Below are 55000 nucleotides of genomic sequence, written 5' to 3'. Positions count from 1 at the left end.
ATCGGGCGGGACCAATATCGATAATGAGATTGGGTTGCGCACTTGGCGCTTACCGAGCGAGCGAGCGGGCGATGCGCGCGAAATACGGCACCGGCACCCCCGTTTTCCTCTGCCCCCTTTCACCTCTGCCGGCCCTTGCACACAACACAAAAGCACAAGCTCACAACGGCTCGCGGGTTGTGCCGTTTTCTTGGACGTCTCTTGTAACATAAACTGTCATCTACGTCATCCAGCAAAACCGGGAAGGTCGAGGGCGCGTCAGTGGTGGGGGTGGGGTGTGGCGGTGACAAATTCGCGTGAAAAAAAGCGTCAAACACACACAAACACTACTTGGATCGCTGCTGGATGACCGTTGACGGTAAGGGGTTTACGGAATTCGGTGGCCCCGAGGGGGGCTTGGCCCAACCATACGCCTTCCTTCCATTCCAAGGAGCCATACAACGCGCCCTCGATTAGCATAAGAAAGGACCGCAAGTCGATGCACCGCCCTGATCACTGCGGTTCGGTTCCTGTGGAGGTGTTTAGAGAGCCTCCGAGGTTTCTACGAGGCTTAAGGGGTCTCAAGGGTGTTCCTGAATGGATGCCTCCGGGGCAGGTTAACGTGAATGTCCCTTTATCCCTTTCCGATGCGTCAACGCCGCCGTTTGCGGGGGTTTCTCACCACCCCCTAAATCACTCCCTCCCGGACCCAAAACTTATTGCTTACCTGCTGCCGCAGCCTCGGCCGGTCCAGTTTTCCCGGACCTTTTGGTAGTTGTTTTGTTGCTGTTGTTGTTGGTTTGCTTGTTGTTGATCGGAGATCTCGCTCGCTAACACACACACACACACGCGCGCGCACCACTTTTGGGGCTACTTGCACACTCTCAAACACTTGAATATCGCGCACACCCCTCCCCACCTCCTTCCCACCTCACTACCTCCCGAGATGCAACTCGAGGAATGTCCTCTGTCCTCAAAACGTCTGCCTGTCTGTCTGTTCCGGGTATTCCGATTCCGACGGTTTCGAGGATTTGCCCGACGATGCCCGACGTTGGTTGGTTCCGGTGTCCTGTTCCGCTGCGGCGTTGCCGATCGTCTGAGCGAGCGATCCCGGACCCCGGGGCGCGGATCCCGCGACTCCCAGCGAACCGAGACGAACCGCCCAAGTCAACCGCACCGCACTCGGTTCGTGCGTGCGTGCGTGTGGGTGCGTGTGTATGCGCGCAGCAGCAGCAGCAGCAGCATCCAGCCAGGCCAGTACCAGGCCAGGGCCCGGGCCTGGGCCCGGGCCAGGGCCAGGCCGAACCCGAACTCAATCGAGCGTGAGAGCATTGTTTGCGTTTGTTGCGAGTTTTCGTTTCGCTTTCTCGCTTGCACTCGCTTTGCAAGTGCATGCATGCGCCCGAAAACAGAAAAGGACGAGAAAGAGACGAGGTGGTGGTGGTGGTGGAGCGGACGAGAGCCGCCGCTGCCATTGCCATTGGTAGCAAGGATGCAAACGACCCAATCGGAACCGCACTCGCTCGTTCTCGCTCTCTCTTCGATTTTTCTCCTTTTTTTCTCTCTCTCTCTCTATCCATCTCTCTCATCTCTCTCCTCTCTCTCCTCTCCCTTTCTCTCTCTAACAGTCATCCCTCTCTCCCTCCCCTTCCTCCCCTATCGTTCAGTTCATCATTCGAAAAAGGATAAAACAATGGGAAAAACGGTATCTCCTCCGCCTGTGTGTGTGTGTGTGCCGACGGAGGTGGTGGGTGTTTCACACGAGACGAGGGTGTATAGGGTGCGGGAGCGGACAGTATAGTGTTGTAATCTGAAGCCGCAGCGTGGCAGGAGGCCTCCAGTTGCGGCGGAAATACGCGTTATGCGTCGCACAAACCTCAAAGCCGCCCGTCGTCGTCGTCATCGTCGTCGAAGGCACCACGCGAAGACACACAGTTTGAAACACTTTTTAACGTTTAACCCAAGCGACTTACGGCCGTTAAGAAGATGCCACGGCCACGGGGAACAGTAAAAACAGAAGAGACGTTTGCAAGAAGCGTTAAGGGATCTCCAGCGAAACTCTCGTTCCAATCGGCATCTCCATTTGGCATCTTATCCAACTCTACACCTTTGGGGGGAGGAGGAAATTCGCTCAAAATCAATCAACACATGTACACCACGCATGTATTGGTGCGTTTGTTAGTTAGACTATAAAAAGGAAATTTGAAGTTGTTTTGGAAATCTAACAACAAAACTTGTTAAAACTTCACTATCATGTCTGCGTGTTGCTACCATCACCGCTTGCCGTGTGCTGCGTGTGTCTGTACAACAACAGCAACAACAACAACAACGACAATTGCAACAACGCTGATGTGCGCTATCGGTGCCGGTCGTTGGACGGGCTCGGCGATTGGTCGCGCGCGCGCTCCACGCTAAACGCTACATAAATGTCTCGGTGGAAATTCGACACGCATCACGCGCGCGAGGTTATGCGCGGGGTGTGACGATATGAGATGCCCCCCCCCCCCCTTTGCCTCCCCCCCAACGAGTCCGTAGTCCGTAGCCGAGAAGCAACAATTTTAACAGCCTGAAAAGGAGCAGTCTCCAGAGGAAGACTTTGTGTGTGTGTGTGTGTGTGTGTGTGTGTGTGTGTGTGTGTGTGTGTGTGTGTGTGTGTGTGTGTGTGTGTACTTTGGAGGCAGTAAATTGGAAAACGAAACCCCTACCCCCCTTCCCTTTCTTCTCATCTCATTGCTGTCGTCGTGTCCTCGGTGCTCGGTGCTCTCCGTGGTGCAGTTATCGGGATGGATTTTTAATGGGAGTGCTGGTTGTGGGCACATAAAACACACATAAAGCAACACCCCTTGCTCATGCTGGAACAGTGTTACTATATTGCGCGCTTGGTTCGACCTCAATCTTCGCATCCTGGTGCCCCAAACGCACTTTAGGCATGATCTTCCCGGGGCCCTACCGGATGAGGTATGACATGAATGTGTGACAGAGAGAGAAAGAGAGAAAGAGAGAAAGAGTGTGTGTGTGTGTGTCGAACCTCGGAGCGTTGTTAATTTTGTCGCGTTCGTGTATTCGCGGCACATCCCAACCGTTTGTATCTCCCCCCCCCCCTCCCCCCACCTCTCTTCTTTTTTGCACCCCCCCTCAGGATTCTAGCCAATCAAAACAACATCAGCGTTTCATAATCCTTCCCCGCTCAACCCCCAGCTTGGAATCTTCTGTTTGATGAAGGGAGGGAACGGGCAGATTTTCGGGAAATCACGTCGGCATTTTCCTTCGCCGGTGGTCCACTCGATAGCTCCGCCCTGCTTGGTGGCGGGCTATGCTATAATGGTCTATGATACAGGGATAGTGACCGGGCGGTTGCTATAAAACCCTTGTCGTCATTCCAGGGCAGTAGTTTCCCCGCGAATGGACCCATATTGTCTACTTTTTTATCCTAAATGAGTTACTAGACTCCGAGCTAGAATTGTACAATGAGCGAAATTTATGTTAACTAAGTTAATCGAAGAACAATTAAACAAAAATCGAAGAACAATTCTGTAAGTACTAGAGGTTGGAACGAACGCCATGTCCTGTAAGTAACTATGGAGATCTTGTAAGTAGCTTCAGCCGTTCTTTATTCGACTCATTCGGTAGCGCACCCAAGTGCTGTGGTTCACGTATTTTATTTTAATTTTTTTCGCATTTTTTGCACTAAAGAAGAATCGATAAGGAATATTATGTAATCGCATTTGGATCAATCGGAGCAAAGCTGGCAAGCAAAATACGTCGATTCAATATATCACGCGTCATAGCAGGCGTGGAGTAAATAAATAAGTTGTTGGAATTGGAGTAGTGTTATGTTAACGACCTTTTCTTTTCCAAGCAAAGTCACTCTTTCAATATTAAAATGCAATCAAACATGGCAAAATTATAAATTTACAAAATAACGCAAATAGAATGCGAGAAACATAGTATTTAACGAACTACTATCATTTTCTAAGTGCTATTTTTGTTCTTTAAAACCAATTTTTGAGCCTTTGTCCGTCTATTCATTGCAAAACTGATATTTTCTGGCCAGATTTCTGTTTGTTAGCTTCATAGTTTTATTCGAAGAGAAGCGTGGCGTGAGGCAAAATCATTTCTTCCCTAAACAAACAAGTAATATTCAGAAGAAGTATTATTCTGTATTAAGTATTAGATATTATTCAAACATGATTTTTATCGATTTAGCAACATGTGATCGGGCAGTGGCATGTTTGAAGATTAGTTTATTGTGTCTCTCATCTCATATTACTATCGTTTTATATTCTAACCTTGCCTTAAACGCGTTTAATGTTGTCGCCTTCATAGCCCATCAATAGATTCATTAGGTTTTATATAGCTTTCTTTGCTGTTTAACAAATCAAGTTGGGGATTAAAATAATCTATTATTTGCAAACTATCTTGGCTGTTGTGTACTTCATCTGGACAATTACTAAATAAAAACACTCAATCGTATAGTCATTATGAAAAGGACATTGCACACGAAACAAGTCCTGATGGTGCTGATTATTTATTTCATTCGGGCAATTTTCATTATCCACATTTAATTTTTATATTTTTCCATGTATGCTTATCCTTTCAAGAGTATTCTATGAAAGTTTTGGAACAGTCGAAGCAGAACTGATAAAGATATTGATTTTTGAAAAATCCCCGCCTCTCATTTCGTTACTTTAAAGCGGTTGCCCCAAAACCTACGTTTTCAAAGACGCATGCCCGTCTTGGCAAAAAAAAAAAAACTGCGGATCCGATCAATATGAACTTCCTCTGTTCACTATTTACCAGGTAGCTCCGTCGAGTTTCGTAAAAATGGTTGAATGTTTTTTTTAAATGATCTAAAACTCCCTTTTTTAGGCAAACCCGTTAAAAAGCATCGCTTTCTCAACTTAAAAAACCTATGAGTAATAAAAAGAAACTAAATCTCCAATAAAACTTAACGGGGCTACCTGAATAAACTTATAATCTATCAAAAGAATTGTGATTTGTATATTTCACATGCAGCAGCAGGAGCAGCTACGATAGGCCCCGCAAAAAGTACATTTTTGCACACTCGCCATTCTAGGACGGCTGTCATGAACGCAGCTTTAAACACATCTTTCTCAAAATACGACGAAATATTCTTGAAAAGTTGTAGTTTCATAGGAAACTTTGCTAAAAAATAAAGTTGAATGGTTTCGTCACAAAAAAATCCTAACAAGCAATTCTTTTATATGAGATGGCATCGTAGACCGCTTAGTTATGTCCGAATAACAATCCGATAGCTGCAGCAGCCGTAGCGGCAATGCACGCCAGCGATTGTCTCATGGACAGCGGAGCTCTGATTTCATGAAATAGCTATTCACTTTGGCGTTAATAACAGCAGCGTGTTCTTGAGAGGAAGGATGTCCTTGCACTGTTTATCGTTCGCCGATCCATCCTCCAATATGCATTTAGTGAAATCCCCAGAGTTTCTTAGCGTGAATGTGTGTGTATGTGTGTGTGTGTGCTGAGGAAGATGCTCTCGGGAAAAGTACCGGAAATCCTTGAAAATTGCCACGCAGGACTTACGCCACCAAAAAGCTCCAATCAACTATATCGGAACGGTGTTGAGTTCCACTCAACACACCCATCACTCGGCACATTACGTCGTTGAAACCAACGTGAAGACACCGTGTGATAGAGGGAGAGAGAGAGCTAAAGAGAGAGTGAGAGAAGAAAATGGAAGCGAGAAAACAAAGTGTTCTAAACGAATGATACGCTACTACCGGATAACAGCGGATGTCGCCACCCTTCAATGGATTTGCCGCCCCCACCCTTCCACCCTGCAGCATCCCCAGTGCGAGGCGGGGCGGGGCGGGGCAGGGGGTGCATCTAAGCAGCGTGAGGCATACAGGAGCGATAAGGCACGAGCGATTGCTGCTGCTACGTGCCTTTGCGTCTGTTGCGGCCACCCCTAGTACAGGGAGAGGGGAAGGACGAGAGCGTGAAGCACCCCTCTGTTCCCTTTCCCGGGTCGTATGACCGGGATGTGATGGTTGCTAAGCCTGGTGGTGGTGCCTGGTGACGATTAATATTTCAATAAACATACCAAGCGATCCCAAGGCGTGCCGCAACACGCGCCAGCAACAACACCGGAAACAATGCACCGCAGCACCGCACCGCATCGCCGGTTCCAGTACTCGAACCGTTGATCGGTCCTTAAGAAAGACGCAATCCCGGCTGCTCCCGGCCGAAGGTGGGGGAGGGCGGAGGCGGAAGTAAAATATTATCGTAATACTATTATTGCACACTCATGCTCATGCCCCTGATGCTGCGAAGGGGGTGCTACTGGTGTGAGAATCCGGATGTAGAAATCCCTTTTAACAACAAAAACAAAACCGACCGACAACCGGTACCGACACCGGATGCTGGCGGGCTCGAGAGACTGGCGAAAAAACAAAAAAACAAAAAGGAACAACGGTGTCAGGGGTGTCGCCGCGATTTTCCATCACCGAACTGCTTCTGTAAACTGCTCGGCTCGGCACGGCACGGTTCGGCGCTTGTTTGTTTTAATTGGAGGGCGCGCGCACGCACACACACACGCAGCGCAGCGCACCGCAGCGAAGAAAAGCGTCGAGTGACGCCGGGCCGTCCGCCGGGCCGCCGGTCGCTTCGAGTGTTTTGCTGTCACACCCTGCTACCCCCTGCTGCTACTGCTGCTGCTGTGTGTGTGTGTGTGGAGTACGGTGTGTAAGTACGTCAGTTTCTGGGGCCCATTCCCAAGTTAATTGGCAGACAATGACGAAAAAGGATAACGCGGTGAAGGGGGAAGGGGTGTAACGCAGGAACAAAGGAAACAATCGAGCTGAGATTCGGATTCCGGGGCCTTGCTGTGCTGTGCTGTGCTGTCGCGGTCGCACTGGCTACCTGAAGTTGCAGAGCCAGCAGCATGTCCACCCTTCGGACACACCTTTTAGTCAAGTGAACGCACCTTGTGACGTAAACTGCTGACTACACACTTCATACACACGCGGGAGGGGGGCCCTTGTGCCTTGCGGGGCTTTCGGTGCCACGTGCCGGCAGCCCAGCAGCAGTGACAGCACAGTGCGCCAAAGCACACACTAATGAGGACAGTCCTCGTTCGGAGTCGCTCCTCCATCAAGAGCACCGGTGTTTCGTGACATTTTCGTCATTTTCCCAGACGGGCCTGGTAGGACCCTGGGGTAGGCTGGTGAAGCAAAAGGAGGAGAAGAATTTAGCGGGGCCGCTGACGTTGTGCTGACGTATGCAAACCGATACCGGTGGTTGGTAAGCAGCGCAGCAGGATCGCATTAATGAGGACCAGTGATTCCGGGGGAGTGCCGGGAGTTGATCGCTCGTTAACTTTTCGCGCGGGCTGCGGTCAGAGATCCGCCAGCCGCGCCTGGCCTTCAGCCGCGAGTCGTTAGCGAGAGTCAAACGGTGCGAGGCCACGTGGCCAGTAAAAAAACGAAACCCGGCCCGGCCACATCAGCCCGGTGTCCAGGGAGTGCCAGGGAGTGCTTCGGTACGCCCGAAGAGCGGTTTCCGGCGGGTTAGAAGCGGGCCCGCTGTACTTACCAAAACGGGGTCCTGCCTAATCTTCTTGTCCGGGCTCAATCATCTTGCAATCGAGAGGGCACACACGCACACACACATAGATGCGAGAACGTGACGCACAACGGTGAGGGCATTGGGTTCATCATTCCTCCCATCCGGACGTGACGTCAGACAATGAAGCGTCCGACAAAAGGGGGGGGGGGGGGGGGGGGTAGCTTAGCAGGTAAGCGAAGGTAAACACACTCGGCTCGGCGCACGAGGCAGATGAGGATAAGGCCCGCCATCAGAAGTTAATAAATAATTCATCCGCACGTCCCTGTCGAGCAGCAGCAGCAGCAGCAGCACAAGCAATACAAGCTACTTTGTCGCATGCGTGTTCCTGTGTATGTGTGTATGTGTGTATCTGGACGAGATTGAACGTGAACGAATCACGCTTCAAACGTTTTCGTCTGTTGGCCATTTCGTGGCAGATCCCCTGGAGACAGCGGGTTTTTGAGGTTAGGTCACAGAAAGGCCAGTTGGCCAGCCATCAAATGCGCTGCGCTCGATTGGCATGCTCGACCGTTTCTCCCAATACCGAAAGGAGCAACCATTGGGTGAAGGGCGTGCGAGTGAGTGTGTGTGTGACCAGACAGTTCAGCACCGGTGGTCTGCACTACAGCGCTCACAGCATCATTCACGGAGTTGAAGCGAGAAGAAAGGGTACTCCAGGCAACCAGTCCCATTATTATTTTCCGCATATTTCCTTCGGGGCAGCTGCATACTGTTGTTGTTGTTATTACTGGTCCAGTGATGCATCACCACCACTACCACCCATTATCGCCGATCCTACCTACGAAAGGGGTTTTTAACAGCTCGATCGTGCCGTTCGCTCGATCTCGAACTGTCACGGGCGGGTTCACGGGCTATTGTTTACCGTTTGACTCACGCCTTTCCCCGGTTTTCGTGCCCGTGCACGCTCCGGGAAGCTGTATTGAACTGCTGTATTGAAACTCGAAACCGGCATCCGGGCGGGCCGGCATGCCGGCACAGGACCTTCGCCGGTACTGCCACCCGCGCGCCCAGACCAGGGCGATGGTATGGGACGGCGTAACGGCGACGGTGCACGCATGCCCACACGCTCGGCCGGAAGTGGACGCCGATTGGTTGCTATAAAATGGAGGCAGCCTTCGAAAAGAGGGCGTGGCCGACGCGGTCGGCGGATTTGTTTGCTTTTTGCACCGATGCTCATTAAGATGGGGTTAACGCTGGTGCCGTGATTCGAAACGATTCGAATTGTTCTTGCGTTTGCTTGCGCAATCAAACTTCTATTACCATTGTTTGCTGTCAATTATCATCCTTTTGTTAGGTACCTCTGTTATGAACGGACCATCCGTTCTTAATAGTTCTTTGACCTACGACGTTACTGTTACTGTTACTGTTGATTTTAGTCAAATTTTCCGTCCTTACATATGCATCAAATTTACTACATCGTGGGACTTTAAATTTGTTAAAAATTTATGATTTAGTGAACAGTGCAAAGATGAAAAAAGGCACGTTGCATAAAAGTTGCGTACAATTAGAAAGCTTCACTTCATGTCCAGGGGCTGAATGGCCTCGTATGCCTTTTGCATACGAGTCAATCCAACGTAACATAGCATGCAACATACCGAATCGGCTTTACAGCTCGCTCGAGCTTTGCAGCTTTCATCGGTCCGAAAGCTTTACTTTTTACAACTTTGGGACATTTCACTCTGGGCGTATTATTCCCAATTTTGCCCATGAAGCAACCAATATGGTGCATGAAAGCTGGCTGTTCCGTCGTGCCCTCGTTCGGTGCCAGTACCGGACCTCAGGTAACCAAACGAGGTAGCTTCGACCCGCTGCGGCCACCCACTATAGCGCCACCGATAGTTTGCTGCGACCCGAGAACCGAGAGAGTGTTCGTGTGAGCGTCGTCTCGTGCAGCAACGGGATTTGTTGCTCTGCTGCTCTGTGCACGCGTCGTGAATTCCAAAAACTGCTCCCGCGCGCGCACGACGATCGTCGTTCGCTTTACTTTTAGTGTGAACCGATTTTTGGTGTTTTTTTTTTATACTCACGAGACTATCCCGTCCCACTATTGTTTCCGTGCACGTTTGTTGTGTTATTGTGCCCGTGTGTGTTTGTGTGGCTACAAACGTGCAGAGCGTGTGTTTTGCGGTTTTGTATCGCGATCGTGCTTTTGTGTTGTGCGTGGCCGACTTACGCTTGGTGCTGCGTGTGCCCTTGGCGTACCGCTGTCCGGCCATAGCTACCGCTAGGTCGACGATCAACCAGTGGAAGCAAAAGCAAAAAAAAAACGGCTGACCTGGCTTCCATTCATCTTCGTCTTTCTCGTCGTCTTCGCACAATCAAACATTCACAATCCAGACCAACATCCAGTCCATCCACAACATAAACGGAAAGAAAACGGAAAAGACAGTTTTGGTTCGGTGGATGGGTTTTGGGTTCGCGATTCCCAGAACGGAGCAGCTTGTTCCACCCTCTGCGCCAGGTGCGCGAGGTGTTTGGTTGCCTTGTCCTGCCCTGCCCTGCCAGCAATCAAAAAGGTTCCCGGAATTCAACGAATTGCCGCGATCACCAACCCCATCGACCGTATGTGTGTGTGTGTGTACCTCCGTGTGTGTGATTCATCAGCACAACTAGCGCAGCGAGGGTGTGGTGTGGCGTACGTAGCTGCGTGGCTAGCTTTGGGGGCACTTGCCAATAAGACGCTACGGGAGCGATTCTGCATTCCTGGTACAGTACACTCCCGGAGTACATGATGGGCCTCTGCCAAAGTGCAATCGTCGTTGGCGTCGTTCTAGACTGCGCTGCCAGATCACTTTAACGGTTTCCCTGGCTGTGACGAGTGACAAGAACAGGAAAGGAAAGGATCAGGTCTGAGAGAGAAAGAGCGAAAGAGAGAGAGAGGCAAAAGTGCAGTGCATTCAGGTAAGCGAGAGAGGGAGAGAGAAAAGGTAGAACGCGGCGGCCGTGCCGTGAGAACTAACTCCGTCGCTCATCCGCACCTTTTTTTTTTTATTTCTTTCTTTTTCCACATTCTTTTCTCTAGACTCGAGAAGTGTGTGTGCGAGTGTGTGCGAGCGCGTACCATTAATCTGGCTGTCTGGGCTGCGGCCTATGAATGTGTGTGTCCTGTCCGTGCGGTGCTATTGCGGGTTCGCAGGCTAAACTGTGCCCCAGAGTGCATCTTTGTTCACGCCGAGGCTCCGAGTAACGCCACTGTCCTAAATATTTCGTCTGGAGGCAAAAACATAGCAAAAACGAAACCCATACACACGACGGCCAGCTGAGCAGCGGTCCACGGTTGCTCTCTGAAGAAGGTTGGGGCGGTGCTCCTCGCATACCAGCACTGGCGCACCACGGGCCGTCTGAAATAGTAGTTGCAGTACCAGCAGCAGCAGCAGCAGCAGCAGCGGAAGGCCACTTGACACTGTCAACCGTACGTCAGCCATGCACCGGAGCTGCCGGCGACTCGGACGAAATCGACACGACGATGTTGCAGGACGAAGCAATCCTGGCGCGCCGGCGACGCAGACGCCGACAGCAAAAACAAATAAAATTGCTGCAGCAGCAGCAGCAGCAACAACAACAGCAATCATCGATGCTGATTGTTGAACCTTCTCGAACAGCAGCCGCCCGGTTGCAGGCGGAAACGGCACCACGGATGGAGGATGATGATGATGCAGCACAGCAGATGCCGTGCGGCCTGCTGCAACCACCACAGCACCGGCTACGATTGTCTTATCACCATCGAAGCAACCGAACGCGTTGGCCACCGGCGGCGGTTGCCGGCATCCTTGCCCTCTGTTACGTACTGACTAGCAGCTCGACCTTAGTGGCTGGCTATAGCACGGGTAAGTCCTCGTAGAGATCAATAAGGAAGAGGGATTACTGGAGTGCAGAGCTCTATTGTATGTCTACTATCGTATGCTGTCGCTATTCCGTGCAATCGCACGAGCGTATCATGCGTTTCATGCTAATTTCTCTTATCGCATCGCAAACCCCTGGTTTCGCCACACTCTTGGTTGGTGGTCGCGTATTTACAAACACCCTTTCTCTCTGTCTTTTCGATGTGTCGCTTTTCACGCACGCATCCAACGCGCGCGCAACACAGCCCTGCTATCACACAGCAAAACAACCGAGCCTCGGTTGCGGGTTGCAACGAAAAATAAACATAAAAACATAAACCGTTTTATGCTTCCGTACGCGGCACGGTATGGTCGGGCTCTTTTCCCTGTGTCTTGATCGCTGATGTCAATGAAGGGCAGGGCGTCTGTGTCTGACGGAGTGCGCGTGTGTATGTTGGCGTGTTCCTTCTAGGGCTGGGCTTCTCGTGTAATCTGCCCTGTCTGGATCGGAAAAAGGGGACCATGGTTCTAAACGTACGCGTTTGCCCAAGAAAATGCACTTTTCCTTTAATGCATTTTCTCCATGCGCTCGGTATAAATGGTAAACATCTGCCGCGCCATCCCAGTGGCAGCAGTGTGCGGTGAGGAAAAAATCGGAGGAAAGCGGAGGATCCGGTGACGCTAGAGGTCGAAGGAGGGGATGGCTCGAGAGGGAGGAGTTCATCATGTCGCACAGACAACATTTGGTATGCATTACCCATTCCAACGCATCATCCCATCTTTCACTGCGCTTGGTTGGCTGGCAGGCGGGAGGGGATGAAGCAACATGATGGCAAAGGCATGATGTTTATGAAATGTTTATGATCCTCGCGTCACTTTCTTCTTCCTGCTCTCTGTCGTACTGCCGTCCGATGCATTTATACACTCTGAATGCGCGCGCCGGGGTACGTTACCGTACCCGGACGACCATAGCCGCGACGAGTCGGGTGTATAGAGTTTTATGATGTTCTCGCGAGGTTCGGGGTTGAAAACGTCATACTCCATACATCGTTGTATATCCGAGAACCGGCGATGCCCCAGAACCGCTGTTGTTTGTTCAGTGCTGCTGAGGTGCTGCTTACTAACGCCCAGCATAACATGCCTTGCCATCCTCGTTTTTTCATTGGTAGTTACCACAGGAGAAGTAGGAGAATATGGTGTTCTTGGCGGTTAGACGGTAGACGGCACTAATTGCAAATAGCCGCTAGCAAACGATGGATTACCATCGACCATCGCTCTATAGTCCCTATAGTGGTTCCACATCTGCGTGTGTAGCGGATTATATCGCACCTCCTTCCGCTTGCCTAGACTGTTGTCTTGTTTTGCGTACAAGCGGACATGATTCCCCTTGCCCTGAAATAGCAGAAGTTGGGTAAATGCAGTGACGCGCTGCGATGAACATGTTCGCTTCACTGCTGCGAAAGATCGGCATCAAATCCTAATGGACGAGCAGATGGACAATGCATATTTTGTACACCCTAGGGCTTTTTCCAGCAATCAGTGAACTATATTCGGGATATAAATAAAACTTGTCCGTTAGCTCTTGAAGTTCGTTAGGCGGTCAATCGAGAAATTGAAATAGTATTCAACAACAACTCTGTCAAATCATCACGTACTTTCAAACCGACGACAAAGCACAAAAACATGTTCTTATGGGCTGCGTGTAGTGCTAAACATTCCTTCGTCACCCCACACCTACCACACCACGGCGCTTTCCGGTTAAACCGGATGTTCCGTCCGTTTTCGAATATCAATTGATGGTTTTGCAATGACGCTCCAAAGCAAAACTCCTTTCTCAGACGTGCGTGCGCTTGTGTGTATGTGTGCTCGTGTTCTCAGCCATTGGTCACTGACCAGCGCGGCCGGTGCAAAAGGATTATAAAATACACTTTCGTCGAACCTGCCATGCACCCATTCCTCGTGCATCTCCATCTCCTTCTTCTCCGTCCCTCCCGATACAGAAAAAAAGAGAGAGAATGTGATATCGTCATCGAATGGTGAGGGTGAGGACCATGCATACCATGCGCTCTCATCGCCGATAGCGCTGTCTCTTCGCGCACACCTTCGCCTTTGCCGTGTCAAGGTGTCGAATATCGAAGTCCCGATGGGCAGACAAAGAAGGATCCCATAGGATGGCGGCTTACACCGAAAGAGTAGTTCTTCGAGCAGGCGACAATTAAGGTAGCAGAGGCTACTGCAACAACAACAGACGCGTGGCGTCGATGAGACTATTCGAAACAAATACACACGTAACAGCAGCAGTAGCAGTAGCAAGGGGCAACATTCTTATGCTTTCCAATGCTACAAAACACAAACGCCCTCCCCCGAATGCCCATTTCTCTGTGATGGGAATTGTCAGGCCCCGGGGATCGCCCCGTCGATCGCACATCGTTGTGCTGCTGCTGTGTCGTGGAAGAGTTCTCCAGTCGAAAAAGGGGTTGCTGTGCACTGGGTGTGTGTGTGTTGGTGTTTGGATGGAGCGGGTGGAGAGGAGGGATGTGGTTGGAGCCTCAAGGTATATACGGTGGGAATGGGAGATGCACTAGTAGATGTGTGTGTGCGCGCCCGGTTTCTTTGTAAATCACCGTTTTAATGCTGCTTTTGAATGTGTGTTGTGTTGTTGGTGGTGATGGTAGAGTGGTACGCTGGTAGAGACTTCTGCAGAGAGTCTCGCAGGCTTCCAGCCAGCCAGCGGAGACTGGTTCAGTCCTTCGGTGTTGGGCTTTTAACCGAATAGCCGTGGCCACACGGGGCGAAAATTTGCGCGCAAATTTGCACATTAATGCCAAAATGTTTTCGCTTCGTGTGGCAGGGGTAAAACCCCGAAAATTTATGCCGAAATGTCAAACGTATTGTTTTCATCTGTGTTTTGGCCGCTGAAGTTGATTTCCGAATAAATTTTGCAGTTTTTAACGATTTTGTTGCTGTTGCTGTTATATTTATATTAAAAATGCAAAAACAATACGAAAATAACCTACATTTTCGTAAATAAAGCGTTCGATAGCGTCAAGGGTTCAGCGAAAAAGTCCGCGGACGTATAAAAGTTTGACAGCGTGTGAGGGTTAAGCGAAACCGTTTTGGCATTAATTTTTTCGTTTGCGCTAGAGTTTTCACCCCGTGTGGCCACGGCTAATGATCGCATCCAGTTTGTGAGAGAACAGCGCTCGCGCTCCCGTCTGTATCGCACTCTTTCCGTTCTATGCTAGCAACGAATGTATGATAGCCCACAATTCTCGAATCCAAAACCGACGACTACCGAGGCTGCTGGTTGTGGTGGATTGTTGGATTCTTTGGATGGAAGAAAAAACCAGTTTCTTGGTTTTTTATTCTCTCTTCATTTTATTCCTTCGTTCTTCTTTCGATCTTTCTTTTCCCTCTCTCTCTCTCTCTCTCACACACATCTCGCATCTCTTCTCTTGATCACCTGCATCCATCTCAACCGATTATTCATGTCTATCGTCATCATCATCTTTCGCTGTTTTTCGATTTCATAACATTGCCCTGCTGCTCGCTGCTGGAGAAGCTGTTGGTGTTCTTGGGGTATGAACTTGGTGTAGTGTTATGGAAATTGCGGATCGTTTCTTGTAGCGTCTTTCTAAAAACCATCGCGTTTGCCGCCTCCCCCGCATCATTCCGCTCCATCACACAGTTCACAACTCCTCGCCAACCAGACGAAGATGGCGATTCGTGCTAAATGCGAGAGAGAGGGAGAGGATCGCGTGGCCGCCAAGACCTTTCGCGCTGACCTCGTGCCGCGCCGCTGTGTTTGGAAGTGGGGTTGCGAACAGAGGAAGCCACTTAAAATGGATGATCCGTCAGCAGCCCAGCCGGTGGTGCCTCTACCACTACGTTGCGGCTACTTACTTTGAGCTTTCCGTAACCCCCTTCCCCAATCCTCTCCATCCTCTCACGGATTGTGGCCGTTGTTGGCCGTATTCCATCCATCCGGTCGCGTTGGATTGTGTCTGCTGGGGTGCCTCTATTGCACATGATGGTGAGAGAAGCCTTAAGAATGATTGGCGGCAGCAACATCGCCTTGCACGGACGGGGCGCACCAGGAGAGAGGGACGATGTGTACCCATCATCGATTGGTCCATTTCTAATTACTCCCACAAACGATGCGCGGCTGTGTGCGTCCATTTTTGTTTGTTTTTAGTATGCTTTTGGCATTGTGTTGTTGGATAGGGGCTTGCTGCTGTTGTTGCGTGCAAAGCTCCTAAACTTGGCGTCAAAAAAAAAGAAAACACACTTTTTAATCGAATCTGCGACAGTAGTACTGAAGTTAATGGGGAGATTCCCATTTTGAAATGCCGGGAAAGTCGGAACCAAATGCCATAAAGACAGCGCTGCTGCTTTTCTCCGGCTTCCACTTTCAACTATCGGCACCCTCCAATAGTTCGTTGTTGTTGCCGGAGTGTTGGAGGGCCCTTTTGGTATATTTTCGGCTTTTCTGAGAAGAAAAGCTGGATTCCAATCTCCATTTGTGTGGTGTCTTATCCCACAGATAGCTGGAGCGTTCTGCTTTGAGGAGAAGTTTTTGTCAAATACATCAATAAGACACAAATATAAATAGAACTAACCATTTGTTTACTTTTCCTCCTTTGTTTCGCTCCGATTTTCTCGATCTTGACCTTCGACGAAACGCCGACGTGCCAATTGTGCGACGTGCCCTCCCTCGCGCTGCCATTCTATGCTGGTAAATAGATACGACGTCGCTGCTGCAGGCACCACGCTTCACGACGCAACCCTCCTCATCCGGTTCGATCGTGAACGAGGGCCGCACAAAAATACTCCAGTGTCACGCATCGGGTAAGTGCACCATTTACACACCTCACTTCCGCCCGCTCCGGAAATCGGAAATCGGAAATCGAAGGCCGAAAATTGAATGCCTTATTAGCGCCACCCTGCCAACCCGCATCGCAGCGGGCTCCGACCGACGGATTTCCTCCGATTTTCTTTAACGTTCCGTACCTTCCGAGACGACTAAGCATCCGGTGTGTGCCGCTCTTTCCTGCTACTTTTCCCGCGTTCAGGTTACCCGCAACCGAGCTACCGGTGGCTGAAGGATGGTGTCCCGGTCGGCAGTTTCAGCAACAGCCAGTACCTCAAGATCCAGAACATTACGCGCGAGAGTGCCGGCTCGTATCAGTGCGAGGCGGAGAACCGGGCCGGCACGATCTTCAGCGAGAAGATCGACGTGGTCGTTGCCTGTGAGTGTTACGATTTGGTCCCTACTGAGAGCCTACTAGCTAACAAGGGACTACTAATTATGCTAACCATCCATCTACCCGCTCCTTCCCACGGCAAACATTACAGACATGGGTGTGTTTACGGATCTCGCGGAGAAGGTGGTATCGGTAGCGGCGGGCTATCCGGCCATCCTGAATCTGTCTGCCATCGAGTCGGTACCGGCACCGTCGGTGACGTGGCAAACGGACGAGGGTCCGCTGACCTACGACATCAAGTACGCGCAGACGGCCAACAACCAGCTGATCATCCTGAGCACGGACGAGAGTGACATTCGGGCGTACCGGGCGCGTGCCATTAACACGCAGATCGGCCGCGAAGAAATCACCGGGTTCGTGCGGCTCAACGTGACCACCGATGGCAGCGGAAGCGGTAGCAGCAGCCCGTACGCCGAGATAGCGCCGGAAATTATCGTGCACCCGCGAAGTGTACAGGTGGTTCGCGGGGCCGAAACGGTCGAGCTGGAGTGCATTGCGAACGCACGGCCCCTGCACGAGCTCGAGACGGTTTGGCTGAAGGATGGCATTCCGATCGAGAACACTGGCATCCTGTTCGCGCAAACCGACCCATGGAACCGCACCATCACGCTCCTGCACGTGAACCTAACGCACACGGGCGAGTACACCTGCCAGGTTCGGATGCGCACCGGTGGTCACCCGACCGTCTTCTCGATGGCCCGCGTCACGGTGCAGGAACCGCCTACGTTCGTGACACCGCTCCGTACCGAAACGCTCGGTGATTACGGTTCGCGCATCATCCTTCCGTGCGATGTGATTGGGGTGCCGATGCCGTCGATCCGCTGGTACAAGAATGCACAGCCGATTGAGGCGCAGGGTGTGGGTACGGGTACCCGGTACACGGTGCAGGATGACAACTCGCTCGAGATACTGCGGCTGAGCATCGACGATACGGCCATGTTTCAGTGTCTGGCGTCAAACGAGGCCGGCGAACGGTCTGTCTATACCTGGCTAAAGGTGAAAAGTACGTATGATTTAAGAATTGTATGAGTTGGACAGGAAAGAGGGCGAGTTGCTAAACAATGCTCTTACTTTCCCTGTTCCGTTTTAGCTTCGATGCCGATCATGGAGGTACCACCAGCGAACCAGACGGTGCTGGACGGGAAGGATGCCACCATCAGCTGCCGTGCGATTGCCGCACCGACACCCAACATCACCTGGCTGTACAACGGTACGTAGAGGCTAGCGCGCGCGTGTGTAGGCGTGTGTATCGCTTATTCAGTATTCCTTCTGTCGCCTACACAGATACCTACCCGATCGAGTCGTCCGCCAGGGTGCAGGTGCTGGATTCGGGCGATCTGCTGTTGTCGAACGTCAGGGAATCGGACAGTGGCCTGTATACGTGCTTCCGGGAGAACGAAGCGGGCCGCATCACCGGTTCCGGTTACCTAACCGTTCTAGGTACGTTGGCTTACGCGTCTGCTATTGCTCGCGTCGCGGTTTTTGTTACGATATTCGCTCATTTGAATGGTGCGTTTGGTTTACCTCTTGCCTTACAGTAAGGACACAGATCGTTCGCCCACCAGCCGATACGATCGTACTACTCGGTCACTCGGCCACTCTTGAGTGTGGCGTTTCGAGCGATCCGACTGTGCCGTACAACATCGATTGGTACCGGGAACCGAAGTGAGTAGTGCGCACACGTGGTGGCGCTTATTATTTTGATTGTTTTATTGATGTTAACCGACGGATTGTTGTCTGTGTTGCAGCCGCTTACCGATCAAGAACAGCCATCGTATCGGTGTGCGGGGCGATGGGACGCTCGAGATTACCGAGGTTCGACCGTCGGATGTTGGGCAGTACGTGTGCATCGTGACGTCACCGGGTGGCAACGAGACCCGGTCGGCTCGGCTGAGCGTCATCGAACTCCCGTTTGCACCGTCGAATGTGCGGGCGGAACGGCTTAGCACACCACAGCACCGTGCCATCAACGTGTCGTGGACGCCCGGCTTCGACGGAAACAGCAAGCTGATCAAATTCATCGTGCAGCGGCGCGAGGTACCGGAGCTCGGTCCACTGCCCGATCCGCTGTTGAACTGGGTAACGGAGTCGGCGAACGTGTCGGCCACTGTGCGCTGGTTGTTGCTCGCGAACTTGAAAGCGGCCACCGCGTACCAGTTCCGCGTAAGCGCCGTCAATCGTGTCGGCGAAGGTTCGCCGTCGGAGCCGAGCAACGTGGTTCGGTTGCCGCAGGAGGCACCGTCTGGTGGGCCGGTTGGTTTCGTCGGTTCGGCCCGCTCATCAACGGAGATCATCGTCCAGTGGCAGCCACCATTGGAGGAGCATCGAAATGGGCAGATCCTGGGCTACATCATCCGATACCGGCTCTTTGGTTACAATGCGAGTCCATGGAACTACCGGAACATTACGAACGAGGCCCAGCGCAACTATCTGATTCAGGAACTGATCACCTGGAAGGACTACGTGGTTGAAATTGCCGCATATAACAACATGGGGGTCGGTGTGTACAGCGAGGGCGCGAAGATCAAAACGAAGGAGGGCATCCCGGAGGCGCCACCGACAGGCGTGCGTACCGTCGCCTTCAACTCGACAGCCGTGCGCGTCTGGTGGACGCCACCGAACCCGCAGCAAATCAATGGCATTAACCAGGGCTACAAGCTGCAGGCGTGGCGTTACGAATTGCCGTCGGCTCCAGGAACGGACGATGCAGGTCCGCTAGAGCAGGAAATGCGGACGCTGACGGTAGCACCGAACCTGCTCGACCCGCTGGCCGAACAGAGCGCAATCCTCGGCGGGCTGGAAAAGTACACCGTCTACAATGTGACCGTGCTATGCTTTACCGATCCAGGCGATGGAGAACGGAGCGTACCATCGACCGTGCGCACACTCGAGGACGTTCCGGACGAGGTGGCATCACTGCAGTTTACCGGTATCTCCGACCGGGCAGTCACCGTGCTATGGGATCCACCTCGGCGCACCAACGGTATCCTGCTGGGCTACCAGGTGCGCTACTACGAGCGCGATTCGGGCCCGGGCACAGCCCGCACGGTCAATCTGACGGCCGAGGCAAATAGTCTGCAGGTGACACACCTGACGGCCACCACGCACTACACTTTCGAGGTGAACGGGTGGACGGCGGTCGGTGAGGGGGTATCCAAGGTGGCAACCATCCAGTCGGGGATCGAGCCGGTGCTGCCACGTCCACCGTACCAACTGGCCTTGTCCAACATTGAGGCGTTCTCGGTGGTGATACAGTTCACGCCCGGCTTCGACGGCAACTCGTCGATCACGCGATGGATCGTCGAGGCGCAGACAGCTCGCAACATGACCTGGTTCGTCGTACACGAGGTAAACGATCCGGACGCGTCAACCGTGACCGTGCTCGGTCTGACGCCTTTCACCTCCTATCGGCTGCGCCTCATCGCGTGTAACGTGGTTGGTCGCTCCGAGCCGTCCGAGCCGACTAAGGACTTCCAGACGATTCAAGCACCCCCGAAACATCCGCCATTCAATGTGACGGTGCGAGCGATGAGCGCGAAGGAACTGCGCGTACGCTGGATACCTCTGCAGCAAAGCGAATGGTACGGAAATCCTAAGGGTTATAACATCACCTACCGAAACATCAACGAGGCGGCGGATGATGACGCGTCGCTTGCATCGCTTGCTGCTGGTGGTGGTAGTTCCGGAGCAACCGGAGCCCTTGGTGGTGGGTTGCGGAGTGTCCTAATCGAAGATTCGACGGCTAACTCGCACGTACTAGAGGGCCTGAAAGAGTGGTCGGTGTACGAGGTGGTCATGACGGCAGTTAATGAGGTTGGCGAGTCACAAGACAGTCCGCACGCGTTCGAGCGAACACGCGAGGGCGTACCATCGATGGGACCGGCCGTGGTCGAAGCAAACGCTACCTCGTCCACCACGATCGTGGTCCGATGGCACGAGGTACCGAAAGTCCATCGTAATGGCCAGATCGAGGGCTACCGTGTGTACTATGGTTCGATCGGTCGAACACCCATCCTGCACAAGACGATCCCTAACAACAGCACTTTCACGGCAACGCTGACAGAGCTGCGCAAGTTCGTACCGTATGATGTGCAGGTGCTAGCGTACACGCGACTCGGTGACGGTACACTCAGTACACCACCGGTGCGTGTGCAAACGTTCCAGGATACGCCCGGTGCCCCATCGAACGTTTCTTTTCCGGACGTTTCGTTCAGCATGGCACGCATCATCTGGGATGTGCCAGATGAGCCGAACGGCGAGATCCTGGCCTACCGCGTCACCTATCTACTCAACGAGTCGCACAGCCTTAACTTCACACAAGAGTTCCCACCCTCCGACCGTACGTTTCGCGCGACACAGTTGCTTGCCGAACGTTACTATATGTTCAGCGTGACCGCACAGACGCGGCTTGGCTGGGGCAAGACGGCGTATGCGCTCGTTTACACCACCAACAACCGGCAGCTGCCGCAGGCAGCTTCCGAACCGCAGATCTCTCGGTCGCAGGTGCAGGCGGAGCAGATAACATTCAGCTGGACGCCGGGCCGGGATGGGTTCGCGCCGCTCCGCTACTATACGGTGCAGCTGCGCGAAAACGAAGGCGCCTGGAGTACGTTGCCGGAGAGAGTTGATCCGTCCGTTACCTCCTATACGGCCAGCGGTCTCAAGCCACACACGTACTACCAGTTCCGAATTCGAGCGACCAACGATCTCGGTCCGTCGAGCTATAGTCCCGAGAGCGTGCAGACGCGGACGTTACCAGCTGCCCCGTCCGCGGGTATTACCGGACTAAAGGTGGTACCAATCACGACAACCAGTGTGCGTGTGCAGTGGAATGCGCTTGCCACGAGTGCCTGGAACGGGGATACTGAAACCGGTGGCTATCGGATATTGTACCAGCCGCTGTCGGACTTTCCATCGACATTGCAAAGCACTCCGAAGCTGGATGTACCGGGGGTGCGCGAGGTGTCGGCCGTGCTGACCGAGCTAACACAGGATCGCAACTACGAGATCATCCTGCAGCCGTACAATTCGCAAGGATCGGGACCCCCTACGCCACCGGTTGCTGTGTACGTTGGCGAGGCGGTACCGATCGGGGAACCGCTGAACATCGAGGGTGTGGCTCTCTCGTCGACTGAAGTACGGTTGCGCTGGAGTCCACCGCAGCAGAGCACCCAGAACGGGGAGCTGCTCGGCTACAAAATCTTCTATCTCGTCACCAACACATCGGAGGATGAATCGCTCGCTGCCATCGGGGGTGCCGACGGAGGGGACCACCGGAAGCCGCCCGAAGAGGAAATCGAAGTGGTACCGGCTTCCTACACCATGCACAATCTCGTTTTTCTGGACAAGTACACCGAATACCGAATCCAGATACTAGCGTTTAATCCGGCTGGCGATGGTCCCCGATCCGCACCGATCACCGTGCAGACACTGGCCGGTCTGCCGGGTCCACCGACCCAGCTGCGCTTCAGCGACATTACCATGAATAGCCTTATGGTCAGCTGGGAACCACCACGCAAGCGTAACGGGCTCATCCTAGGTTACATCGTTGCATACGAGACGACCGAGGACAATGAGAGTAAGTAAAGACATACCCCCTTTGGCATCTCTACGAAAGCAGGAACGCTAACGAGGCCCGATGGCATTTGCCTCCATTTTTTCTTATCTCGTCTCGCAGAATTCAGCAAGCAGGTAAAGCAGAAGGTGACCGGCACTAGTCTTATGGTGCAGAATCTGGAAGAGGAAGTCACTTACACGTTTACGGTGCGGGCACAAACCATTGATTATGGACCAGCAATCAGCGGCAACGTCACAACCGGACCACAGGAGGGTTCGCCCGGTTCACCACGCGATCTCCTGATCGCCAAATCGCAGGCTAGCGTTGATATGCAGTGGCTCAACGGACAGTCGGGCAAAGGGCCAATCCTTGGATACTACATTGAAACGAAGAAGCGCGGTAGGTAGAATGACGATAGGGCGAGGGAAACAGAAAGCTAGAGAGAAATAGAGAGAAAAAGCGCGGTAGGGAGACCCGGTATCTTAATTTGTATTTAACTATTTTCCGCCCTCTTATCTAGATGATCTGCGGTGGGAGACGGTTTCGCGTACGAGTAATGGCCCGATGGAAGAGTTCACCGTTAGCTTTCAGAACCTGCTGCCCTCGACTGCCTACAAGTTCCGCGTTATCGCCTACAACCGATACGGTATCAGCTGCCCCGTCTACTCCGACGATGCAGTACTCACGCCATCAAAGCTCTATCTCGAATATGGCTACCTGCAGCTGAAACCGTTCTACCGGCAGACCTGGTTCATGGTGGCCCTTGCCGCTACCTCGATCGTCATTGTCATCATAGTCGTTGCGATACTATGCGTGAAGAGCAAAAGCTACAAGTACAAGCGTAAGTGATGTCGACGTTTGTCAGTTATATGTGTACGAGAGTGTAATGATTTATAAATTCTCCATTTTCTTCCCTTTGTTTTTTGCCCCATTGCAATTTCAGAGGAAGTACAGAAAACGCTGGAGGAATCGATCGCGATGTCGATTGACGAGCGGCAGGAGCTGGCCCTCGAGCTATACCGCTCCCGGCACGGTATGACTGGTAACGGTGGTGGAATAATGGGCGGTGGTAGCGGAGGCGGAGGTACCGGAACGATGATGCTGCACAGCACGCTAGGACGGCGCACTGGTACGATACTTGGGCGTAAGGGTGGCGGCGGAGGTCCGTCATCGAGTGCGGCAGCAGCAGCGGCCGCGGCCTCGCTCGGAAAATCGCCACCACGGCCATCACCAGCCTCCGTCGCATACCACAGTGACGAGGAAAGTCTCAAGTGCTACGACGAAAACCCGGACGACAGCAGTGTCACGGAGAAACCGTCGGAGGTGAGCTCCAGCGACTCACAGGTAAATTGGCACTCGCTTTCAATGCACCCCTCTGCTATGCTCTAAACATTTATCGCTTTTTTTTGTCCGCATAGGCCTCTGAGAGTGAAAACGAAAGTGTCCGCTCGGATCCACATTCGTTTGTCAACCACTACGTGAACAATGATCTACTGCGGCAGTCATGGAAGCGACAAAAGCCGGTGCGCAACTACTCCAGCTACACTGACTCCGATCCGGAGGGTTCGGCCGTGATGAGCCTGAACGGGGGTCAAATCATAATGAACAATATGGCCCGGTCAAGAGCCCCGCTGCCTGGATTCAGTTCATTTGTGTGAGGAAGCAACGTATGGCATCGCAGCCGCGATAACTGCTGAAGCACACTTAAGAGGGACGGCACTCCTACAACGATGAGATTCCTTTCGATTACTTAGCAAACTGCCAACAGAACAACGCAAAGACTACGCGTTGTTTCGTTTTTTTTTATCAATCATTTACCAATCAATCCCTCCAATGCTCATGTCGTTTTTGTGGGTTTCTCTCTACTTGTCCCCCGCGCAAGAACTAGGTAGATCAATCAATGAAATGCGAACCCCAACCGGGGTACGCTACGGCGGAATTCGTTGGAATTCTTTTTTAATCTCTGAGTCTCGGTAGCTACACTATAATCTAGGGGTATTACGTTTGCGTGCTAATGTTGAGCGATGATGTGTTAGATGTGATGTAGGCGGAGTACGCTCTCGATGTGACACAGCTTATTATCTCGCCACGAATGTAGAATCGAAGAAGCAGATACACATCAGTGTTGCTCCCATGCGAGCATGTCTGCTACTTAACCAAATTCTGATTCCCGGCGCAAAGGGAAGAGCAAGGGCGCACCACGGGGAAATTATTTCTCCGGGGATGGAGTGAAATTTTTGTTTTTTACTGGAAAACTAACCTTAAATATCGTAGCTAGAAAATAAGTAAACAAGCGGCCTTGTATCTTAATTCATGTGTCGATAGAGCGCTCCGATCTTGAAGCAGGGTGATCCATTACTTAAAACGAAAACGAGAAAGCCGAAGACACAATGGAGCCCTAAAGTGAACTGAACGGCGGATCCAAACGATAGTGGAAAGTGTTTCGGGGGAAAAGGATAGAATGGCTACTAGTAAATGGTGTGATGATGCCGCATTAGTGGATTAACAAAAATGGAAACATATCTTGATGTGATAATCATAATTGTATGCGATGCCGATGCCGACGCCAACGCGAACCGACTGCACTGTATCTCTTACCCACGCTGTGGCTATCGAATGGTACGGGTGCCTGTAGGATTGAGTTGCGAAGGTGTTGGAGCTCGTGTTCGACTGCAGGCGTTCGAGCGAAATATGGAAGCGAAAGGAAACGCAATAGGCAATAGGGGAAGATACGCAGCAGTTTAATAGGCAAACGGTAAATAGCAGGCCGTGGGAAACCGTGGCGAACCTAGAGTCGTGTAGCTTTCTTTTACTGGCCTTCCTACTTTTTTGACGATTTTTTAAATGTATATCAACACTTTTCGCAAGTAAAATAATCGAATCGACCTAAGAAAGAAGCCATTTTCGTAAGTAAAAGGAATAAAAAGAATGAATTGATATACTATGTATACTGGCGGAATAATTGTAGGTGAAAACAAAATAAGAATAAAGGGTAACACACCATTCATAAACGTGTGGTATAGACGATGGCATTTGTTTGTTGTCTATTTTTTCCGAAAAAAAATACTTCATGCTGTGGAAAGGCAGTGTTTGGTGAGATTATCCATCAATTGAAACGCTTTACCGGTGTTTGTTTTGCCTGGTGTATAATTGTATCGCACGCATGTCTTAAATGTTTATTTCTTGCTCCCGCACAATTGGCTTAAATGCTATGCGTTATCGGATCGGAGTCCGTTGCCGAGGATGCGTACCCCGCTCACGCCCATACTCTTTACGTGGCTGACGTGAGCAAGGGTTTAATCGCCGACCAGCAAATCACGCTGGTCTCTACTCTCGTTGTCTCGACATGACTGGACGCTGCTTGGCGCGGATGGAGTAGTAGTGGTTACCATTCACTAAAATGCGTAAAATCGTGTAAAGGGATATGGATGGAGGAGGATGAGGAGAGGGATTGGAGCTTGTTCCTGTATTTCTAACCATTTCGAACCCACTGTTAACTGTACTGTGCATGCTACATGCTCTCTACTTGTGTTTTTTTTTTCTTTCGTCCAGGTAGCTACATCAGGGCTGGTCGGGTTGTTTAAGCAGCTCTAGTATATCATAGCACGGGCTGCTGGACCAGCTGTCCTGTACCTGCTTTCGTTTCACACCACACTCCTGCGCCTACGGTTACGTAAATGCAGTGCTGCATATGCACGGCTGCCTGTTTTCGTATCGCTCTAGGTACCTATACCAGTAATTGCTACTCATTTTGTTCATTCCATTCTACCATTACTACTCATACATCCATTTGTTTCTTTTCATTCTAGCGTTTACTACTCATACGTTAGTAATAATAATAATTATTATAATATGAATAATAATAATAATAATATTAATAATGATAATATTAAGTGTTACTCTTGAAACGCTGCGCCAGATCACAGTAATCGTGTGTTTGTTCTTCTAGTTTTACTCTCATTATTTCTAAAACTCCTACGACTAAACGACATTATTCTCGCTAAATTTACTAGGCTCTAAATAGATTTCCTGTTTTCCGTACTCGTTCCAGCCATTGGCCTTTGCTCTCTAGCAGTACTTCTTCAACGCAGTTCTGCCGGTATTTTAGGCAGAGCACCGTCGTTTTGAACTCATGTTTTTTTCCCCCCCCCCGCCGAATAACATTGAAAGACCGCGCATCGCTGACGTGTGTATATATGTGTGTGGTTTTGTATATATATGATGTATAAATATAAGAAAAAATAAATCTTAAAACGGATATCCCGGTGATGCTGCTCACGATTTCGCTTTTTGTGCGAACTGTACTGTCTACTATCCTATAAACAGAGAAAGAGAGAGAGAGAGAGAGAGAGAGATAGAGTTGTAGTCATGTTGTTGGCACTCATATTCAAGGGATTCAATGGGCTGGTTTTTGCCATTGCCCGGAAGCCATCGCCCTGGACGACGATTCCGCTTTTCGAAGACGATCATCACCATCATCACACCGCCATCAGGCGTGACTGCTTGGCACGGGGGGGTTCACGATCTTGGCCGCTGACGAGGACGAAGACACCGGTGAGGAGGGTGACGAGGGCGACGCCGAGGCAGAGGTGATCGTCGAGGGTGACGATGATGACGAGCGCGATAGCGAAGGCGAGCGTTGCTGTTGCTCACCATCACCACCACCACGAGCAGCAGTCGTAGCAGAAGTACTTTGGATGCGTTGGGTTTGCTGCTGCTGCTGCTGCTGCTGCTCGACGTTCCGTACCGTGGCGGAAGTCGCCATCAACCCGTCGTCGGTGGGGGTTGCACCGTAACCAGCGACAGGTTGGAGCGCCGAAACGGCCGCATGTTGTGCTCCCTGCAGCAACTCGGCCAGGCTCGGTGCCGTACCGCCGTACTGGTGACCGTCGTGCTCGTGCTGCTGTTGCTCTTGTTGCTGTTGTTGTTGTTGCTGCTGCTGCTGCGGCGGTGAAGGCGAGTGGTGATGGTAGTGCTGATGGTGGTATTGTTGCTGTTGGTGCAGATGCTGGTACTGTTGTTGCTGTTGGGCAGAACGCGGTGCCCGCAGTGTCCAGCCTGATGGCACCAGCCGATGCTGCTGATGATGACGCTGCTGGTGATGGTGACGATGGTGATGCTGGTGGTCCTCTTCCATCTCGAACCGCTCATCCAACGCCACATCAATGCACTCGCCCGAAGGGCTGCTAAGGGTGCTGCTGCTGAGCTCGTTGCCACCCTGGAACAGCCCGGTTGCCGTCTGTCGCAGCTTACGGAAACGGTTCCAGAAGTTGTTGCCACCGGTGCTGCTGCTGATGCCACCGGTGGTACCACCGCTAGTGGCACCATTATTGGTAGTTGCTGCTGCTGCTGCTGCTACTGCACGCTGCTGCTGCTGTTGCTGCTGATGGGTAACGTTGGTGCTGTCGGGGGGAAAGAAGCAGCAGGTGGCTAGCGTACGGCGGGAGGTAGTCGCAACCGGCAGCAACCGATGATCCAGATGCAGCGGTGCGTAAGGGTGGTGCAGGGGTGGTTGGTGCAGGTGAAGGTGACACTCGTGGCACGTATCGGACGGTCTGCTACTCACACCCAACAGCTCATCGTCATCTGGTGGGGGCGGTGGATCGGGCGCATTGGTAACACCACCACCACCGGTCCGAACCGGGCTCGTGGTTACCGCACTCCCCTGCGTGAGTGCCCTGTCACCGCTCATCAGCCCCAGCTGGGAGCGACAGCTGTCACCGGATGCGCTGCTGGTTCGCCCACCACCGGTTGTCCTCAGCCCGAACAAGATCGGCTTCCGACCGCTCTGTTGCTGCTGCTGCAGGGGCTGGTGCTGGTGCTGTTGCTGACCAATCATCATGGCGCCCAGATCCTGTTTGCCACCCTGCTGGTGGTAGTTGGTGATGCTGCGGTAGAGGATACTGCTGGAGTAGCTGGTACCGCTGGTGCTGCTGCTGCTGATGCCACTGTCCACGTCACCGTACGATTTGCCGTACGAGATCGTGGGCGAGTGGCGCTCCGTTTGCATCGCCGGTGGCGAGTTGGCGATCGATAGCTGCATCACATGCGTTCCTCCTCCACCACCACCATGGCGTCTTGGCGGTCGTGAATGGTTCATCGAAAGGCCGGTGAGTGGATGGACCGTGCCTCCCGGTTTACCACCATCGGCCGGATCACTGACACCACAGCACACCGGTGGTTGAACCGCGACCGGCCCCGGCGGAGCATGAATCAACACCTCACCGAGATGCAGTCCAGTAACGTGCCCGTCCGTTCGATCCGGCTGGTCGATGCCATGGTGCTGCAAGTGCTGCTGCTGCTCATCGTACGACGGCATAATGAGCCGCTCGACCGACAGGTTGAGCTCACCAATGATCCGTTCGTGCTGCAGCTGCACCTGGCGCCATTCGGCGGACAGATTGAACAGGGTACCGGCCGGGATGCCCGCCGGTTCGCTCGCTGCCGACGCGGTAGCCGTAGTAGTCGAGGATGTGTCGAGCGCGAGGGCGATAGGACCGGGACCGGTCGTTCCATCGACTGCCGATGGTTCGGGTACGGGCACCTCGTCCGTTCCGTCGATGGCGCCGTCGGTTCTCGGTGCACCAACGGTGCTGGTGGTCGTCGTACCGGCGGTGGTGTTGGTAGTGGTGGTGGGCGAGTGTATAGCCGAGCAGGTGGACGCGGAGGGACCTAGTGGTATCGCCGTTCCGCCCGGCCCTTGTGTGAACCCCGAATGCGAACCAATGTCCTCGTAGATGTTCTCCTTCGTGCCGTAGCAGGTGGTGAACGAGTGGCGCTCGGTTGTCGGTCCCAGCGGTGGTCCCGCACCTGCGGGCACCCCCGCCATAAACGGCATCAGTGGGAGTGGACCGAGCGAGGCGGTACCGATCATTGGATCGCTCGGTGTGCCCGGAGCCATCTGCTGCTGTTGCTGCTGCTGCTGCTGCTGCCTTGCTGCCCGTCCCGCCGTCGTGGTCGCCTGCGTCGAGGAGGACGATTTACGGAAGATGTTGGTGAATAAGGCACGCAATGAACCGGTCGTGGTCGCGGACGCGCCACCGGTGGTTAGCGCTTTACTGCCACCGCCACCGCCACCGTTGGCCGGTAGCGTATAGTTGTGATGGTGATGGTGATGGTGATGGTGCGTCGTCATGTGTTGAGCGTTGTTGGTGGCGGTGGCAGGCAGATGGTACTGGTACGGGTGCTGTTGCTGTTGCTGGTGTGACCGAAGGCCATGATGAAAGACGGTGCCGGTGGCCGGGTTGGCCCCGAGCTGCTGGAGCTGGGCTGGCAGGGACGATTTCAGTGAAGGCAGCGGTGGCGGTGGTTGATGCTGGTGGTGTGTGTGGGTTCGTCGCAATTGCTGCTGCTGCTGCTGTGCGTACATTGGCACACAGTACGAGGAGCCGGACGATGAAAGGGACGGCGGTGGTGGGGAGTGTGCTGGCTGTACCAGCGGTTCCACCAGTGCGGCACCACCGGCATCCGGTGCCTGCTGCTGGTGCTGGCTGGCCGGAACGGGCGGTCGCTGCAGTAGTATTGGTTCGCAGTAGGCATACGAGTATTCGGCGGCCGCCGCTGCTGCTGCTGCTGCTGCTGCTGCTGCTGTTGCTCCAACACTGCTGCCGTGCGGTGAGCTGACGGGCAGTGGACCACTGGCACTGTTACTGCCGCTCCATTTGCTGAAATGCTGAATGAAATGGTTTTTTAACGTTAGCAGGCATGACGCGGGGAAAGGGGGGGCCCTCTACTTACCAGATGCCCGGGAACGTGCCGATCGTCCGCTGCCAGGTGTAGATCCGGATTTTGTTGCTGCTGCTGCTGTTGATCCCGGTACACCTCGATGCTATCGGGATCGGCTTCGGGATAGCAACCGGTAGTGTGGGTGCTGCTCGGTGCCACCGTCCCGAGGATATGCATCCGCGGGTGGTGGATCGAGGGTGGCTGCGCCGGACAGCAGCCACCATCGGGGACCGACAGCGGTGGTTCCGGTTGCTCGGTCCGCACGGTTGGCGGTCCGCCGGTACCGAAGCACGGTTGATAGAGGTTCTCGTTGGAGATGGGTGTGAGCGCGGGGCCGGTGGTGCCGGAACCGGAGTACATGTACTTCGGTAGGGTTGGTGGCACTGATCCAGCAGCTGCTGCTGCTGCTGCTGCTGCGGCCGCTGCCCGATCGAGTCGATCCTTTTTCCGGTGCCGATGCATGCCGCTTCTTTTTGGTGCTGCTTCCGTTAGTGCTGCTGCCGGTTCTTCCGGTTGTCGGATTCCGGAAGCTCCGGATGACGTCGATGTAGAGGAGGACGATACTGATGTGGATGAGTAGATTGATGATGGCGATGTTGAGGGCTTATTATTGCTGCTGCTGCTGCTGCTGCTGCTGCTACTGTGGCTGCTATTGTTTCTGCTCCTGCACCTGCTTCTGCTTCTGTTTCTGCTTCTACTGCTGCTGCTGCTGATGCTGCTGATGCTGCTACTGCTGCTCACTCTACTACAGTTCACATTGGCACACGACTGCGACGTTGGCGATGATGATGCTTGATGCTGCTTGGTTGCTTGGTGCTGCGGTGACGACGGTTTGAGCTTCCTTCGTATGTCTTGCTCGTCCTGCTGGAACTGGTAATGCTGCTGCTGCTGCTGCTGGTGGTAGACCTGGTGCTGGTGCTGGTGCTGCTGAGAGGCCATATGACCTCCCAATGGAGTGCGCTTCATTTTGCAGTAACATTATCATGCCCTCTTGTGTTCCGCACGGTTTCGGTGGCGTATGAGGCTGTGCGCGCGCGCGTATGTGTCGGTGAGGGTTGAGGCTATTCACGCCGGTGGCCAAACCACCAACAACAAGCCCGCTGGCCTTGCTGTGCCTAGCAGCTGCAGCCGGCTGCTTATTACACGAGATATACACACACAGGCAGCCCGATGTTGTGGTTGTTGTTGTTATTACCATCGATGTCACCGTCGTCGTCGTCGTCGTCGTTGTCATTGTTGTTTTGCGGGAGGAGCGGGGCGGGGATCGTCAACCGCGGTTCAAGCCGGCCGGCAAAGTTCAAGAAGCGGCAGCATAAAAGAGAAGAAACAAGAAGAAAAAGAAGAACAAGAAAAGAAAACCGTCAGTAAGGGGGAGGGGAGTGATATATATGTGGCGGTGTCGATGACGGTGTGCCGCATGTTCCAGAAGGGGCGGTCGGCTGCAGTGATGTTGCTGTACTCTCCTCCTGCCTTCCCAACCCTGCCATCCAATACCAGCTAATCCATTGCTCTCTCTCGCTAGCTAGCGAGGGGTTCTCGCGGGTGGTGAGTGGTGAGATAATAGAGGCAAGAATGCACATACATGCAGCAGTAGAGCACACACGCGCACGGGCGCACGCACGCACGCACGCACACGCATACAAAGAAGCGACAAAAGGATTTGAGAAGGAATTTGGAATGGGAAGGAGCGTATTTGAAGAAAAAACCCTGAAACCTGCCAATTGAACCCGATCCGAAAAGTGCAGTGAGAATGAGAGAGAGAGAGAGAGAGAGACTACCACGAAGTGCATCGTGCTGTACTACCTCCCTTCCCCCCTTCCCCTCAATAAAAAAAACGGTTTGAACATAAAACCGAAAACCGAAGGGGGAAATATAAAACAAACCGGAAAAATATCAAAAGCCAATTATGAGGACGATGACGACGGTGGGGATTTGTGCCCCTTACAGAAGAGGGGGTATGGGGGAACGGTTTGGGGGGGGGGAGGTGCTGGTGCACGGCCCCCTGGTTATCTTTTTTTCGTTTTTCTTCTTTTCTTCTTTCGTTGGACACATCCTTTTTTGCCAAACCTTCCATATTCCTGTGCTCCTGTGCTTCCTCCATTCCTTTCCCTTGCCGGTCCCTTCTCACCCCTTCTCCTTCTTACTCGGCAGGCGTTACACCTTTCCTGCGAGCTCTTCGCTGCATAACGAGCGCAGCGAATGAAGTGCAAAAGAGAAGTGCAGCCTGACGCATATATACGACGGATGTGATGGCTTTGACGACGACGACCGTGTGCATGTGCACCCTCGCTCATGCTTCGTTCTTCTCTTTCTCTCTCTTTCTCTCTCTCTCTCTCTCTCTCTCTCTCTCTCTTTCGCTCGTGTTCTCCATTATTCGGTTTCGTTTCCCTTTTTCCGACAGCGGCTGGGCGGCTTTTACGGGAATCGTTAAAAGGACTCCGCACAGCAGCAGCAGCAGCAGCAGCAGTAGTAAGAGTAAGCGAGAAAGAGAGGCAAAAATGCACCCCCGCAACCCCCGCCTTCCACCACTCCCGTGCGCGCCTCTGTGTAAGTGTGTGTGTGTGTGGGGACTCGCTTCACGCTTGTCCCCTTTTTAACGCGACCGGCACGTCGGCGAATCCATCTATTTATTGCCTTCAGTGTCCTCCCTCCCTCCCTCCCTTTCTCCCTTCCTCCCTTCATACCCTCTCACACCCTCTTCTTCAGCTCCTACTGTTATGATCCTTTTGGAGCCGTGTCGTGTCTCATCGTGTCCGTTCTTCAACTTCTGCTGCTCGTCTCCTCAAACCCCCACCCCCCCAAATCCTCATCCTCCCCTCCCGCCAATGCTTATAAGAGCGGCGGCAGAAAACCCCTTTTTTTCCTTTTGAAACGACACCCCCCGCCTCCTCCCTTTGCCCATCGCGTATGGTAATTATTTTATTTTCCTTACGCACCACTCCACTCCAGCAACCCCCTCCCCCACCTGCCCCAACCTGGCTGTTGACAGTTTTTGGTGGCTTCGTGGATTTCTTCCTCATCGGCACCACCAGTGCATGTGCATCGCCAGGAGTGGAACAGCAGCAGCAGCACCAGCAGCACCGTCCCTGATCCTTCGCCGCAAGAAAGTGAACCCCTTACTCCCCCCCCCCTCCCCGCATTGCACCCAAATGGAATGTATCTTTGTCGGTCCCCAGGTTTGTTGTTGGTGGGCATGGATATGTAATGTACCATATGCATCGTGGGGGCTTAGGGGCTATAGCTTTTTGTGTAGTTCGAGATGCGGAGAGAGAGAGAGAGAGAGAGAGAGAGAGAGAGAGAGAGAGAGAGAGAGAGAGAGAGAGAGAGAGAGAGAGAGAGCCTGTTTACTGTTTTCGCTCTCTTCTACTTCTTTCTTTCGTACCTTCATCTACTTATTCTCTCTCTCTTCCTCTATTGTTCTGCATTGTATGGTATGGCTGCTCGACGGTAATGTAAGAGTGTGTGCTCGGTACCATATTAGCATGACTCACTATGCAATTTGGTGTCTCGGCGCCCGTCTCCGTATGCGTGTGTGTGTGTGTATGTGGGTGTTAGACGGGACGGCAGGCGGATCAATGGAGGGGTTTAAGCACGATTGAACACATCATTGGGCATTGAACCGGGAGCGGAGGGATCCATCCATCCCCCGCACCCACCCGGTATGTCCTTTTGAGTCTCTCTCTCTCTTTGTCTCTCTCTCACACTTTTACGGTGCTTGTATTGCGATCCTGATGCCCTGATACACAGTGGTAGTGGCTCTATCTGTCGGTGGTGGTAGAGGGACAGATGATCAGGGCTCCGGAGAGAGAGAGAGAGAGAGAGAAGGTAGCGATTCCCAAGACGGAACCGTCCACCGTCCATCGTGAACAGCCAAGATCAACAACCACCACACGATACACGTGTGTGTAAAGACGTCGCATCATTTTGTTTGTCAACACATGTTCGTCGCGGTCCTGGCAAAAAAAAACGGCGTGGAAGGCTGGGGAGGACTGACAGGCGGCCGTGGTGCTAATGTCGGGCACATCCGGACGCACACACACATGGCGCAAAAATCCGGCTATTGCCTTCTCGGTGCGCCCTGCGCCCTAAAACGAGAAAGGGCGGGGGGGGGGGGGGGGGTGAAGGGGGGATGAAAAAAAAAACATTTGAAGGCAAACGTGTACTCCGCGAGGAACTCTCCGCGAAACGCTCCCAAATATGATTCGGATTCGAACATTCCTTCGGGGAGTGGGTCCTCCGGGGAGCGACTTTCCATCCCTTTCACCGATCGTAATCCAACTGGCCGTGGCTGAAGAGAAAGGGGTGGGGGTTGGGGTTGGTTGTCTCTTACGACACCACCTCATCGGGGTAGCGAGCGAGCGATCGCTTTGCTGTCCGGGGCGTTGAGACCCACGACAAAAAAAAAATGAAATAAAAAAAACCAACCGAGTGAGGGAGAAGGGGTGGGGGAGGGGAGTCGAGAGAGGTCGACGAGAACCGCCGAAGACCGCCCTCATATACTCTCCGAATGCCCTGAATGATCGCGAACCATCTTCTTTTTTTGTGGTGTGATCGGTGGGGGAGGGGGTGGGGGGTAGGGGGTGAACGCGAACGCGCCCCCCGTCGTCGTGTCCACGAAACCGTGACACCGGGCACGCAGGCGAGACGGCAGTAGACAAAACAAAACATACGGCACGCCGCCCCCTCCCCCTCCACCCCTCCGTTTCATCGTCCCCTGCAGGAGCAAATCGAAGCAAAACAGTGGCGCTGTCAGAAGACGGGCTGTCAGAAGGGAAAGGGGTAAGGGGTTCGTCGTTCGCTCATTCAATCCATCAACCAGCAGCAGCAGCAAGAGCCAAACGGCGTCACCGTTCCGTCGGGGACACACACACACTCACACACACAGACAGGCACAGCATTCATATGACATTCATAAATACATGAAGCAGCAGCAGCAGCAGCAGCAGCAACAGAAATCTAGTGCGTGATTTCATTCTGCTCAGCAGCATACAGAACCCCCCCGCCCTCCTCCCTCCCTTGCGAAACATGCTGTCTGCTGGCTGCTAGCTGGCCTGACTGCTGACCTGCGTCTCGCTGCTAGCGCTGCTGGTATGCGGCGGCAGCAGCATGGTTGATGGCGTCGCGAATTCGCGTGGCTCTTCTTTCGACTTTTTGATTGTTGGAATTTTGGCTGACTGGCTGGCTGGCCTTTGGCCGCGTAAACGAGTTTTTCGGTTCATTCGAGATCATCGCGGTGGAACGCGTGTGTGGTGCGAGGTTTCGGGGGTTGTGTTGTGTTGCGCGCTGCGAGTCCGGTGCACAGCAGGGTCACACACACGCACACACACAAACACACAGGAACACAGGCAGCAGAAAAAGCTTCTGAACAAACAGAACCAAGACCGCGCAGAGTAAGGAGACCGGCTGTAGTAGTAGTCGAATCCGGGGTGGATTGTTGTGCGATGGACGTAGAAGGAGGCAGTGGTTGAGGGAGGAGCACGAAAGCGAAGTGGTGGTTGTATTGATGGAAAAAAGCTGTGGAAAAAATTAACAAATTTGACGAAGAATATTTCCAAACAACATAGAAGATTACCGAATTTCATTGTGCAGAAGCAGCCGTCGTGGCTCGCGGCACCATCTCGCTCGCTCGCTCGCTCTCTCTCTCTTTCTCTGTGCTCTCCACTAGCTCTCTCTCTCTCTCTCTCTTTCGCTGCCTGTGAGTCAAGCGAACTGTCAGGATCGGTTTGTGTGGCTGCTGTACAGCGACAACAGCGTTCTCGGTAGGAAGAGAGAAAGGAAGGAAGAGAGCGAGAAAAAGAGAGAGAGAGAGAGAGAGAGGAGGGAGCGAGAGAGACGGGAGGAGTGTATCTCGTGTCCGCGTCGTCCGTTCTGGAATGCGATCCACCCTCCCTCGTTGTTCTCTTTCGTGGCTGCTGCTGCTGCTGACTGTCGTCGTCGTCGTCGTCGTCGCTGTCTGTCCTGCTGGTCGCACGTGTGTGTGTGTGTGTGCGTGACACGCGGGACACAATGAAGGAGGTGCTCCTTTCGCACACCGTCTCGCAGAGGGCGGCGAGAAAAAAAAAACACAACACACGCGGAATCGGAAGAGAATTCTCTACTCACGCTCGGCACAACGATCGCGCACATAAGCACGCACGCACGCACACACGGTACGGACGCACGGTACGCACTGGCGGGCAGGCTTTTAAGGCATCAATGGCAACGGCACACCACGGCGGGACGATCTCGATCGCCTCGATCTGCTGCTTCTTTCTTGCAGCGAACGCGAACGCGAACAAAAACAAAGCGCGCCCGTGACAAACATCAACAACAACTGCAACAACAAAACTGGACACTCTTTCGCACTTCTTTCTTTACCGGGGGTGGCGTGCGCGCTCTCTCTCTCTCTCTCTCAGCTCGTTTCTAAGCGGCGCCCGATCTCGTGCTCTGCCTCTCTCGCTCTCGCTCTCCCTCTTTTTTTCCCTCTCTTTCTCTCGATGCTCTCGAGGACTCCCACCCGACCGCGCAGGAAGATGTATGCGAACTGAACCCGAAATGTTGTACGCGCTCGGCGCGGCGACGGCGGCCATGACATGGCTATCCCTGACAAACACCCCCCTGACGCGCGCCCCCCTCCCTCTCGAACGATGTGGTTTGTTGTGTGTGTGTGCGTGCGTGTGTATGCTGGGGGATGATGATGCTGTGTATACGTATACAAGGGTGTTTGCACACTGGGCCGCTACGGAAGTGGCTGGCCATAAAAAAAAAAACAGAGGAGCAAAAGATGAACAACAACAATCAGCATGACAGCTTCAGTGAAGATTCCAGGTACCGCACACACGCACACACATGCACACTGCTACTGATAGTGCGCCAATTATCCAAGCACCAATTACAGACCGGGTCGCCATGATAATGTGCATTTATTGAACGCTTATTAAAAGCATCATGGCGATCCGGTCTGTGATTGGTTCGTTACCTGACGAGGTGCGATAATTGGCGCACTATCGGTGGCTGTGGGTGTGTGTGTGTGTCTGTGCGCTACCGCAGCAGCTGGAGACAGGAAACTCGAAACGATCGGATCAGAACAGTTCAGTTCATGTTCAGGAAGATCAGGCATTCGAAACATACGGCAGCATATCGCAGCTTTCTCGAAGCATAATGCAACACAACATGCTGTTTGAGAATATTATAGAATATTTTTTTAACCCCTAACGATCACAGCGTTGGCCAGAAGACAAAATACAAAAAAGTGGTTACCGAAAAGTAAACCGCACCAGTAGAGACCGGCGTAACCGGAAGTTGAAAATTTTTAAGGTTCATAAATGTTGCTTCATTTTAATGATAACGCCACGGTGTCCACCGATAGCTTTAAAGATGCAGAAAATGTGTAGCTCAATCAATAGCTAGCACTTTGAATAAAATTGATAATAAAAGATATAATAAATTATAATGACAAAAAAATAATAATAATAAAAGTAATGATAAGCGTAATAATTATAATAATAATGACGACATTGCAGGTGTTTGTCCTCCCGATAGACACACTGTGCGCAGCATGCAAACACCCTCTTTCATCGCTGTACTCTTACACGCACACAAACATACACCCCTTTTCTCTCTTGCAGCGAGTTCATCTCGGTCACACGGCGGGGTCGCGTCCTGCCAGCCAGCCAGCAGCCAGCAGCATAACAAGCCTTGCAGCTGTGTGGGTGTACGCGGGTAGCAGTCGCGACGTTCCTTGGCCCATTGCTGCTGCTGCTGCTGGCCGGCGAATGTTGCCCGAAAGATTCGAATACAGATCCGCGACGATCCGCCCTCCCCCCCCCCCCTGCCACCACCCCCTGCTATGCCATGCTGGGTGCGCGCGGGCGCCGGCCTCTCGCGGGCGCTGATATGGTATGGAGGCCTTTAGAGAGCAACGAATTGGGCGGCGGAAGAGATGCATTCCATGCCTTTCCGCCCTGTGCTCCACCACCGCCCCAACCATTCTACCACTCTCTTTTCTCTCTCTCTCTCTCTCTCTCTCTCTCTCTCTTTCTCTCTCTTTCGCGTGCGCGCGCGCTCTCTGGCCGACCTCTGGCGTTTCCAGCGATTCGTTTCCTCCCGAAAACCGAAAGCAAAGCAGAAAGCAAAAAGAAAAAAAAAGACCAGAATCTGGGACGCCTGCTTCGCTGGCGGTGGAGAGAGGCGCTGGATGGCTGTTCTGGTCCCACTCCTCCTCGTTCTTTGTCCGCTTCCCATTCCTGCTGCGTGGTGTTGCTGTGACCCGGCTAACCAGACCGGCCGCAGGCCGTATTCTAGAATTTGTCGCGCGAATTCTCGTTCGTTCTCGCTCGGCATCGGGGCCTCGCATCCTCCCTGCTGCTGCTGCTGCTGTTGCTGCTCCCGCTATTTCGCAATAATATTCAGCCATTGACGCCAATGAAAAAGAGGGTTGAGGGAAGAGACACACAAAAAAAAAACAAAACCAACAAAAAACCCGAATGCGAAGCGAATAATTTCTTCTCACGGCCACCCAGTGGTACAACACGAGTGGCGCGGAGGGGGGTGTGGGATGACGAGGGAGGGGGTGTTAGACGGTGGCGTGGCGGCGATCCATAATTGAATCTTATCGGCAGCAATTGATGGAATGGCGCGAAATGGAGGTGACGAACGAAAAACGAACGACAAAAGCGAAGACGACGACGACGACGACGATGATGATGGCGGTGATGGCGGTGATGATGGCGGTGATGATGATGGTGATGAGTCTGCGCAAATACGTAATTGAGTGCCACAGCCAGACGTAGAACAGGATCTTGCAATATACTGGCCACTTACGTATAGTATGGGGCCCCCCCGGAGGGGGGGGGGGTGATCGATGGCTTCCGCAGGACCCATCCGCAGGATTGCAGGATCCTTACCCGTGGGAACGCGTGACGGGAGCGCGCGCTCTCTCTCTCTCTCTACTTAGGATGGATGATCCCAGCCCTTAAGGGGGGGCTTTGGTTATTTCGGGTCCAAAAAAGGCTAATTTTTGACGATTTTTAGTGATTAAACCATTCAACTCAATTTTTTTAAGTGAATGTCATATTTAACTACAACTTTTCAAGAATATTTGGTTCTATTTTGGGGAAGATTGATTCAAAACTACGTTCATGGCATCCAATCTAGAAAGGCAAGTTTGCAAAAAAGTACTTTTTGCGGTGCCCATCATAGCAACGTGCCGGGTCATCAGAAATATACAAATGAATATTCTTTTGTTAGATTATAAGTTTATCCAGGTAGCCCCGTCGAGTTTTTGTGAAATTTTTCATTTTTCGATTTTTGGCTGATTTTTAAAGTGAAAAAAGTGATGCTTTTTTCGATGTTGCGTCAAAAATCGAGTTTTACATAATTTAAAAAATTGTTTTACAAAAAGTATTAACAATTTTTATAAAATCTTGACGGGGCTACCTGGAAAATAAGATTAAGTGTTCAAAATTTCAAATCGATCGGTCCAGTAGTTTTCATGCTACGATGGGCGTTTTGGGAATCGCGATTTAAAGTTGCGAGATGCTTTGAGCCTTGTATGAAAGGTGGATTTTCAAAAATCAATATCTTTGTCAGTTTGGCTTCGATTGAGCTCAAAATTTCACACAATACTCTTGAAAGGATAAGCATTCATGAAAAAATGTAAAAAGTAAATGCAAAGAAATAAAATAAAGTACAGCTCTTGATAGTCGCTTGAGCCGCGAGTTTAAGCATCGGAACATCCTTGCGTGCATGCGTGTGTGCGTGCGTGTGCGTGCGTGTGCGTGCGTGCGTGTATGGCCACTGACCACTTCCTGGCGCGCGGATCCCCCCCCCCCCCCCACGAGCAGCTCTTTCCATTCGTTACTCCTTGGTGGTTTCCAGCTTTCACCGGAAGCTGGTGTGTGTGTGTCACGAAACTGCCCCCGGGGGGGTAGTGCAAGGACACAGGCGCACGCCCGTGCACCGTGCGTTCGCCAATCGCGTGTCTCTCGCCACGATAAGCATAACGCGAGCCACCGGACAACCTCCGATCCGTTCCGCGATCGCGATTCGAGACCGAGATTTACCAACCGACGGAGGCATGGGCCGGTTCCCGGACTGTCGTGAATCGTGCACGTGCGCGAGCGTGTGTGTGTGTGTGTATGTAGCTGTTTGGTGAAAGGCGCCCTCTTCGCGCCGCCACCGAAAAGCAAGAGCGCACTCACCTCAATTCCAGTCCGCTACGGAACTAACCCCCACTCCCTTCCCCCGGTCCACCATTTACCCCTCCATCCCCCCTCCCCTGCGGCGCCACGAGTATCGAATGTGGCGCAAAGCTGGCATTTTAGAGCGAAGCAGCATTTAAAACCGAAAACCAGCTATTGGCGGCGGCGACTAGGAAAAGGGCCAACCAGCTTAGCTGTGCCCCTCCTGTGCCTGTGTGTGTGTGTGTCTTTTTGCGTGTGTATGTGTGCTTGATGGAGGGCTGGTGGTTGGGAGGGTGGGGTGATGAATTATACCGTCAGCTGCTGGAGTTGCTGTGTCCCGGGACAAACGGGTTCCAGAATTTCCCCTCCACCCGCAAGGCGCGGAAGTGGGGCAGCGAGAGCGCATTCCGAGGGGGGCCATCGTATCTGCCTATCGTAAGAATCCCTCCTGCACCGTGGCTGCATCCTTGGCTCCTCCAGCTGACCTGATTTCGTATCGGAAATGAGGACTAACTGAGTTGAGTTTTTCGAGCGCATATTGGCATGTAAAAACTGTAACAGAGGTCAATTTGATACACTGTGCGTGCTGAAGGGGGTGGCGCAACATTGAAACACTCGTTAATCGTTATCAGTTAGCATGTCATTTGCACAGCAGAAGGGACTTGTATGCGCAATCGACTGAATTACAGTGCCTTAATCCCCTTTTTTTATTAGCGAGTTGTTCAAAACCACGATAGCAACCTTATTGCAACCTAGTTCCACCAACCATTTGGTCCATAGTGTATTTTCAATCGAAATAGTTATATAAACGATTGAATAAACGATTTATAAACGATTTTTTATTATATAAACGATTGAATTTAGAAGGATTTTGCTGCTTACAGCCAAGAGATATTGCAATATTTTACTACACGTGTGTGTGTGTTTGTATTAGCAAACAGTCGAATTTCGTTGGCACCCGAAAAGTGTTCTAACTGCGAGAAAATTTCACGACAAAAAATGCACCGTATGTGGAGTGTTTCTTTTAGGTGACAAAAATGATAGAGAAATGTATTATGTACGACATGTGCCACTCGAAATTTCCCCACTAGCATTAGAGGAAAATATGTATGACTAGCATTAGAGGAAAATATGCTTCCCGCACTCATTTAAAGTTAAGTTCCGTTTTTCCCCCCTGTCCCCTTTCATATATGTTTTATGAATTGAAATGTATATTTGTGTTTATCTACAAAAAAAACCATATTGAACTGTTGAAATCGATCGGATTGTTAGTTTTGAAGTTTAATCATCATTTTTTTTTAAACCAAACTTTCAGTCTCGAGTTTTATTAAATGATAGAACAAGATGAAAATGAATTGCAGTGAGTGCAGCGCCCTGGCACTCCTGGCGCCCCCGTGCACCGGGACTTTACGTTTCGATTGAAAGCATATTCGGATCGACATCGACGCTAGATAAAAGTGAGCAAGCATAAGGCAAAAAAACGCCAATAATTTTCCACTGCATCGACAGCAACTATATGCTGCGGTCGCGTGTTTTGCAGCAGCTCCGTTAGAAACGATGGCGCCTGGAGGTGTAGTGCACCATCGCGCGCGCGCGTGTGTGTGTGTGTGTCGGTGCCCACTGGCCAGCTCGGAACAAAGCTCGCGCGAACCTTAGAATAGCATTTCTCGGCTAAGTTCTACGAGCCGTCTGCGCTCTTCTTCAAGCGGAACATGCTGCACATGCCGAGCTAATGTCTGGCTACGGTAAAAAAAACACCACCGGGCCTGCGATCACCACCACGTTCGCCTTCCGCTACGGTCTCATTATACCAAATCCCGCTCCTCGACGAGAGGAGATCGCCACTTCTTTCTCCCCCGATATCTTTTTTGATAAGAGGCCGTGGTTCCCGGGGAGAAGGGGGAGAGGGGGAAGCGGCAAACAAAGCTCGGGAAGGAAGAATAAGGTCTTCTTCCTCTTCTACTCCTCCTCCTTCTCCTGGAGGAAGGTGAAGTAATCTGCGTAATCGGGCGGCTCCCGGTTTCAGATAATAATAATAATGTGGAAAGGGTCGAGGGAGAGAGGAAGACAGGGAGGGAGTAGAGGGGACGGGGGCATCCCCCGGGGGGGGGGGATAGCTCGCGATTCATCATTAACTTCGCGCACCGCGCAGCCATTATAGCATATTTAGATTGTTTGCTTCCCATCGCGTTTTCGATTGGAATTTTCCTGTTACGGTTTTCCGTTCGCCCCACCACCACTCCCCTTTTTAGTCGCTCATTTCTCACTCTCTCTCTCTCTCTCTCTCTCTCTCTCTCTCTCTCTCTGTGTCTGCTCTCTCGATTCCATTGCGCGCACGGTTAGTTGTGCTTTTGGCTACTTGTTTCGATCGCGGCTAAGCGGATCAAAACCCCGGGTAGAGCCGGGCGTGAGAGGTACCGGTTACACGCTTCCCTCCCCTCCACCCCCTCCCTCTGCCACTACCGAGGAACACGGGGAACAAATTTTCCAGGACCGCAGCTCCCAGAAAAGGCTCCCGGGGGCGGAGAGGAGAGCAGTCCCGGAGAGGAGGGAGGAAGCAAGAGGAGAGAGGGGGCTTTCGCTTAACCGTTTTGTTTCATTTTCCTGTGCGAGCGGCGCGCGGAACTGGAAGAGAAAGCTTTCTCTCGCGAGACCCAGAATTCAACCATTACTGGCATGGCATGGCATGAGCGGCAATAATACACCGCCGGTGGAAAGTGTGAGTCGCCCGGGGGGTTGTACGCCCGGTACGGTACGATAGCACGATATGATGGCTATTTTTTGGTATTTCAAAGTCCTTGTTTTTTTTGGGTAGCAGTTAAAATCACATTTAACTCATACTCATCAATGACGTCCGTGGCGTGATTCTGTGATCCTTACCGATTAAACCTTGATGGAAAGGATTTTCTAATGCCACTCGTGTGTGTGTGTCTCAAAACAAAGCCCGGCATTGGTTGTTTGAGCATCAATGTATGTCTGTATGGCAGATCATGTCGATCTGTTTAGTAGCCAGAGTTTGAGAGATCATTCTGGGTGCTGCATTTTTGTTTGTATGCATTATGTTTTATGTTTTTTTTGCGGCAAGTTACCCCTAATTTTGTTATTGAAAACAGGTGTAAAAATAAAACTCAATCTATTTATTATAAAACAGAAGTTTTAGAGAATGTGGTGCAACCTAGCTGTTCGAACATTTCATCCGAAAAAATGTCGATATAAGTTGTGCAAAACAAAAAAATATAATCGGATAAAAATTGGGATAAACTTTTAAGAAAATACAGATTAATGATGGTGAGTAGAAGAATGTATTGAGTATGAGGCCCAACACATTCGGCAGACGGTGTGGCCGTCGCGAAGAAGAAGCTGTGCCCACAATGGCTGTGCGGCAGCATCTTCGCACGTCCCCTCGACCGACCACGACTGGGAGAACAACTTTTCTCACTTGCTTGGAAAAGGCGAGGAGGCTGCGAGGCGGTGAAGCGTCAGGTTTGCAGCAGCAGCAGCAGCAGCAGCAGCAGCAGCAGGTTTTCCGCAGCCGCAAACGAACCGCACCATTACCACTACCACCCCATCCTTTGCTTTCAGTCCCAAGAGTGAAAGCACTCGCACGCAACACGGCGCGCCAAGTAGTGGGCAAGCGTGTGAGTGAGTGAGAGGGCGACCGTGTGAGTGAGCGAGTGAGTGAGCGAGGCGCATTTCTCCGGGTTGCTCGAGTGAGAGCGTTTTTCGGCCGAGAAGGTGGCACAGGAAAGAAAGAGATGCCAGAAGGTAAGTGGCAGGTGGGCTGGTGGGCTGGTGGGCCTGGGGTGGGCCTGGGGTGGGCCTGGGGTGGGCTCACAACAGCCCGCGCACCAGCCGAACCGTGCGAGTCCCGTTCACAACCGTTCTGACCGCGCACCGGAGCGCAGCTCTAGCGCAGTAAGCCGAGAGCCGCGCCGCTTTAGTTTTTTAGTAGTACGTTCGTTCGGAAGATATAATCTATTATACGACAACGGACGCGCCAGTCAGTCAGCCAGTGAGTGTGACACCGGAGTGAAATCCAATTTCCCCCCCGCGGCCACCCCGCGTGAGGTGAGCGTCCAGCGACCAGCGAGCGATCGATCGACTCCTTCCGGTTCTACTCCGGCTTGTGCGGATTTGCTTCCGGTTCGTGCCCTAGTATGTGTGTGTGTGTGTGTGTGTGTTGAGTGAGGGGTGGTTTCCGTGTGCATCCGTTTTCCAGGAGTGGGCTTCCAATTCCAGTTGCCAAAGGGATTATTTGCGGGTTTTTATTTCGGCTCCGGTGGCATACCATTCAGTGCGTGCGTGCGTGTGTGTGTGTGTGTGTGCACGTACTGAGCTTTAAGATCAAGTTGGCCTTGGGCGACCTCCGACAACACAACAACAATCAACAGTAATGCTGAACTGGACAACCATTCGTCAATCAACACACGACGACGACGACGACGCGCGCACCACAAGGAAGCGAAAGTCCGCCAAAGTGGTGCTACCAGAAGCGCAAACTCGTCCCCGCCATCCCCCCCCCTCCCCTCAAACACACACACACACACACACACACACGTACAGGTGCGCGCGTGGTGTGGAAAACTCACGGTGGAAAACGTCGCGACGTGGTGGGTGGTGCGCAGCGCAAAACACTTGACGGAGTGGAGCGCTGGTGGAAGGGTGGGGTGGAGGGGAGGGGGAAAGGGGTGAACGGGCCGAGGTCGCCCCTCGAGCAAGCAAAAGAAAAACGAGCAGAAGAAGAAGAAGAAGAAGAAGAAGAAGAAAAACGGAAAACAAAATGGAAAGCGTGCTGCAACAACCACAAAGCCACAGCCCCCTTCCGTGCCAGCACCCTCCTCGCACCCTCCCCCCCCCTTCTTTGCTGTCCCTCCTCTCCCCATCACTCGACAAAAAACACAAAATGATCGGAAAAAAGGGAAAAGCCTCGAGCGAGCGAGCGAACGCGCGCGTCATTGGACATCGCGCGCTAGCGAGTCTAATGAGCCACCTCCTTTACACCCCACCCCCCAAAACGGCGGGTCAAGTAGCAAATTTTCGAAATTTGTATCCGCATCCGCCACCCACTCGGTGACGGCGGCGGCAGCGGCGTCGTCGTTTGGCTGAGGTGCAATCACGCACCTCCCCCCACCCGGTATGCCGTTACGAGATGGCGAGGATCGGGGTCTCAACTTTGAACACTCAGAGCTGCTGCTGCTGCTGTCGCCATGCTTACTGGCCTGATTAGGCCATCATAGCCGTAGGAAAAGCGGGGTGGGGGAGAGGGGGCTGATGTGGGCTAAGGGTGCTTTGGAGGGGCCGCCGGGCCGGGCCGGCGACCCCAAATCCTTGGCTTCATTTCGAAATGGAACTGATTAATACATTTTTGTTGAGCTCCTCTCGGTCTAGAAGAGTGGGGGATGGAGGGGGGAAGGGGGGTCTGTCTCTATCAAAATCAACCCCCTGCGCACTCCCTCCAACCGCCCTTCATTTTCCCCATTTTCTCTCTCTCTCTCTCTCTCTCTCTCTGCTCTCGTTCCTCTCTCTGACTTCGTTCATCATTCTGATGCAACGGTTTTGTTTTTGTTTTCGGTAATCCTTTCTGGCGGGCGACCAATCACATGGCGCGTCTCGTCACATGACCCCCTTCTCCCGACTCCTTGCACCGTGCACCTGTCGTTATCGAGAAGCACCCTCTTGCACCACTCCTTCCACAGCTGCTCGGAGATTACGTACATGCGTGTGTGGGTGGGTGACAGGTGGTGTTGCGCTTGGTTTGTTCGTCCTGCTGGTCCCCTCGCCTGAGCAGACGTGAAAGGCGCCCCCCTGTGTGTGTCGCCATATTGTTGCATCAATCGCGTGTGCGTGCGTGCGTGTGTGATTTCCAAATTTTTCCAATCTCCCAATCTTCTCTTTCACCTCCTTCAATGCGTGCGACAAACGCAGGTGACGTCATCATCGGCAGTGCGTGCGTGTGTGTGTGTGTGCGTGTGTGTGTTGATGTGTAAGTGAAGAGCGAAGAGTGCTTTGGAGCGAGCAGCAGCAGATCACCCACAGCACCGCACCCTCAATTGCATTTTGCATGCTCGCGACATCGGGGCCCGCAACGGAGAACAGGTAAGTCCGGGCCAGGCCAGGCCAGGCCAGGCCAGGAAAGACGAGGGACATCGCACAGAGCCAGCGCTGGCCGCTCGGCTGGCCTCTGGGCTGGTTGGACGTTGGAGAGAAAGCGACTAAGCGGTAAAACGTGTAACGGAGGTTTTTCTTGTGGGCCTCTGTGGTGTGTGATGGGTTTGGAGAGGAAGGGAAGGGGAGGGGAGGGGAGGGGACAGCGCGACGAACGACCGAGACTGTTCCACCGCGATGATCCGGATACACTCGGACTCGGTTTGAGCGCCTTGGTTGGACTCGATTTGGACATTGTTGCTGCCTCGATGTGGCCTGACTGCATTTGTCAGGCTCTCTCTATCTCTCCCTTTCTCTCTCTCACACACACTCTTTTTGTCTCTCTCGTTCTCGTCAGTTAATCGAATACACTACAAAAAAAAAATCAGCCAGCAGTCAGTGAGAAGTCAGTAATTTTAGTAGTAATAGTAGTAAGTCGTTTTCTAAATACCCCCGGGGTTCCATCACACACATCCTTCTGGATCTCTCTCTCGGTATGGGTACTCGGGACACGAGATCGACGATATCTGTCACCTGCAAACAACATTGTGTCATCAAAGGCCCCGGCAGGCAGTTAAATGATCGAAGTAGAGCTTTCACTTCCATCGATCGAGCTCCAGACGGGAGAGAGAAAGAGAGAAAGAGCTAGAGAAAGGATCCTTTTTGTGCGCTGCATGACCGAGTGTCAATGACCAGCACGCGCGCGCGTGTGTGCGACACGCACCAGCAGCAGTAACAGTGGTAGAGCATCCCGCAGGGTACCAGAAGGACACGATTAGCAACTTGTACAGTTCATACTTCAACTTTCTTTGCGTTGTCATTTGCGATACTTGCGTGGAACAACTATAAGGCTAAACTAAGCCGAAGGAGAGTTGGGAGCAAGAGCAAGAGCAAGCAAGCAAGAAAGCTTGACTCGTTCCCCTTAACGGAGTTCGCGCGCTGTCACGATAACAACTTTATTGCAACGCTAATTTTGACATTTTTTTGTTGTTTGGTAAAGCGTTGGAGTCCCTTTCTGGAGTATGGCTTCGCTCACTCGCCGGGAGTGGGGAGGGGGAGTTGCCAGACCCCCCCTCCTCCTTCCCCCCCTCGGGTGCATTGACTTGGGTGCTGCTCGGTGCTGCTCGGTGAGAAAGAAGGAAGAGAAAGAGGCAACAATTAAAGTGAAAAGTGGAGAAAGAGAAACTCCTGGCTCCACCTGAGCACACACACACACGCGCGCACGGGCACGCTTACGCTTACGCTGCGCCTGTGGTTACGCCTGTCATCGGCACTCCGTCGTGGTCGCTCGACACTTCTCGTCGCTCGTCACTCGGCAAATTGGGTGCCAGAAGACAGAAGACAGAAGAAAGGCGCTGCAAAAGAAAAGGGAAATTAATCCACCCTCCCCAAAAAAAAAAACAAGTAATTGACGCGACGCGACAATTATTATAGATTTGTCACAAAACCAGCCCCCCCCCCTTCCCCTTTCCCCCTGGTTCGTTTTGGGGCAGGAAATTTTCGCGTGCCGCACCGTCCGATGGGAATGCTCCCATCACTCTCTTTTTCTCTTCTCTCTCTCTCTCTCTATCTGCTCTCTGCGCACTTCCTACACCATTCCCTGACTGCAAGGGGCGGGGGTCGGGCAGGTAGGGTAGTGTCTTAACTTTCTCGATAAGGGAGGGGGTGTATTTGCCCCACCCGGAGCGGGGCCTTCCGATACACCGATCCACCGAGGGGCCTTTCCATTCTCTTACCCGCTCTTAAGGGGTTTTCGCAGGCTGCAGACGACTACTGCTGCTGCTGCTCCTACCCACATTGTTGTTGTTATTATTGTTGTTGTTGTTGTTGGTGGCAGCGACGACCGTTTCGCCAATCATTTTCACGACTTTTCCGACCGATTTCCGACCATTGTTCCGACCGTCGCCCGTCCCCTGCTGCTGCTGCGTGGAAGGCGCGCGACTCCCCTGTCCCCTCCCACAACCCCTTCCCTCCCCCTCGTCTCAAATGGGGCGTATCATCCACCCAGCACCAGCAGCAGCAGTAGCGGAAATGCACTGTTAAGGTGATGGTTTGGTTTTTCCAGGGGGGAAGTGAGGGGTGGTGGAAATGAGGAAGTGAGGATGCGGGTGCAACCCCTAGCTCCCCCCTCTCCCTAGCCCAACGCGCTGAGTCGGAGTTGCGTCCTTATACATATCTACCTACCAGGCTAAGACAAAGAAAGAGAAAGAAAGAGAGAGAGAGAGAGAGAGAGAGAGAGAGAGAGAGAGAGATGAGAGAAGGAAAAGAAGAAAAAGGAGTAAAAAGAAGTAGTAGGAATCCAGGAACAGGGATGTGGGTTTGGAAGGAAGCTGAGGAACTGGCTGAGTCTAACCTGGGATCATGTAAGACTATTCTCTGGACTGCTTGGGCTCAGTGGTGTGTGGTGGAAGGTACCCTGCAATCAAACCCCCTACCCCTGCGTGTGTGAGTGTGTGTGTGTGTGTGTGTTAAGCTTCCGACTTCCGGCATTATATTTAGGGCTAGCAACGACTCTTCGGCACTTCCTTGCTGCTGTTGCTGCTGCTGTTGCTAGTGGTGGTGCATCAGAGCCCCTCTAGTACATATGCAGCTTTGCAGTACGATGCAACCCCATTGGTCTAATTATCCAACCCCCTCCTCCTTCTTCTCCTCAAAAAACGGAACGAAGCGCTTAGCGGCCATGCATTACACTCCAGACATCAGGCAGCAGGCCTCTCCTACTGCTACTGCCTCCACCTATCTGCCCTTGACTACCGTGGCCCAAATGAGCAAGGAACCGGTTCTGGTCCCGAGCCTCTCGGGTTGTTTTTTCTGTTTAGAAACACGAGGAACACTGGAAACTAGAACACCGGCAGCAGAAGGAGCAGAAGGAGATCCAGCGCCTGCATGCGTGAAGATATATGTGCGCTGCGATGGTGGAGCCCTCCTGGAGCACCCTGCAAGATCCCAACATCCCAAGAGGGGAAAGGAAAAGAAGAAGAGAAGAAGGAGAAGGAGGAGGAGGAGGTATAGCTAAAGAAGTACCGTTTTGCCGTGACGAGTGGGCACTCCCGGTGAGTGAGTGGCGGTCCAGTGGGCTACATACTGGGAGGACTTGTTCGCGCCGAGGGAGAGGGGCGGGAGCAAACAACAAAAACGAAATCCAATCCAACGTACACACACCGCACACCAAGCAGCAGCAGCAGCAGCAGCATTATCGAGCACTACCGGTTGTGTGCTGCTTCTGCTGCTGCTCCACATAACTGTTGTAGCGTAATGGGACCGCACCGGAGGAGACGGCGGCGGCAGCGGTGGCCTTAGAACACGTTTTTCGGGCTCGGATCGGGACGAGTCTTGTCTAGGCCCACCATCGCTAACCTCAAAAAAACAACCCTCACACTAACGTTTTTTTCCCCTTCATTTTCTGCGTTTTTTTTTTGCTCCTGTCCTTGACTTGGACTTGGGGTGTGTGCATATAGCCTCAAAGTGGAGTACACGGCCGCCGACTACAAGGAGTCCAGATATCTGCTCCATCTGGACTCGTCCCATGCCCAAACGATGACCTCGATCGAGCGACCGGCCGGTGGTGCGCTGGCGCTGCATTACGCGGCCGCTCGCGGTTGCCTCGACTGCGTCCGGCTGCTAACCGAGGCGGCACCCGACATCAGGTAGGCCCTGCGGACCGCCTAGTAGTAGTAGTAGTAGTAGTAGTAGTAGTAGTAGTACAACCCCTTTGATTTATGATCCGTAATCAACAACAACGACAACAGCGCCAACACTCAGATGGATAACGATGTGACACCGGTGTACCTGGCCGCCCAGGAGGGTCATCTGGAGGTGCTGAAGTTCCTTGTGCTGGAGGCGGGCGGATCGCTGTACGTGAGGGCCCGTGACGGGATGGCACCGATCCATGCGGCCTCGCAGATGGGTTGCCTCGACTGTTTGCGCTGGATGGTAAGCCTTCACACACAGCCACCCAGCCACACACACACACACACACACACACAGTCACGCTCGTCTCGTTTCGTCCACAGATCGAGGACCAGGCGGTGGATCCGAATTTGCGCGATGGCGACGGTGCGACGCCGCTCCACTTTGCTGCGTCGCGCGGCCACCTGAGCGTCGTCCGGTGGCTGCTGAACCACGGTGCCAAGCTGTCGCTCGACAAGTACGGCAAAAGTCCGATCAACGATGCGGCCGAGAACCAGCAGGTCGAGTGTCTGAACGCTCTCGTCCAGCATGGCAACCTGCAGCAGCAGCAGCAGCAGCAGCAACTGGAACCATCCGATACTCCGAAGGGTGTATCACCTGGTGGTAAGCAACAGCAGCAGCAGCTGCTACTACTGCAGGACGCGTACCAGTCGCAGGTGATGCTGACGTCGCCGGCACCGCCGGCGGGCAGCTCGTTGCCGAAGCAGCAAAGCCGCGCGTCACGCAAAAGCTCTACCGGTGGTGGCGGTGGTGGTGGTGGGCACTATACCCGGTCGAAAGCACTCGCCGGCCACGGGGCGCCGGCCGCCGCCGCTCATCACCATCCAGCCAACAACAACAACCACAACCACAACAACAGCAACACGATCCTGTCGACCAAATCGTCCACCGGCAGCTCCGACTCGGAACCGTTCTACCTGCACCCACCGACGATCCGGAAGACGAAGGACGGTCTGTACGCCCGCCAGTCCCCGGACGGTTACTACGGTACCGTCCTGCCGAACGATGGCGTCTACGTGAATCCGATGCGCCGGGGTGGCTCCTCGACGCCACCGAGCCCGAACGGGAGCATTTCCGGCGAGTCCTTTTTCCTGCACGATCCCCAGGAGGTCATCTACAATCGCGTCAAGGATCTGTTCGATGCCGATGCGGTCAACTCGCTCAAAGAGGAGAAAGGGCTCGTCGGTGGCAACCGTTCGATCGGTAAGTGTCTCTTTCTGTGTGTGTGTGGCCGAAATGGATGACGACACCCATTCCTCCATTCCTTCCTTCACTGTGCAGTGCAAGCGGAGGTACACTCGAGCAGTAGCGGCGCGGCCAGCGGTTCCGACGAGGACCTTTCGGTTTCGTCGTCCAATTCGGGCGCCGGCGGTAGCGGTGTAACAGGCGGTAGCGGTGTGGGAGGACGGCCACCGGATAGTGGCGATGGCAGTGGCGGTACGAACGTGCTGCACGGTGTCGATCTGATCAGCAATCACCATCACCACCACAACCACCACAACCACCATCAGCATCATCTGCATGGTGGGCGATCGGTGGCCAGCGTCAATCAGCACGAGCACGACTACGAGGACATCTATCTGATCCGCGAGGAAACGCAGGGCCCGCGAGGCGACGCAGGTGGAGGAGGTGGTGGTGGTGGTGGTGGAGGAGTAGGGAGTAGCGGTAGTAGTGGCGTTGGACCGACCGGTACCGGTGGCCACGGGACCGGCCATTTACGGGGCGTCGGTCGGAGTCGGTCGCGGGATAGCGGGTCGCACAGCCGGTCGGCAAGCGCCAGCTCGAACCGGAGTGACGTCATCCTGCAGCTGACCAGCCAGAACCAGGTAGGTAGACCAGGAAGGGGGGGGGGAAAGCCGTGCCGTAACACTATAATGATGAACGTTCAACATCATCGCCTTGTTCGTGCCAGGTTGGTAATCATCACAACAACAGCAACAGCAACAACAACAAAAATCACAACAACAACAACAACAACAAGGAGCACATGCTGCTGGCCAAGCGCAACAACATGCTGTACGAGCAGCAGCAACAGCGACATCATCACGGTACCAAGCCGCTACCGAAGCCGGTGTACGGTATGGGTGGCAAGGGTGCGGGCAAGGGCGGTGGCCAGGGTGGGTCCGCCCCGGTAGGACCGCACCGGATGAAGGCTCCGGAGCCGGACTACTCGACCGGTACGATGCGCTCCTCCTGTACCGTCACCGATAACGCCTACGAGAGCGTCTGTTCGCCCGAGGACGTGTACGAGCGTGCCGCCGAGATGGGTCTGATCGTCAGCAAGAAGCAGCAGCAGCAGCAACAGCATCAGCAACATTCGCAACATGCCACCCTACCACCAGCGCCACCATCACTGACGCTGCAGCAACAGCAACAACAACAACAGGCAGCAAGTGGAACAACCGTTAACGCGAATGGTGCCACTAACGGTATTGGTGCCCATGCAGCCACCACCACCACCACCACCACCGAGGCAGCCAAACGAAACGGGCTGCCGCCACCACCGCCACCCCAGCAGCAGCAGCAGCAGATGAATGAAGAAAATGAAAATGCAGGTAAGTGCCGACTGTACACACACACACGCGCGCACTCGCGCGCACATACAAAGACACACACACACACAAAGACGCAGGTGATGGTGATGATGATGATGATCATGTTAGCCTACATACGGCCGGCCGCGGTCCGGTCTAGCGGTCCGTGCTCGAGATCGAGATCGAGATCCGGGCGTGTGGAGGTGCCCCCCCTCCCCTCGCACCCCCCTCCCCTCCCCTCGACGCAGCGGCCCAGGGAGCGGTTCATGCTCTAGTAAAAATTCGGAATGGAATCAACAATCAGCTTCAACGCAACGAGCGTTGCGCCGAGCGAACGAGATGGCCAGGAAAAGAAGGCAGGCTGGCAGGGAGGCAGGCGGAGAAGAAGGGGAAAAGGGGAATTGCGCATTGCGCGAGAAGAGGCAGTAAGGCAGGCAGCGTCTTAATGAGGCGCTGTTATGGTTTGGCGATGCCGTTTGGCGTATCTTCTGCCTTTTTCTGACCCCCCTTCTCCTCCTTCTTCTGCACAGCTACCCCTCCCACCCCCGCTACCCCCCGCTACCCCTTCTCTTTACACGCAGACTAGATGCCTAGAGCCCTGCTCCTGCTTGATCCTGTTCGATTCCATTCAATTGACATTTTGCTTTGTGTGACAGTGACAGGATAACGCGAGGGGTCGGGGACGGGGTTGAGGATGATGAACACAGAATCCCGACATCCCCGTCGGTGCCCCGCGGTGTGTTATGTTAAATTCATTTTTCATAGCAGCAATCTGCCAATGTGTGCAGATTAAAAAAAACAGCAACAACAAAAGGCAACCGAAGGGAGAAAGTCGCTCGGTTGACCGATGACAGGTTAATAGGAAAAAATGGGAGGGAGGGGGAATCGAGGAAACCAAGGAAACCAAGTTGGACTGGTTTTGCTGTTGGTTTTTTTTTGTTTTGTTTTGTGAACAACACAATTCAATCAGGCTTTTGGTTCACTTACTAAGGGTAAAATAGTATATTTTTTAGATAGGCGGACATCCGCTATCGTCCGGGCTATCCGAGACCTAAATCTGAGCAACCAAAATCACCTGTTGATGCCGAGATCTGGCCGAGAACTTCTGACAGTCGAAGCCGATTTCTGGTTAATATAGAGCAAAATCTGATCTGAACAATTAACAAAACTGTATGGCACACAGTGTTCATTCTTTGTTTGATCAGTTTTGAGCCGTAATCTGCTAGTGTGTGTGTGTTTTTTAATATGACACCGCTCTAATGTGTTCGAAATCTAGCGAAAAATATCAGCCTTACCGTACATGATATAAACAATAATGTGATTTTTTTCGGAAGAGTTTTTCCGAAGATGCTGCTGCTATAGCACCTTTTGTGTCACTCACTGCGTCCATACGTTGCCAAAAGTCAACGTTTTACAACGATTATTGGGTTTTCTTCGTTAATGTGTGACATTAAACTATCATCCAGGGGAATTTTTCGTTTCTATTCTAAATAAAGAAACTTTTGGGGGTCTTTGGTCTTTTTTTAGTGCTCTGGAAGTCTGGTTAGATACCCGGAAAGAGCGATCGATCAAATCTTCGTTTCTGGCGATGACGATGATGATGATGGTGTCCTTTTCGATGCCTGCGGGAGGCATTCTCGGCACACTATTCATTACCATGCAATTTACCTTATATCTGTCTCTCTCTTTCTCTCTCTCTCTCTCTGTCGCGTTGTCCAGGACCACCACCACCACCACTGCCACCACCGCTGAAGGCGGGCAGCTACGGGTTCAGCGGATTGGCCAACGGTGGCGGTGGGCATCATCCTGGCGTGGCGGCCGCGAACGCAGCGGCCGCCGCTGCAGCAGCCGCCGCCGCCGTCGCCGCCGCCTCGATCATTAACGGCGGCTACGGTGGTTACGCGAAAGGTGCGCGCCAGCAGCATGGCGATCAGCAGACCGTGGCGTTGTACGGCGAGAGCCATTACCAGCGAGTTGGCGGTGATGTTGGCCCTCACCCTCATCATTATCAGCAGCAGCAGCAGCAGCAGCACGATTCTGACTCGGGGCACGAGGTGCAGGAAGAGTCCACCCTCAAACCGTCCGATCTGATCCGTGGCAACCACAACCGCAGCATGTCCATCATTTCCGGTAAGTGTGCCCCGATCGCGTGCGAATCTATTCATCTGTGTGTGTGTGTGTGAGAGAGAGAGAGAGAGAGAGAGAGCAAGAGAGATAGTATTTGCGTGCGTATACGTCTACGTGCGTGCGATCGTGTTCCGGTGCAGTTGGTTGCAGCGTCTACACCGATGCTGTTTGCTGATGTGCTGTGATGTGTGTGTGTGTGTGTTTTGCTTCTGCGGAGAATAAGATCGCGAAGATCGCGAGTGATCCTGATCGTCCTGATTGAGTTCCGGACGGAAGTAAAAGCGCGTGCGCGAAACGGACGTCGCAGGTGGCGATATATAGAGCGGATCGTCGGTCCGTCTCGGATCGGAGTGTCCGCTACTTGATCGAACGATCAGCAGCAGCACCACCA

General features: G+C 52.9%; 4 protein-coding genes across 5 annotated transcripts in view; 2 read left to right on the top strand and 2 right to left on the bottom strand.

The window, feature by feature from the left end:
• LOC125949306 (protein single-minded-like) overlaps nt 1-1249 on the bottom strand; it is an 8196-nt gene extending 6947 nt beyond the window's left edge. Inside the window, exon 1 of the mRNA XM_049676246.1 lies at nt 707-1249. The gene's annotated coding sequence lies outside the window, so the exon portion shown is untranslated. The remainder of the gene's footprint in view (nt 1-706) is intronic.
• An 8201-nt stretch (nt 1250-9450) lies between these two features.
• Nucleotides 9451-25246, top strand: LOC125953317 (protein sidekick). Its single transcript, XM_049682803.1, has 13 exons — nt 9451-10485; nt 10607-11411; nt 16149-16253; nt 16478-16654; nt 16761-17672; nt 17760-17879; nt 17954-18109; nt 18208-18334; nt 18418-22247; nt 22347-22625; nt 22747-23067; nt 23170-23570; nt 23645-25246. The coding sequence occupies exons 2-13, from the start codon at nt 11051-11053 to the stop codon at nt 23882-23884; spliced, it is 7029 nt and encodes a 2342-aa protein (XP_049538760.1). The 5' UTR covers nt 9451-10485; nt 10607-11050; the 3' UTR covers nt 23885-25246.
• Nucleotides 25247-36460, bottom strand: LOC125953328 (uncharacterized). Of its 2 annotated transcripts, XM_049682825.1 has the most exons (4): nt 35524-36460; nt 29964-31083; nt 26700-29898; nt 25247-26542 (listed from the first exon to the last, which is right to left on the bottom strand). In XM_049682825.1, exons 2-3 carry the CDS (start codon nt 30915-30917, stop codon nt 26716-26718), a joined length of 4137 nt encoding a protein of 1378 aa, XP_049538782.1. In that variant the 5' UTR covers nt 30918-31083; nt 35524-36460; the 3' UTR covers nt 25247-26542; nt 26700-26715. The 2 variants fall into 2 exon arrangements, with proteins under 2 accessions (XP_049538782.1, XP_049538772.1); XM_049682815.1 differs by having other exon boundaries at nt 25248-29898.
• Nucleotides 36461-49795: 13335 nt separating this feature from the next.
• LOC125951398 (uncharacterized) overlaps nt 49796-55000 on the top strand; it is a 9121-nt gene continuing 3916 nt past the window's right edge. Inside the window, exons 1-9 of the mRNA XM_049680258.1 lie at nt 49796-49905; nt 50008-50191; nt 50272-51151; nt 51230-51393; nt 51460-51563; nt 51666-51774; nt 51861-51920; nt 51975-52267; nt 54245-54612. Coding sequence (XP_049536215.1) covers nt 49796-49905; nt 50008-50191; nt 50272-51151; nt 51230-51393; nt 51460-51563; nt 51666-51774; nt 51861-51920; nt 51975-52267; nt 54245-54612 — 2272 coding nt within the window. The remainder of the gene's footprint in view (nt 49906-50007; nt 50192-50271; nt 51152-51229; nt 51394-51459; nt 51564-51665; nt 51775-51860; nt 51921-51974; nt 52268-54244; nt 54613-55000) is intronic.

The sequence above is a fragment of the Anopheles darlingi genome, chromosome X (genome assembly GCF_943734745.1).
Source record: "Anopheles darlingi chromosome X, idAnoDarlMG_H_01, whole genome shotgun sequence".
NCBI lineage: Eukaryota > Metazoa > Arthropoda > Insecta > Diptera > Culicidae > Anopheles > Anopheles darlingi.
Note: the sequence above shows the minus strand (reverse complement) of the source record. Positions and strands in the feature narration are given on the sequence as shown.

Coding starts and splice junctions, on each gene's coding strand:
- LOC125953317 (XM_049682803.1), top strand. CDS start 11,051: ATGTTGCAGGACGAAGCAATCCTGGCGCGCCGGCGACGCAGACGCCGA. Junction 17,880..17,953: donor CATCACCTGGCTGTACAACG/GTACGTAGAGGC, acceptor TCGCCTACACAG/ATACCTACCCGATCGAGTCG. Junction 18,335..18,417: donor GATTGGTACCGGGAACCGAA/GTGAGTAGTGCG, acceptor TCTGTGTTGCAG/CCGCTTACCGATCAAGAACA.
- LOC125953328 (XM_049682825.1), bottom strand. CDS start 30,917: ATGAAGCGCACTCCATTGGGAGGTCATATGGCCTCTCAGCAGCACCAG. Junction 29,899..29,963: donor GGCACGTTCCCGGGCATCTG/GTAAGTAGAGGG, acceptor CATTTCATTCAG/CATTTCAGCAAATGGAGCGG.